The sequence below is a fragment of the Lactuca saligna genome, chromosome 4, assembly GCF_052625555.1.
Source record: "Lactuca saligna cultivar CGN05327 chromosome 4, ASM5262555v1, whole genome shotgun sequence".
Classification (NCBI taxonomy): domain Eukaryota; kingdom Viridiplantae; phylum Streptophyta; class Magnoliopsida; order Asterales; family Asteraceae; genus Lactuca; species Lactuca saligna.
The window spans coordinates 59,654,524-59,726,612 of NC_136420.1; the positions used below are offsets into that span (position 1 = coordinate 59,654,524).

Genomic DNA, 72,089 nt, shown 5'->3' on the forward strand with positions numbered 1-72,089 from the left:
GGCTAAGAAGGATTTACGGGAGGGTCCATGAGCTCACTCCCTTGGAGTTTACGACCCAAAGGCCACTCCTTGGGAGTTTACGGCCGTAAGCCCCCTAGGCTTGGCCGTAAACTCATGTGGTATTCCAAAATGCATGTTTAAGGCCTTATTTCACTTCCTTAATTTAATGGTATGTGTCTTGGACTAATATGGAGGGATTAAACCCTCATTTTGTGACATTTTGGGGAGTTTATGGCCAAGACTTGTTCTTGGGCCGTAAACTCCATTTAATCCCTCAAAATGGATGTTTAAATGGTACAACACACTCTCATTCACCTTAGGTAAATTCTAGAAGGCCTTAGAATGAGTTTTGGGACATTTTGGCATGAAAATTAGGGAGTTTATGGCCCAAGAATATCCTTGGCCATAAACTCTTCTTTTGTCCTCAAAATGGGAAGTTTAATGGTACAACACACATCCAAGGGCCTTAGCTAAATTCCTTACATGCATTAGATAAGTTTTGGGACTTGTTTGACACAAAAACTTGGGTGTTTACCGCCCAAGCTTAGCCTTGGCCGTAAACTCCTCTTTTTGTCCTCAAATGATGTTGTTTAATGCATTTAAACCTTCCCTAGTGTCAAGACTAAATTACCAAACACCCTAGATGAGTTTTTGGGGCTTTTAACAAAGGTTTTTGGGGTTTTTGGGGTGTTTACGGCCTAAGCATAAGCTTGGGCCATAAACTCCTTTTTAAGCTTCAAATCCTTGTGTTTTAATGTCCAAACTCTCCTAGGTATATGTCTTAATTAGTCCATAAGCTTAAAGGAAGGAAAAATGAGGTTTTTGGCAAGTTATTAGGGGTTTACGGCCTAAGGGGCTTCTTAGGCCGTAAACTCCTCTTTGGTCCTTGTTTTCTATGATTTTGGCCTCTAAATACAATGAAGTATGTTTAGACTAAGATAGGGAATGAGTCCTTACGTTTGGATGCCGGAAATTCGCGGATTTGGGGTCGATTTCGGGTCTAGAGAGAGAAAGTAGTGAGAGAGAGGTGAAGGTGTGGTAAAAGAGATCAGTTGTAGTATTCATTTGTTTATATATGTCTCGGGTATTGCACCCGATACACGGCTACCCGATGCTAAAGTTTTAACGGAGTTAAAACTTTTTACCCGGGTGAAGTGGTTGAAAAGTAATATAACTCTATTTAGTTAAATGGGGTTAACATTTACAAGTTATAATTACTTATGATAATATCGAAACATATAATTAACTAGATATTTGTTTATTGACGACTCCAAACATTACCGAAAATAACATATAGTGACGCATTCCGTTAGTGAAAATAGGGTTTGTAACGGCAATATATTTGGGTTGTCACAATATTGTACCCTATGTTCAATAAACGTCATCCATTTGAATGCAAACTCTTGGATGAAGGTCAAAACCTAATACAATACATCTCATATGTTCAACTATGAGTTGAAAACCCTAGACATCCCGTTTCAAGTTCACTATGGATTAGGATTCTCTTATTGTGCCTAATGGACCAATAAACCTTCAACTTGACTATCTTGGGCCTAGAAACCCTAATTGGGCTCTAATTAAACCCACATTCATAAACCTTAACATTTTGGGCCATGTGGACCTAGAATGGTTCATTCTATTCCTAATGGGCCAAATTGGGCCATAAGTGATTTTAAATTTCCTAATGGGTCGTAAACCCTTTTCAATTGGACTTCATTGGACCGTGACCACTAATGAGGGCCCAGTGGGTAGAAAATTATATGTTTAGGTTCCAAAAATCCTAACTAAATGTTAATGGGCTCAAACTATTCCATTCCCACTCCTTAGCCCAAAGATCTCGGCCCAACATTAATTAAACAAAAAAAAGGGAAATGTAATAAGAGTTGACTTAGGAGGTGCCACCTTCATAATGTTCATATCCATGCAAGGACCCCGTACTTCCAATCAAGTCACCTCGCCAACTCTCTCCCCTCTCCTCTTGATATCTTGGCCAAGAACCAAAAAACACACACACACTTTCAAACACTTCCTTAATCACTCTCAAGCATCATTCTCATCCTTCCTCCAAGATCTCAAAAACTTGCTAGAGATTTAAGGATCTTCATCAATTCATTCCAAATTTTGGTAAGTTATTGTCAAACACAAGTATCTTCTTTCATCTTAACATGAAAAACTCCTTCTTACATGGTTTATTCCATGCTCACACCTTAGAAGCTTCATAAACTCGAGATCCACAATAAAGGTGTGCTAAGACCAAAAATCTCTTCCACTTCTTCTCCAAAAACCGAAACATCAAGCAAAGGTGAGCTCATACCCCTTATTTTCGATTTTTACTTGGTTTTGGGGGAGAATACAAGTTGCTTTATGTAGATCTATGTGTATATGCATGAATATGTGTGTTTTTCATAACTTATTTGTTGATTATGTGCTATTTACTTCATAAATCTAAAAATATGAGAAGAATATTAAGTTTATCACTTGGATCTACAGGAAAACCTTGAGAAAAGTATGTGTTATCACATATAATACATGTAAACTTGTAGATCTGGGATTTATACGCTTAAAATAGCAAAAAGGAGTGTGGTGTTCAAAGATCTATAAACTAGACTCATAATCCAGCCCTTGACAGAAAAGTTTTGGTCCAGTCTCGGACCGTTTTGATCAACTTAATGATAATATTTTTCAAAATTGTTTTACATGCAAACATTTCAGGTTTATACCTTTAAAATGATTACTCTAACATTCTCATACGATTTTTCTATAATTTTTGGCAAATTTTACAAAACTGCATATCAGATTTGAAATAATTTCGGACCAGCTTGTGAAGGTGAGCAATTTCACACTTGTTAGAGGCCATTAAAAATTATGAGAAAAATTTTGAACAAAGTAGACAAAATTTCCAAACTTCCAGAATTACGGATCTAAATTTCGACTTACGATGATTTTTCTACAAAATTTTCAACAACTAGGTCATAAAAGCCAAAAACCAGAAAAATGTGTGTTTTCACAAAAATCAAGCCATAAATGATATTTTTGACAAAAATGGGTTTAAAATGTTATTTTTACCACAAAATAGCCATAAACACAAGTTTTGAACAAAATAGGGACTAAAGTGTTATTTTTACAAAAAAAAAAAATTGGGCCTTAATTGTAAATTTTTGGCTTATTAGGACAAAAACATCATTTTTACAAAAAGTTGGCCTTTTATGCTATTTTAGTGAATACTTGAACCAAAACCAACAATAAACTAGCAAACGGATTAATTTTGATCATTTTTAGGTTATTGGGCCTTAGTGGCCCATTTATATGTTTGATAGGTTTTGTATACTAATTGCGTGCTATTTGGGCCTATAAATACCTTACATGTGAAATGGGCCTTAGTTGTCTTTTTACATATATTTTGGGCCCATGTTATATAATCTCATTCATATTAGGTTTTGAAATGACTCACATGTTTAGTGATGCCCTAGTGGCTCACTTACATGGTTCGTTGGGCCTGGAATGAGTTTTATGTGTTTATCTTCACGTAAATTCGATTAAGGATCTAGTGAGTTTTTGTTGGTTGACATCTATTAAGTGTTCAATCGTAGCCTATAGTTATAATCAGAGTCTCTTGGATGGAGAGCGGGGTTTTGTGTATAGACCTATACGGGGATGACACCCACACCTGAGTTGTTCGCTACAGTTAGACTATATCGGTCTAGGGTGACTATAACCTTATTCAATTTTTCAATTGGCGTTCACAAACGCCAAGGCAGACGAAATTGTCATTATTTAGTATGGTTATAACGGCTCACTTAGATAAATTAATGTTATGAAGTTTGCGGAAGACCATTTTCTATTATGTTGGATTGCTAGGAAACTTACTCACACTGGTACCCCACCTCGGTGTTGGTACGACAACATTATCTATTTTCTTTTATGATTGGATTGCTCGGTAACTTACTCACACCGGTACCCCACCTCGGTGTTGGTACGACAACATTAACTATTCTTCTTTTACGGGCAACATCGGGTTGTCCGGGGATATTCTATTTACACCTTCTTCAATCGCTTTTGACAATCTATTAAACAATAACACACATGCATTAATACAAGATCGGACATAACATACCAAACTATTTTAAGAAAATACATGATTTTCTTGTGATTACAAAGTTATACAAATCATTTTATCAAATATCCTTATGAACTAACCAACATTATATATGTTGACGTTTTCAAAATAACTTGTATTCTCAGGGACTCGTTAAGCAGAAGAATCAACAAGAATAGGGGATTTTGTTTTGTGTACTGTTAAACATCATACATTGAATGTTTTGGTCATGTTATTTAAAAGATTGTACTTGATGTAAACAATGACAGTTGTATTATATTATGCATGGTAATGATGATGTTATGTTTCATTTATATTCACTGTAATGATATTTCAAGATGATGTCATACACAAGCCCCCGGACGTTTCCGCCGTCTGATTCGGGGGTGTGACACAAAAGTGTAAATTATAACAAGTATTTCTAATATGATCATGTTGACAACCTCATAAGATAAGATGATTTGGACTATGTCGATTTTGGTCACTCACAGTCGGGGTATTGTATAAACTTTGTTGGTCACTTATAGTTGGATTACTGTCTAAACATATATATGGTCACTTACAGTCTGAGTACTGTCTAAACATTTGTTATGGTTACCTACAGTCGGAATATTGTCTAAACATGTATATAGTCACTTATAGTCGACGTACTGTATAAACTCATATAGGGACACATACGACCGTTGTCCAGTTAGAACTTTGGTAGTTTTACATTATTAAGCATTACAACCAAAAGTCTTCAAACTCAAACAATCGGGAATTATAACAAAGTCCCAGATACAGATACACTAATACAAACTAGGTGTAACAATTGACAAAATTGGATCAATTATTGACGATCAGTTAATGTAAGTGTTGCTATAATCTAGATCAAATGTACGGTATGCTAATGTTTATTAAATAAGTTTAAACGGTACTACGATTAATTGCTCAAAATTTATATATTATGAATTGAAAGAGTTATGATTTTTCATCCGAGTTCATTTTAAGTACTAATTTACAATCAGGAATCAGTGTCATGAAAACCATAGAATTGTACCAGATTGAGCATGAAACCTTAAAATTTTAACTTCGACATAGTTTCTATTATTGGTAATTCATGTCGAAAATAGTTTGGAAATCGAATTCGGTGGTGACAAATCTTAACGATAAAATAGTTCAATATTTCAAAAATTATGTAAATTTATATACATATATGTATGAAGAGTGTATTTTTCAAACAATATAATATGTAGTGGCTAAAGCTCTTATAAAATCCATATTGCATATGTCAAATAGACAATTATGTTAAACACAATGTGTATATGTTAAGTAATTAAAAGTCTATAAAAACACTAAATATATACATATTTATTCATATGTTTTGTATCATTTCAAATACCAATTAATTGAATATATGGCAATTCGGGCATTTACTATATACAAATCCTGAACTCTTTAAATACCTTACCATCATACATGCTAAACCTTGATATAGGAGTGTATAAGTATTGTGCATATACATTATTGCCTTCAAAATCTAAAACGAATACACACATGTATATGACTAAGGAAACTATTAATACATATGAAGACTAATAGAAATTCTAACAAAATACATAACTAGGTACATTTATGTTACCAGTTTTCTTAATCACCAAAACACCTACATGTACAATCAAAAGCCAATAATATGCAATGCAATCTACACAAGATCATTCCCAAAACTTGTTGTACACAAATTTATCATCAACGTCAACTGAAAATCTGAACTAGATCACTAAACGTTACTATATCAATGACAATAAACACAAACCCTCTCCACAATCCTCCAAGAGATTTCCAAGTACTTCCAATATCTCAAGAACTTCTAGATATCTGCTTTTGATCACATAGGAAAGTCACAAACTCACTCTTTCTCTCCCTTCTTTCTGTTTCTATGCAAAGCCAAGAGCACCTCCATTGGAGGTGGTTTTCTTGTGGTTTCCCGGTGAGCTAAGGAGCAGCAGCCCCTCCTCCAGTCAAAGAAGCTCAAACCCAAACATCCTTCTGACCTTCTCCTATATCAATTTCTGTCAAAAGCAAACCCAAACAACCATTTTGTTCATTCCATAGATTCCTGTTAAAACAAACAAAATCCCAAAAGAAACTTCTTACCTATTGTTGATCGGAACTGCCAAAGCAATGGGGAAACATCGTGATTGTCGATCGGGCCAGAAAAGAAGAAACACGAGGATCTCCGGAGACGCCTACTGCCGCCCTCTGCTTACCATTTTCGGCATCGCAAACCACCACCTTCATCGCCTCCTTCCATCTATCCTTCGCCCTTCGCCAGTTTCTTCGATTGGAACCACCCAAGCCCCCTGAATGTCGATGTGCTTTCCTTTTCTCGAGCTGTGGCTGCCGACGAACCAAACGCACCAAGGAAGGCTCGTCGGAGACTGATCGCTGCTACGGTTCATCACCGGAACAGCCCCCTCGCCATCACAGCTGTTGACGACAACCATCACCGAACCACCTCAGTTTGCTTCTTCAACCGTTCGATCCTTTCCCCTTCCTTGATCTGTGGAGAAGACGACGAAGGACTCACCGGAGATCGACCTCCCCGTCCCTCCTCGCGATTTGAATGACCACCATTGGAACTCCTTCATCGCTTCCGATTCGTTCGTTCCTCCCGATCCCCAAAACAGATGAAGAAGATGATGCGTCGACCCCTTTGTATACTTGATGAAGTTGTCGAAATCAGTCCCTTCAATTGTATAGCCAAAACTTAAAATCAGCCATTTGATAAAACCCTTACAAACCTACTCCCATGTGATTTAGTCTTTTCAAATATAGTCCCTAAACAATTTTAAAAGATCAAAAATAGTCCCTTTGTGTAAAATAAATTACAAACTAACCTTTTCTTTTAAATATGAAATATTTGAAAACAAGTCCCTTTAGTTAAAATATTACAAAAATAGTCATGCGCTTTGTTTTAACTCAAAAGACGTCAAGATGCGGTTTTTCACGAAAAGCTTCACCAAAATGAATCGGGATCGAGATCACGCTTCGAATGTGAGTTTTTACAGCCCCTCTTTTACAGTTTTAATATCTGTGGGAGAATGCATGTGTGTCTATTAAAGTTTAGATAATTTTCATATTTTATACACAAATTAGCAACATATTTTATTATTGGTCAAAAACTTATTAAATAGCAAATCTAAAATGCTATAAATCATTTATAAACTATATAAGTAAAGTAGATTGCTATAATAACAAATGTTGATATTATAAGTCACATGAATGATGATTGGATATATATAAGTTAAAGTATCTCATGGAAGCATGGAAAGATATAAAAATGACCAAAATTAGTATTTGTGTATAAAGCGAAAGTACATTGTCATAATCGATGGAATGATTAAATCCATGAAATTATATAATTATTTAGTTAAAATTTTAAGAATTCCAATTATCGTTTTCCTAAACGATGAATAATTTTACATATCTAGTGAATTTATAATGGAATATATAGGTTCATCACACCTATTCCAATCACACCTACTTTGTATATTCCATATAGGTTCATCATACCTATTCCATGTAGGTTCATCATACCTACTACATATATTCCATATAGGTTCATCATACATATTCCGCATACCATATCCAATACGTTTGAGTTTCCATTATAAACTATTATGGGTTTCGCGAAAGCTAAGATCTCAATACTTAGTAGAAACCATACAATATATAACCATTAATCCTCGAGGGAACGACTAACGTCGAGTGTAAGTGTCATATTATTGATCTTATATGGTTCGACCGCCCGCCTGGAGTTGCTAGCTACAACTACGTCTGATGAGATTAATTTTGGCGTTGGCGTTAGCATTATCGAACATTACCACGTGTTACAACGGGGTGAATGACTTTAGCACGCCCTATTATGGTGTCGGTGCAATAATAAAGTATAGTGTCACGATTTTCGGTTATGATTTCATATAAAATCCTAGTTTTGTTTCGTTGCCGTATAAAATTGATATTGGGTTTATACGGGGTTTTTGTTCAGTGATACTAGTTGAAAAGTGATACTAGTTGAAAGAGACTATATGTAATGGGAGAGCTTGAGACTCAAAATGATTAGTGTCAATACAAGAAATTAAGTTGTATAACACTAAATTATTATCATGACACGACTAAACAAGATTAATTAACTTACATAAAATAAGTTATTTATATAAACCATTTGCTTTTATAAGAAAACACAATATGTACGTGGGAGGAGTTTGCCCCACCGGTTAAGTGACGGTTTTCAAATTAAGTCAAATAATACTTAATTATTGTCAATTACTTATATGTATTTTCCAACTTTTATACATTTGGATTTGAACAAATGGTATTTATAAATGATTCATAACACATTATTATAACTCTATTATTTTAAACTTTTAATAGAAAAGTAAATATTGATAAAAGTTGGTCAACCGGCTAAATCTTATCAAACACTTTTGGTTATAAAAATACTTTGTGTCAAAACCTGTAGAACTCACCAACAGTTTTGTTGACGTATTTTAATGCATGTATTCTCAGGTTATTTAGCAGGTCGGAAGTGTTCGCTCAGAAGACTCTCCGTTAGTTATATTATACCTTTGTAAACGCCGGATTTTTAGGCGTGTGTCACGATTTAGTAATAGTCATTGTCAATGTAATTTCTATTTTGGTAATAATAGAATATTATATTTTTACTATTCAATTTATGTTTAATAATTGTGATTACTGATTTACGCCGCGCACCTCGGCGTTTCCGCCGGCGGCCGAGGGTGAGTCACTAGGATGAGGTTGTATGTAGTATAAATATTGTTTGGAGATTGTTAAACCGATTGTTAGTATCTATTTATACGAATACTAAATATTTTGATTCACAAAAATATGTTCACATTTACTTTTATCGTAAGTATGTTAACATGGATACTCATATTGGATTTCAAGTATCGGGTCTCACACGAAGCATATCGGTAACATTATTGACCATGTTTTGCACAAATCTACTTATGATAAGCCTTAGTGTATGACCCTTAACCAATAGTTCTAATTTTTATAATTTTAATTCTAAACCGCTTAAGGAATTATGGATTAAAATAATATAATGTTATAAAATAAAATTTAACAAGAATTATTAGATCATCTTATTAATAAAAATTTATAAAATTTTCAAAACTAAACGTGTATCATATGTCTAACCTAGCATCTCTGAATAATGATCTTTTAGTTATTAAGATAAATAAAGGGTATTTTTCCCTTACACACACACACTCTCTCTCTCTCTCTCTCTCTATATATATATATATATATATATATATATATATATATATATATATATATATATATATTAATCATAACATTCATATATTTTAGTTTGTCAAATGAAATGAACAAAAGTAGTGAATAATTTTACACGTATTTCTTAAGGACGAGGATTTTTCGTAGAAAATACAAACTTTTGTCAATACATATATGGAACACACGTAATTAAATTTTATTTAGAGTTTGCCAAAATAATCATGCGAATATTATGAAGATAAAGTATATAATTACTTGACAATCTCAAATGTGTATATAAATATAAGATTTGTTTCATTTATTGTTCATTAAATCATTTCAAAATTCCAAAAAGATAAACTAACCTAAATAGTACTCCACACAATGGTTAATCTCTATGAAACACGTATAATGATGTTTTGTATAAGCTTTTAGGCAGGCCCGACCTTACATAGTTTTAAACTAAGCCCTTGCTCAGGGCCTCCAATTCTAAGGGGCCCACTTAACCCAAAATTCAATTAGGGATTGATGGTTCGATTTTTTGCAGAACGCAGGCATGCAAAAACCAATCTCGCACGCTGAAATTGAATGCGACTCAGGCACTCAGCGATTGTTCTTCTTCATCTCTGCCCTTTGATTCTATTCTTTAACGAAGCAAAAACCATTACCACTACTAGTCTTCTTATGATTCTTAGTTCTTTGTTCCTAGATTTGATGATTTAAAAGGCTAAATTCTAAAAAGTTAAAAGGTATGTTCTTATTCAGTTCCTTCTCTGATTCTCTACTTCTCCATAACTGATAATTGTCTATTTTTGAATGCTGATTATCTATGATTATCTATGATTGTGAATTTGTGTCTTATGAATTGTGATATTCTAATAATTTATGATAAATTTTGTTATGTTGATTAATCATTAAGTTGAATATGTTTAAACTTTGATGTAGAAAGTAGAATAGTCAGGACTGATTCTTCATTCTCGATTAGGCTATTAGGGTTAAATTTTTTATCAGGTTTTTTGTATTGTGAATTTTGTATCAGATTTTTGAGTTATGTTTTCTGAAAAGTTTGGACTATTATTCTTATTATTGTCGGTCTCAAGCCTCGGATAAAGGAGGAGGGTTTATAACATTAAATATAGTAAATGCCAAAGGGCCCTAAATTTTTGGTTCGCTTAGAGCCCCAAAACTGGTTGAGTCAACATCCTTTTGGAGAAGGAGGCACATCGGTCGCGTGATCTTCGAGAAATCTTTGATAAATCTTCTATAGAACCTCGCATGGCCCAAGAAACATCGCACTTCTCTAGCACATGTTGGGTAAGGAAGGGTTTGGATGACATAAATTTTGGTTTTATCAACTTCAATTCCCTTTTTGGAGACAATATGAACCAAGATGATGCCTTGATTGACCATAAAGTGACACTTCTCAAAGTTTAACACTAACTTTTTCTCAATGCACCTTTTTAAAATCTTCTTAAGATTATCCAAGCATTCGTCAAACGAATTGCCATACACCGTGAAGTTGTCCATAAATACCTCAATTATATTCTCTACATACTCAGAAAAAATGCTCACCATGCATCTTTGGAATGTGGCGGGGGCATTGCATAATCCAAATGACATCCACTTGTAGGCAAACGTACCAAAGGGGCATGTGAAGGTCGTCTTGTCTTGATCTTCGGGTGCAATGGGTATTTGATGAAAACCCGAGTATCCATCGAGGCAACAATAATGGGATTTTCCAGGCAATCTCTTGAGCATTTGGTTGATGAAAGGAAGAGGGAAATGATCTTTTCGTGTGCTTGAATTTAACTTTCTATAATCAATGCATACCCTCCATCCACTTAAACTCGAGTGGGTACCATTACGCCCTTGTTATTCTTTACAACTGTGATTCCCGTTTTCTTGGGAACCACTTGGATCGGACTAACCCATTTGGAGTCGGAAATCAGGTAAATTATGTCCGCATTAAGGAGTTTGATGATTTCTTTCTTAACAACTTCCATCATGGGAGGATTTAATCGTCGTTGAGCTTCTCTTCTAGGTTTACAATCATCTTCTATGAGGATCTTGTGAGTGCAAATATTAGGACTTATCCCCTTGATATCCGCTATCGTCCATCCCATTTCTTCTTTATGTTCCTTCAATACTTCAACCAATTGATTTTCTTCAAAGTCTTTCAATTGAGAGGAGATGATCACCGGAAGAGATTTGTCTTGACCTAGATAAACGTACTTCAAATGGCTAGAAAAAACTTTCAATTCAAGTGTGGGTGGTTGGATTATTGAAGGGGGCATCTTGTTTGGAGAATGAGATAAGGAAACTTGAGAAATATCCTTCTTTGTGGAACTGTTAACTTCTAAAATCTTCACAATCTCTTCAACTTCGGAGTCCAATGTGTACATATCCAATGTTTTCTTCAAACTTTCACAATCAAGACTCAAGTTGAGCACCATCTTCAAAATATCTCCATATGATAACTCGAATAGTTGTTGGGTGATTGGTTTAATCACATTGACCCGATACAATGGAGAAATATTGCTAGGATACCTCATGGCTTCAAAGATGTTGAAGTGAATGGTCTCGCCATCGAACTCCATGGTGATCTTCCCATTATGAACATCAATAATCGTGTGAGCGGTATTCATGAAGGGTCTTCTAAGGAGAATCATAGATGACTTGGACGAAGTCTTCTCTAAAAGGTCAATGACATAGAAGTCCGCTGGAAATATTAGTTGATTGACTTGCACTAGTACATCTTCTAACACGCCTCTTGGAAATACACTTGACTTGTCCGCTAATTGAATTATCACTCCGGTTTCTTTGAAATGTCCAACATTGAGAGATTGAAAAACCTAGTAGGGCATCACATTTATTGAAGCTCCAAGATCTAGCATTGCACTTTCAACATGTAAATCACCAATTGTGCATGGAATAGCGAACATTCCCGGGTCCTTACATTTGGGTGGTAACTTCTTTTGGATAACCGCGGACACATTTGCATTGACTTGAATCTTTTCAAATGCCTTTGAGGATCTTCTCTATCCAAACCATGGAACTTGGTAAGTTGATGTATGAAACTTGACTTCAATTCAATTCCCTGGCGGTTTGCGGGATAAACAATATCAAGAGGTGTGTGAGTAACATCTGTCTCCATCATTTGTCTAAGTGTCAACTCTAAGGGGGATTGGGTGGGTTGGGGTGATTGGGATATTGTTGCATGTAATTGGGATATTGTTGGTAGGGTGGGTATTGGTGGTTCATTTGTGGTGGATAAGGTTGGTAGTTAGGGTATTGGTGATAAGGGAGTTGTTGTGGTGGATACATTGGGGGTTGATGCATTGGAGGGTGTTGGTAATTAGGTGGATTTGGGTAATGTACTTGTTGTTGAAGTTGAAAGGCATTGTTTTGAGGTTGGTTTTTTTGGTGGAAGTTTTGGTTTTGTGGTTGGTAATTGGGTTGGTTTTGAGGAGGGGCTTGATTCCAAGGTGGCGTATCAATGAGATGTTCTTGTTGTTGTTGTCTTGGTGGTTGGGGTGGGGTATTGGTGTCTTGATTGTTTGGGTTTAGGTTTGGGTTAGGATTGTGAGGTGGAGTGTGATTCATGGCTATGTAGTTTTCAAAAGGAATGTCTTCAAAGGATGGACCAAAAATTGGAGAACTCGGTTCGGTGTCGGTATCACTTGAAGTATGAACTTGATCTTCTATGTTGATTAGTAGAGCTGATGAAGAAGCTTGAACAAGTTGTTGTTGCTTTGCTTGTTTTGCTAACTTTTTCAACCTTTTTGCTTCTTTTTCAATTTCCGGATTGTATAGTAGTTCACCGGTTCTTGTAGACCTAGGCATAAACAATCAAATAACAATAACCAATTTCCCCGACAACGGTGCCAAAACTTGGTGGGATGTCCAGTCCACCAAGAAAATTACACCCTTTGTTTGCAAATAAAACGTAATATAATGGTAAAAAGGGGTATCGATCCTCGGGGAAATGGTTGTATTCAATCACCAATGTAATCCAAAAGAACTAGTGTAATTAAACTAATTAACTACAATTAGACTAAAAAAAGGGGGGGGGGGGTTTGATTCCTTGAAAACTAAAAAAAAAATTGAATAATTAAAAATCTTGCAATTAAGCAAGTTGATAAGATGCTCAAAGGTTGGGAATAATTGGTTAACTATGGTAATTCAACTCAATGAACATTTATGTGTTTATCATTAGGATCTAATACAAAGCTTATCCTTCATCCCAAATTGGTTATAGCAATCATGAAGCATGAGATGCCAAGATTCCTCATAGATAGTATGGAGGTTGGGGAAGCCCACAATACACCTTCTTAATTAAGATCAAGGGTCAATTGAAGCAATTAATCCCAAGAAATCAATTAGCCTTAAGAATGAAGGAATCCCTAATTCCTAGAGGATGTCAAATGCTTACACATCCATAAAGGAGTTATGATTCATAAGCTAGAGATGATTTCTACCATCATAAAGCTTTTGTTTGAGATAAATCAAAATCAAAGAAACAAATCAACAATTGCTCATTCAATTACTAAGCTCATGATCAAAGCATCAAATAAGCATAAGAATTGCAAACTAGAATCATAAACATGGAATAAATTGATAATTAACATAAATCTTTCAAAACCCACAAACATTCATTGGTTTTCAGCCAAAGTCAACCAAATAAGAGTATTAGCCACTCATGGCAACAAATTAACAAGAACAATAATCTAATTGCATAAAGAAACTACCTAAGATTTAGAAAGATGAAAGGAAATGGTTTCTAGCTCCCAAAATCGCCTCTTGCAGGTCTCCAATGGTGAACAATCGTCAATGTAGCTAATAGATCTGATCCCCCAAGGTTATGGTGTGCCAAATGACCAAAATGCCCAAACTGGGCAGTTGCGCGGGTACCCGCGCGACGAAAATTCCACCCGTACAAGCGCTGCTGTGTTGCCATTGGTCCACCATTCCACTACTCCACCCTTCCACTACCAAAGATTCCTTTGGTCCCCCCCCCCCCCTTTGTCCATGTAATTTTAATCCACCAATCATCATTTAGCTACCAAATGGATGTTCCAAACCCAAAATTAGAAATTTATGATCCATCTTCACAAGCCCAAATAATCCAAGCCATCAACATTAAAAGCCCAATTCTTCTTCTTTTATTCCGCCTAGCCCAACAATGCCTCGGGAGCCCACTAAGCCGTCTTCACTCTAATCCACAATCACAAAAAGCTCCAAAACCCTGCAAAATTCCTCATGCAACATAACAAGTCCCTGATACGATCCATGATAAAGAAATTAATTAAAATACAATGTAATACTAATACAAAAAACTAAAAATCTAAAATAAACTAATAAAAAGAAAGAAATAAAATAAGCTATCAAAAATGCAAATTAAATGGAAATTTTCAATAATCTTTTTTCTTAAATAATAGTTTTGTCATTTATTTTATCCAAAAAAACAAAATTTTTCTTACCATTTTTTATGTATGTATGTGAATTTTCTAATATAATTGTACGTTCAATAGTAGATTTGAATAAATTAGAATAACTCTAGAATGGTTTTAGAATCATTATGTGTGTCATATTCTATTAAAATAATATGATATAGTCTAGAAAATTTATAATGTATTATTCAACAAAAATATTAGAATATTTTGAAAATTCTAAAAAATTTACAGGTAAGGTAAAAACCAGTATTTTTTCTTTAATTTTTTTGGATAAAAAACTAATGAAAATAATATTTATAGACAAAGTCGGAACTTTTCATTTATTTTGTATCTCGTACTATTTTTTGTTGACACATGAAATGATTGGTTAAGAATGTGTCTTCAAAAGTGCTTATTTCTTCAATTTGTTACATTTGATATAAAGAATAAAACGATTGTAACTAATTTATTATATAAGAAATAAACAAATGAAAAAAAAAACATATTTGTCTACTATGTCTAATGAATAAATAAATATCAACAAAACACAAAACAATGATAGTAATGGTTTGTTTACACACAACATCATATAAAATATACAAACACACACTTTGTTTTTCAAAAGAAACTTTATACAACCAAATACATGAAAAAATTGGTCATGTAAAAAATACTAATTATATAGACTATGAGTTGCCAAAGAAAATATATTTGGTGATATTTTTCCAGAATAAGTACCTAACATATTATCCAAAACAAAAGATTATCAAATTTGATAATAAATGTTTCTAACATATAAAAGAGGCTTTTGTACTACTAATGGGTTTGAGAAACAAAAAACAATCTTTTTTTATTGCATTAAGTTGTAAATTTTGTGTACATAAATTTAAAGTGATTGTATAAAGCTATGAAATAACTATTTTAAGTTATGGTATTTTTATAAATTTTATGTTAAAATATTAATGATTTATGTTTGTATGTTTGTATTAATTTTCTGGTGAATATATCTATTTTATGTGTTGCACAAATATGTAAGAATGTATTAGTTTTTATAATAATTTTACATTAAAGTTTAATTTAGTGAATTAATTGGTTTCTTAAACTGTGAATATATTATTTAAACATGCAACTTATGATATATATATATATATATATATATATATATATATATATATATATATATATATACCATATTTGGAAAGAATAATGATTGTGATGGTGGCATAGGTGGTAGTTGGCGGTGTGTGGTAGAGTTGGTGTTTGACTTCTTTGAATATATAAATTAGTGTATAAATTGATTGTGTTATTTTGTCACTTTTATGTATAAAGCTTAAAATGAACTTTATTAAGTTGTGTATTATATATATATATATATATATATATATATATATATATATATATATATATATATATATATATATATATTCTTTTACAATATGACTGAATGTATGCATTAAAATATTAGACTGTGAATTGATGAATTAATATGTTCATTCAACTATAAATATGGTATTTTGAAATGTGAATATGTATTATAAATGATACATTTTTTTAAACAAAACTAAAATTTTGAAGAGTGAAAATTGAATTTGTCAATGCATAATTCTATATTTATTATTAAATTTTATATATTTAGCTAAAAAAATAAAAAGGTATGTGTTCAAAAGCATTACCAGAGAAATAGGAGCTATAATGATTATCATATTAAGTTTGAATACAACTAGAAAATATCACTTGTTGGGCAGTTTCCCTCAAAATACCAAGTTTCACCATTTTCATAACAACCTTTTCTTTAAGTAGTGCTTGTTCTAATTTCTATATCTCACTTCCATGAGCATCTTCTTTAGTTATTCACAAGTTGTGGCACGAGCAAAGTCAAAACTTATGATTTCCGTATATTAGTTTCACCAGGTAAGGGTTGCGTCCTTAAAAGTGTAGGTGATAACTTAACACGAAAACCTTTCGTACACAAGTTGACATGAAATTTTGATTCCATCTTTTCACTCCAGGGATTCATTCCTACAACCCCTTCAATGTGGTAGAAGGATCTAGGTTGACGTCACTATCACTTCCACATTTGTTGCTTTTGAAATCTACCTTGTTTAGAGTCGTTGTTCCTGTTGACTTTGTAAGTGACCAAAGTGTTAGCTACTAATTGTTCAATCATTATCTCGATCGTAGTTGCATTAAGCGATTTTTCTAGTGTTGGCCCATCACTTATCGACATCTTGTGAGGCATTTCCTTGTCCCATTATAATTGGTTCACAGAGAGATAAGTCGCATGAAAATATCGTTGTAAATATAGACGATAATGTTACAGTTGTGCCAAACATGTAGAATTGTCCTGGGTTTGCCCAAGATTAACTCTACTATGAGTATTAGATGTAGCAAACCTTTTACAGTACTACCAAGGGTGAAATTTTACACTTGGAACGAGTTAAAAGAAACCACCAAGTATTGGGACAAACGTGTGATTTACTAATAAAATGTTGCAGAGAAAGTTAACTACTACTCGATGTTCTAACTACATCTTGAGTTCTAAAGTTTTGATTCATATGGATCGAGATGTTTGTGTTGGATTAGGTGTCTAAGCCCAAAACTATAATTGGTATGTACTTGACCTGAGAGTAGTATGGTCCATTTGGGTTGCATATCATCAGGACAATTTGATAGGATGGATTTTTAAGAAGAGGTTATTTATGATTTATTAATATATTATAAGTTCTAATATATTAATATGAAATCATATGATTTAATTTGGATTGATCAAGAATTAATTTGGAATTAATTTAGTGATCAAAAGAGACTAATTAAATCTATAAGGACTATGGTAATTAGTGAAACATATGGATTGGACCATTAATCCATGTTGGACTAAGTTTATATAAGATACATAAACAGTTGGACCACATGAACCATGGATCATAACTCATACTAAAAGTAAATACAAATATGGTAATTAGTAAAATGCCTCGGTTAGTCATTTGTTTAAAAAAGATTAATCATGTTAAAAGTAAATGCAAATAAGAACTTTCATTGATGCCAAACAACCAATACGACAAAACTCATACTAAAGATGATTATATGAAACCCAAAGAACTTGACCATTGTGTTGTGTGCTTTTTACGATAAATGTGCCTCCTAAGCATTTGCGGAGGTTCTAAGAACCACAAATGAGAAAACGCGTATATTTATAGGGATGCTAGTGATTGTATATTAGTTTTTTTTTTTTTCACTTTTTTTAAAGTAGTTATGATAATTTTAATAAATTCTATCGAAGTCATTTTTTAAATACACTTAGGATCACTTTTTCAATAATTGTTTTAGGATTTATTTTCATGAAGCAAAATAATTAAAAATACTTCCATTCTTCATTGTGACCTTTTTCCATATTGATACACAAAAAAAGATAAAAAGAAATTGTTTTTTTCTTCAAAATATTAGAAACCGTGTTCTTTACTTCTCTCTTCTCGGAAATCAGAATCTTTATATTTCATGTTGTAGACTAGTAGTTTCAAAATCTGAAGGACAAGTAGTAGGGATTAACTGATTAAGGTATTGCCGGTTTTTTTTCCTAGTTCGGAATCACAAGGAGAAATCTGCATAATTTTTTTTTTATTTCTAATTCTGAAGGAACAAAAATTGAGTTTTGAAAATTAGATTCAGAGGAACAAGAACTGAAAGGCATTGAGGAAATTGATTTTTGAGTTCTGAATGTACAAGAAATCAAGTTCATTTTCTTCATTTCTGATACATTTTGAACAATCACATCAACATTGGTTTTGTTTTTAATCAAGTTCTAAGATGTAAACCACTTTTTTTTTTCTTTCATTATTTATGACTATGTGACCTACGACTATAATCCAATTTCATGAATTTCTTATTTGATTTCTATTTTTTTTTTTTACAGTTTAACAGTTTTGTTACTTTTTTTTTTTTTTTTTTTTTTTTTTTTTTTTTTTTTTTTTTTGCTGATTTGAATCAGAATGTACTTTTGTGATTTCTAAAGTTTTTTAATAGAAGCATAACTATTCATTTTTTATTAGTTTAATAGTTTCTGATTTAATTTTTAACTTTTTTTTATTTGAAATTGATTTTTTTTTTATTTTATAATTTTCATACCGTTTATTACTTGGGTTTCAACATATAAAACCAAGACAAGAAGAAATCTACAAATATTAGAAGGATGACTATTTTCAAGTAAAACTCAAGTTCTTTTTTGTGTATTATTTTGAATGAAATTTTTGTTTTATGTATTTGCAATAGAAAATTAAAAATTTATAGTTTTTTTTGCTTAAATTTTGAGATCTTTCAAATATTTGGGTCTATTTTTTGTTAAATCGCACATGGTCTTCAAGATCTCGGGGCCAAACTCCAAAATTATGATACAAAGAGCATGGTATTTATGTGAGATTGTAAGGTTATGACTACTCACTAGGAATTGAGTTAGTCGTCACACATTTGTGATACATAACAACAAATTTCATCATTTCAAGGAAACTACCAACCTAAAATTTAAAATATATGGGTATTATTTATTTTACTTGTAATGTCGGTTTATTTTTGTATATTAATTTTAAGTTCAATTGCCTCAACTTTGTTCCATTATATTGATTCAGGACATTTTATACCCAACTATTATATCTAATCCATTAAAGAAAATTTCTCTAGATTCTAGATGTTGCATGCTTTTTTAAATATATATACCATTAATTTAAGATTAGATATACACTACTACAAGAATGCACATATGACATGCTATATAAGACCCGGTTTTTGAAAAAACGGGTTATATTATAAAGGAACCCGGTTTTATGACCGAAATGTTAAATGACTCAGATTGAAATAAGAAAGTGTGGTATATCTTGCACTAAATAACCCAGTTCACTTTGTTGCAAATGAGTCTTTTTAACCACACACTTTGTTATCTAGTTTTTAGACTAAAACCGTGTTGTATAGCTCATTTCAACAATTTCCCTTTGAAAAATTCTAATCCCCTTCCCCTCCTAAGTTTCGCTCTTGGTGGAAAATTGGAACATCGTCGATTCCTAACATTCTGTTGTTTCAGGTGCACAAAAAATACCAGGCTCTCTATGCCCCAAATCAGACATTCTCTTAACCTACTGATTGTTGATGTTCTGATGTTAAATGGGTTTAGAGTTCATAACCAACATTACCAAGATCAACAAACGATGGTATCGTGTTCATCTAAAGGTAGTGGTGCCTCTGATTTCATTTTTCTTTGATTTTTAACTCACACGGATCCTGTTAGCCACGTTTTATTTAGCCATGTTTTCTTTTAATTAGTCAATTAGTCAAATAGTAATTGCTTATATTTAGGAGGCGATGATTCCATTATGCATGCACGTTTCCATTTCTTAGTTAGTGTAGGTAGTATATTTATATTAGATGTAATTTACTTTTGAGGCATGAATGAATATTAAGAAAATTGCTCCAAACGATTCTCTGTCTTCTTCTTATTTCTTGGGAGATTAACCTACTCTAACAGGTTTATATCATGGCGTCACAGATGAAGTTGACAAAAAAGGAGTCGACAGGTAGCAACTTATTAATTTTCAATACTCAATTTTTTTTTTCTTGTTATATTTTTGTTGTTGTTAGTGATGGAACAAGTAATCTGATAGTTAAATATATTTTCTGTTATTTCTCATTTTCACTTTCTTAATTTAATTTGTGTTTGGGTGTTCCAACTATGCTTGCATGTGTTTGATATGTGAAGATTATGAAAGAGGTTGTGACTTTTCAAGGCGGGAGTTAAGCTAATTTCATATGAAAAATAGTCATGTGTCGTACTATATGTTGATCGTGTTATATAATTGATGACTTATCAATGTACAGGGAGATTAAATATTGGATCTGAAGATCTACAAAGAGATGAAATTAATGAAAGATTTCATTTCTTTGTAGAAGAATGCGATCACGTTCAAGTACGTTTATTTCCATAACTATTTACTCATAAAATGTCATTTCTCACTTAGAAATAATAAATATTTTAGCTTTAAAACAAGGAATTCAATATATCATTGATGATTCGGGAGTATTTTATGGTGTTGGAGCATCGATTTTGGAGAATATTTCAAATGATCACACTAATGTTCCCGTTTTACTCTATTCTGTCAGAGCCCTCGATTCTTTTATAAACCTTAAAACCCAAAAACAGACCATTTCCCAATAATCTTCATGATGTTGTGTCTTTTTTAACACTTTCATCTTTATGCAACGTAATCATTCCTGTAGGCTCTAAACGAAAGTCAGCAACATACTTCTTTTGATTTGTTTATTATAGAATTCTACTTTGAAAAACTTACCTAATAATACATTATGTTTATGTTGTGTTTTTAAAGGCATGTTTTCTCAATTTCTTAATCTAGAAGACAACAAGTTGTGTCATTCAAGTGATGTTTATGCATCTGCGATTCATTTCATTTTGTTTCTCTTCCTTTTCAGATGAAAAGAAGGAAAAATGCCTTAAAAGACCAATTAAGTTTCAAAAACGTTCATATTACCCCAATTACGTTTTTGTTGTTCAAAAAACACCAACGAAATTATGTTTTTTATTATAAAGCCAAATAAAGTTACGGATCAAATTAACGTTTTTTAATGGTGACTGGCATCTGTGGGTTACGCTTCTTTGTTTACCGGTGATCAATTGTTTAATCTGACCTAGATTATCAAAACACATTACGTGAAACATAAATGACACATATATATCGATTCACCATCAAGGGTTCTCAGTGAAGGGTGAAATCGATATCTAGGGTTCTTACACAATGGTGAACGGTGAACTCGTGACAGTGAAATTGATTTTTACAGAAGGTGAAGGAAGGTTCGTCGATTGTGCAGCAAGGGTTCTCAGCGTGTCTCGTGCAGCAAGCATGCCTCGTGACTTACTCAACATTGATGTCTACCATAAAGGTGTTTTTTCTCCTAATCCCTTTGTTTACGTCCATCCTCATAAAGTACCTGTTATGGGGCTAGATGTATGTAACATGGATTTCAAGGAGTTCAAGACCTATCTCCAAAAATTGATCAACAATAGATGTCGGGATATGTATTACTGTCTTAAAAATCGGTCCCTCGTAGATGGGTTAAGGGAGCTTAGGGATGAAGATGATTATGTTAGGTTCCTTGATGCTGGGTTTGATGATGATGATAATCAAATAAGTATCTACATTGATGACTATCATGAACCCTTACTAGATTGGATTGAAGAAGAAAAAGCTGAAGAATGGGACAGTGGTACTGAAACATATGAAGATGATGTGGACTCGGTATTGTCGGATGATCTATCGGTGGACCATGAAGCTGATGATGAGGACATTGAATGGCCTGAAGTTGTTGATCCTTTTTTGTCACAAAAGAATCTTATTCCAGAAAAAGGCATAGAGGAAGAAGCTGGTGATAAGGTAAAAAAACATCCAATTCACGATCCAAACCAAAAATGGGACACTATGATGCCTAAGTTAGGTATGAAATTCTCTGATCGAGATGAACTGAAACATATGTTAACAAATTATGCTGTGTCTAAGGGTTATTCATTGTGGTATGAAAAAAATGAGGCAACAACATTGTTAGTAAGGTGCAGTAAAAATGAAAAAGGGAAGCCATCTTGCCCTTTTAGACTATGGGCTAGTCCCATGAACAAGGAAAATTCATTCCAGATCAAGTCACTAATTGATAAACATAATTGTGCTAGACAACAAAAATTGGGTTGTCTTGTTACGTATAAGTGGATTGGAAAAATGTTAATACGTGACATTTTGGAAAGGCCTAAGTTTAGCTATAGGAAAATGGCAGAAGTGGTTAGGAAAGACTATGGTCTCAAGGTAAGTCTTGGGCAGTGTAGAAATGCCAAGCAATTTGCACTAGATGAGATTTCAGGCAATTTGGTAAGCCATTATGAGAAATTGTGGAATTATGGTGCTGAGTTATTGAGGGTTAATCCTGGGTCAACAGTCTTGATCGAGACAAATCATACGCCTGATGCTACACACTACTTCAAAAGGATGTATATTTTTCTAAAGTCTATCAAGGATGGCTGGATTGAAGGATGTAGAAGGGTTATTGGTGTTGATGGCTGTTTTTTGAAGGGTATTTGCAGAGGTGAGTTGTTAACAGCCATTGGTAGGGACGCAAACAACCAAATGTACCCTCTAGCATGGGCTGTTGTGCCAGTTGAAAACAAGGAAACTTGGATGTGGTTCATTGATCTTCTACTTGAGGACATTGAGATGGGAGATGGTAGGGGTCTTACAATTATTTCGGACCAACACAAGGTGTGTTAGAGTTTACAGTTTACTTACTTTATTATGTGTTATTATGTACTTTAAAACTGAAATTTGTTATCACCTTGTAGGGTTTAATGGAGGTTGTTAAGGAAAGGGCGCCATCATGTGAGCATAGGAATTGTGCTCGACACATCTTTGCCAACTTTAAGAAGAAGGGGTTCACGGGTGTTGAGTTTAGGAGGTTATTTTGGAGGGCTGCAAAGGCTACAACCGATTCCACTTTCCGCTCATACATGAGGGAAATTCGTACAATGTCCACAGAAGCTTATGAGCACCTGATAGAAAGATACCCAAATACATGGTGCAGAGCATTCTTTGAACCTGAGAGTTGTTGTGATGCCGTGGAAAATGGTATATCTGAATCTTTCAATGCAGCAATTGTAGAGGCCCGGAAGAAACCAATAATAACAATGCTGGAAGAAATCAGATTGTACGTGATGGAGAGGATGTACAAACAAAAGATTAAGGGGCATAAGTGGGACATGGAAATATGCCCCTCTATTAGAAAGAGGATTGAGAAGATGAAAGAACAACAAAGGTATATTATTTAATTATAAGTAATTTAATATGAAATAACTTACCTTCTTAATATGATTTCAGGTATTGGGATGTTATTCCAAGTGGTGAGGAAGAATATGAAGTGAAATTAGCCCATGAAGTTTATGCTGTTCACCTTGAAAGCAAAACTTGTGGTTGCAAAGCCTGGCAACTCAGTGGTATCCCTTGTGTGCATGCCATTGCTGCTATATTATACCTGAATGGAAATGCAGAGGACTATGTAGCCGTATGGTTTAAAACAAGTATGTTTGGAAGTTGCTATAGGTATCCAATCAAACCAATAAATGGAGCTAACATGTGGCCTGATGTTCTATGTGATCCCATATTACCACCTCGGCGTAGGAGAATGCCAGGAAGGCCCAAAGTAAACAGAATGAAATGTCCTACAGAAAATGAAGGAAAGCATAAAATTAACAAGACAGGGATGTCCATCTCAAGATGTAGTAATTGTCATCAAGAAGGACACAACAAGAGGCGATGTCCATTGCTCAAAGAAGGTTCGTTTTTATTTTGATTATTCATTCATCTACATTTGTATAATAATATATATTTTTGTTTTAACAATGCAGCAAATAAAGCAACTGTTAGTGAAGGGGATGTTGAAGAAGGGGTTAGTCAAGATGGGATTAGTGAAGATGGGGTCAATGAAGATGGGGTTAGTGAAGATGGAATTGGTGAAGAAGAGGCTGTTGAAGAAGGCGATATTGAAGACCACCAGGAGGATGAAATTGAACAGCAAGAGGATGAGATTGACCATCAAGTAGATGAAATTGACCATCAAGAAAATCATGTTGAAGGCTATCAAGAAGATCATATTGAGGATCATCAAGAGGGGGTTGTTCAAGATGAAGCTCATCACATTGAAGTTGTTCAAGATGAAGCTAACCATGAAGAGGTTGTTGACCACCAAGAACCTGATTTTGATGAAGTTCATCACCATCAACATCAACCTGTTTTTTTTTCAGCATTTTGTTGCGAACAAAAGGCGATTACCTTCTGAGAGGATCACGAAACTGAAGTTAAGGAAGAAGGTGGTAACAAAAGATGGAAGTGGGGAAAGTACTGAAAATACTGTTACTATAAACTAGGATAAGTGTGTTCTATTAGGATTATGTCAGATACTTTGAAATGACACATCTTTTGGTGCTTAGTGCACATCTTTTGGTGCTTAGGCTTGTCTTTTTGATGCTTAGGCTTGTCTTTTGGTGTTGTGCACATTTACCAACATTTAGTGCCATGTGCACATGCTTGATTATGTGGTTTAATTATGCTTTGATATGTAGTTTATTACCTTTTATGCATATTATAACAATGTACCATTTTGCCCCTATTTGTTAAAACTATGTTAAAATTGGTAAAAACTGTTTTGTGGGACTATTTTGTCAATAAAACTGCCCTTGTGTTTAAAAACCATTTACAACACAAATTACATGCATAATGTCAAACACAGGTTTTATGGACTATTTTGCCCTTCCTATTATCATTTGATAAAGTGTAATCTTATTATGGACTATTTTGCCCTTGCTATTTTCAATCAATAAAAGTATGTTGCTATTATGTGTGTTTTCAGTAAAACTGCCCTTGTGTTTAAAAACCATTTAAAACACAAATTACATGCATAATGTCAAACACATGTTTTATGGACTATTTTGTCCCTGTTATTATCATTTGATAAAGTGCAATCCTTTTATGGACTATTTTGCCCTTCCTATTATCATTTGATAAAGTGCAATCCTTTTATGGACTATTTTGCCCTTGCTATTTTCAATCAATAAAAGTATGTTGCTATTATGTGTGTTTTCAATAAAACTGCCCTTGTGTTTAAAAACCATTTACAACACAAATTACATGCATAATGTCAAACACATGTTTTATGGACTATTTTGTCCCTGTTATTATCATTTGATAAAGTGCAATCCTTTTATGGACTATTTTGCCCTTCCTATTATCATTTGATAAAGTGCAATCCTTTTATGGACTATTTTGCCCTTGCTATTTTCAATCAATAAAAGTATGTTGTTATTATGTGTGTTTTCAATAAAACTGCCCTTGTGTTTAAAAACCATTTACAACACAAATTACATGCATAATGTGAAACACATGTTTTATGGACTATTTTGTCCCTGTTATTATCATTTGATAAAGTGCAATCCTTTTATGGACTATTTTGCCCTTCCTATTATCATTTGATAAAGTGTAATCTTATTATGGACTATTTTGCCCTTGCTATTTTCAATCAATAAAAAGTATGTTACTTTTATGGACTATTAGCCTTCATAAACACCTTCTATGTGTATCAGTCTTCACAAATACCTTCTTTTCATTCCCACTTCGTAACCATTTTACATGAGTACAATGAAACTACTTTGAAGATACATATCCTGATAATTTCAAAGTACATTTTCCTTACATAATAAACTTAACACTACATCATGTACTTCACTACAAACAAAACAACAAACATCAACACTAAACATTTCATTTTATCCAATTCCTTTCTAAAACTCTTACATTCCTTATCAGTCTTCATCTTGTACTCACTGAAATCATGTTCCAATATTGCAATCTTCACTTCAGTATTGAAATCATGTTCTTCATCTTTCTTATTCTCGTTCTTGGTTATAATTTCTTCATCATCATCAACCCATTCCCAGAAATCACATTTATCCTTTGGATCCTTCATCTTCAATTATAACATAAACAAACAATATTGTAGCATGAAAAACAAAAAGGGACCCAAACAAGAACAAGCTTTTAGATATATACTTACCAAAGAGTTAGGACAAACCCTAAATTTTTTACCAGGATTTGCCTTTGTTGTTGATATCCAGATGCGAGAAGGAAACCCACAATCACAAGGATGTGCCTTATCAATTGTGCTTTTTGACTTGGAAAATTTTGATCTTGAGCATGAGTTGGAGGATCGAGACGAAGAAGCCATGTTGAAGAAGTCGATTGATTAAGGAGTCGTATCCCCCATTATGCCCTATATCTATCTAACACAAATGCCACGTAGATATGCCAACACATATGCCAACTCAACAGAAATATGCCAACTCATTTACCCCCATCGTTTACCTGCAACATGCCGGTCACCATTAAAAAAACGTTAATTTGATCCGTAACTTTATTTGGCTTTATAATAAAAAAACATAATTTCGTTGGTGTTTTTTGAACAACAAAAACGTAATTGGGGTAATATGAATGTTTTTGAAACTTAATTGGTCTTTTAAAGCATTTTCCCATGAAAAGAATCAGTCCTAGTGGTGAATCGTTGAATGAATGTGGGGCCAACTACTTATATTAAGGGATACAAATGTTAGCAGGGAAAGGGAGGTAAAGTTTTGTTACTGTGCCATGACAAAACCATCATTCATGGGTATATTTTTGTAAAAAATCACTAAATTTAAAATTTTTTTATCACAATTGTATTGTTTATAATATGGTAATTTATGAATCCAGGTAGACAGTTTATGCAATCTTTGCTTGAAAACTTGCAATTTTTGACCCTTGAAATGGCACATGTTGTGGAAGACTTGCAAGCCACTGAATCAGTTATAGTGCGCAGGGATCTGCTATGCATACATGTTTGTTTTGTGTTGTTTTAAGCACCATGAAATAGCCTTTTTGTATTGATTTGCTTGAAATAAGTATTGTAGATACAAAAGTGTTACCAGAACTACTCTAGTGTACGAAGAATGGCTAGAAAAGTTGGCTAAAATAAAATCATAAGAAATTTGCATTGTAGAATTTAGGGATTTAGAAAGAGTAAGAAAAATGTTATTCTTTTTCTTTGTAAACATTTATCGTATGTTTTCATACATACAAATATATACGTGATTATGTGCCCAAAATTCTCTAACTTTACATTGATTATATAGGATCATGCTATGCATTGAATTAAGCCTATACTGATGTTGTATGTGTCTATTTGGTTGTATTTCAAGCTTTTATTTTTAGTTATACCCATACTTGATGAATGTGAAGTGATTGTCCCCTTTTTCTAGCAGTGAATTGTAACCATAATGTATTGGCATTATCGATTTAATAAAAAATGTCAAAAAAAATTAAAAGCAGTAAAAGGACCTTGCTATATGTTAGAGAACTGGGCTACATTAGCATGACCCGGTTTTGTTCAAAGGAACTGGGTTATATTACATTAATAGGCCCTGGTTGCTAAACCGGGTTTTATTACTTTTTCACATAAGACGTGCCCATAAGAAACCCTGTTGAAAACCGGGTTCTATTTAGCTTTTAACCCGGTCTAAGACGTTGAAGACACTCCTACCATATATTTTAACAGTAATTTAAAGACAAGACTACAAAATATATGAATCTTGAGATTTACATAATATCTAATACAAAGAATAAGTGTTTTGTAAAATCGCGACAAACCATCCCAAGTTGATCAAAACCCTGAGTTAAATAGTCACTAACTTGAGTTTAAAAAACTCGAATTTGAAATGAAAAAGAACACTATTTAAAAAAATAATAAAATCTATTGTGTTAGAAATTAGTGAAGTAGTTGAGGTAGACATCATAAATTAGAATTATGGACCACTTTGGTGAATCTTACTAACAAAACATATTTGGTTACTAAGTAATTATCTTAAGTTTGGTAATTAATCGTCCTAAAAGGGTCTTGATTTTTCCACTGGAAGGGTTTTATCCTTCCACTGAAAACATAAAACATTGACGATTATACCCCTGCTTAAGGAAATATCATTCTTCTTGTTTCCAAACGATGCACGAGAGAAAGATCCTTTTTATTTCATTCGACGCTGCTCCTTCTATCGCTGTTTCGTCGTTCCACTCTCGATTTGAATCCATCTCTGATATCTGATTTGAGTTTTTAACCATGGGTGATTTCTGTTTTCTGTTAAACTTGAATATATTGTCATTAAATTGACTCAACAAATGGGAATGGATCCTTGTCCTCTTCCAGTGGCGTTACTAATCCGACAGGTAAAAAGAAGGCTGGAGACGCATTTTTGCGAAGAAAAAATCACCGTCGGTGAAGGGTGTGGGGGTGGGGATAGAATCAGCAGAGTTTTAAAGTGATTTTGGCAAAAGAAAGTGAAATGTCGGAAGAAGTAGATCAATAGATAATAATAACCGAACTGATTAACCATTGGTATTGGTATTGGTATTGGTATTGGTTGTACAAGAGACGGGAGTGCCGATGAGTCAGCCAAGCTATGGGATGTTGAGAGCTGAGCACAACTTTGCACTTTCAATCTGGATTCCCCTGTTAGAGTTGTTGATTTTTTGGTCGGCTGTAATCATCACCAACCCTTTAATGGGTTTAACTTCTGATGAAATATCAATACATACCAGATTTCTTCATTGCGCTAACTTATTTCTCAATCCCATTGGAGTTAATGTATTTCTTTAAAAAATCAGCAGTTTTCCCCTATCCATGGGTACTTGTTCAATTCACTGCTTTGATTGTTTTATGTGGAGCCACGCATCTTATTAACTTATGGACCTTCAATGCACATACAAGAACAGTCGCCAATTTTATGACCAATGCAAAGGTCATATTGATGAAGAAGATGAATGGATGGACTTTGTACAATATTTGATATCCAAATCAAACAATATTATTGGAAATTATTCAAAATTGATGAACAATAGGTTATCGCAATGGAGGTTTGCAAATGCCAAGCTAAGCTGCTGTGTTCACCGTTAAAAGTGTGGAAGAGGTACTAACAACGTAATACTGAATTTAAGGAAGGAGGAAACCGTGTTTTTCATGGTAATTCGTTTGGAAACAAAAAGATCTTTCTCTCTCTTAAATATTTACAAGTTAATGTTAGGGGTATAATTGTCTATAAATAATTTTTTCAGTGGAAGGATAAAATACTTCAGTGGAAGAATCAGTACCCTTCATGAAAATTTAAACGGTCTCTTTATGGTTCCTTAAATTTTGTTGAATTGCAAAAAAGACGGAATTAACGGAGAAAGTACACCGAAAAGCCCTTAGAATTATATATAACAATCTTTTGCATAAGCTTAATGATTACTTGTTATTAATATAAGTTCATATCATCTATTTTTTTAAGTTTCTACTAGCCGTTTACCCGCGCGAAGCGACGGGTGTTAATAGTTTCTTTGGGCAATTATTTTTCTTCGGAAACATTTATGTTTGAGCACTCAACTTTGACATCAATGTAAGCAAAAAGTTTGGAAGATGGTAATTTGTTATTTGAAAACTAACTCATCGAGGGAGATTTTTTTGGATTTAAAACAAAAATATAATGTTGTATCGGTTAAAAAAAAATGTGTGAAACCATGTGATTAGGTTCCGACGATGATCTGTTTTCTTTCAGCCAATGTCAAATAGTTTCATTTTAGTGAATACTTTTCGTAGGGCGATGAAAATTAATGATTTAAGATTTATGGTTTGTGGCGACGAAAATTAATGGTTTAAGGTTTATGGTTTGTGGTTTAGACTTATTTCCTTTGAAATACATGTCCCCAAATAAAATATAGTATTAGAATATAGATACATGATTGTCAAAGAAAACTTTTAAGAGTTTATTTTTAAAGTTTATGATTTGGTGTTTAATGTTTAGCTTTTCAAAAATATCATGAATCAAGAAAATGTTTTTTTTTTTTTTGTTAAATTTGATTAACATTGTCATTTTTAAGTAATAAAATCTTTTAATAGTTATTGATATTTCCCAAATCTTCTTCTGGTTGTGGGTAGGTTCTGAAAAAAAAAAAAAAAAAAAAAAAAAAACTGACTTCTTATTCCAAAATTTCTTGGATAATAATTGATAGTTCATCCTAAAGATTCAAACATTTTAAAAAAATATAAAACTAAAAAGCGATGACAATAATTGGTTTTTCTAATTATATTTGATGATAGTTGATTAAAATTACAATATAAATTCTTAGTTTTGGTCGTTTGTATATATTATCATACTTTAAGAGGGTTTTTTTTTTTTTTTTTTTTTTTTTTTTTTTTTTTTTTGCATACTTCATTTGACCAACAAAAAGTACGAACCACATAAATACCTAACTATCCATCATCGTCACCAACATAATTGTTTAAACTAAAATACTACTTTTCTATCAAAAATGAAAGAATTGGGAGGGTAAACTTGATCAATAAGCCATAACTACAGAATTCAACTTAATCGCAAAGGCAAAGGACAAATATGGAACAATTCCTCATTAATTCCACTATATTAACTTCTAGCGGATTTTAAACTGTTTGTGTTGGAACGCATGTCTCTTATATATATATAAATTTTAGACAATCACATTTGAAAAGGAAATCAAGGAGTTTTCCTACGACATAAATAATCGACAATCGCTACATTTTTAGCCCAATAACCCATCTACGATTCTTCCACCAGCTGTATAACATATTTATCCCTGCAATTAACATCTGAAACTATTAAGACTCCAAATATATTTAATGACACACTATTAGCCTAGTACTTAGGTAACACAAAATTTAAAAAAGGATAAACTGTAGGTGGTACATTGCCTTATTGGTATGGTGCCTCACCAATAAGGTTAACTTTATGTCAATCAAACCAATTTTGTAGGCTGATTTAGACAACAAATTGTGTGTGTTTTCAGATAAAATCATAGATAATTACTTATTGTCGGTAAAATCACAAAAACTTGTTGTGCAGAACAACTTAAGCAATTTATCGAACAGTTGGTGTGCCAAAATTGAAGCAATTCATAAAGAAATATTTGAACCAAAACAGGTGATGAGAAGCTGAAACTTTCTATGAAACTGTGATTCCGCATGAACTCGAGAGTGACAAATATAGAAACACAAAAGCTTAGAAACCAGATACATGAACTGTTCTCCTAATTAGATCTTCTCGTTATAATAACAAAAAAAAGGTTTGACCAGACCTTAGCAATTTCGAAAATACTACTATAAATCATAGAGAGATCATCTTACTTTGTGTCCATCGTCTCTAATAACCCCAATAGTACCATCGCTTGAAAAACTACTTAGCAATAAAAGCGGCGAAAATATTTGATTACCTTTGGATGGCTACTTTTATCGGACACAATTGCCTTAGATAATAAATAACAGATTTGCTTGATTGAGCGGGATTAGAATGAGAAAAAGAAACAATGGCCGATGTCTCCATCTTCCGCCGATAGACATTAACAGGCGAGGTGACGAAAAGATCGATTGAAACCGATTGTGAAATCTTGATGTCATCTGTTTATATTGACTAAATGAAGGCCGATAACTCAGAAATTGGAAAGGGGAGAGATGAATCAACAATGGAATAATCTTGAAATGGATGGTGACTGAGGTATATGAAGTCGGCTGACGTACGCTATCGATTCGAATTTGAAATAAGATAGTTTTTGATTTATTGGGATTACATTGAAAATTGATTGTTGATTTTATGCGGGCCTCTTTCCTTTTGCAAGAGGATTCCACAAGTGAAATGTCACCTGCAACAATGTTTGGATGAGAAAGATTTTAAGAAGCTCTGCTTATTCAAGATCTGTATCTGGACCTAATTGCACAATTCATTAAGTTAATCAACCACATTAGGCATCTTCCATAACTAAGTAGCAACAAAACCATAACAACTACCAGAAATTCACCATAATAGCAACCTGAAAGTCCAAAAACCACACTGAACAACCCTTATTGAAGCAGATCCTCTTAGCACAAAATGAGAACAACCAACCTTATAATCAAAAAGTTAGAAGTAGAATATTACCTTTGATAACATAATTTCTGAATATCACCTCTTTTTAGGAATCATAGTTCGATAAAACCCTAAAAATTAGAAATCTTTCAAACAAACGAATTCCAAAACAGAAACACAAATAGAAACAAATCCATAAATAATAGCAGGTGCTGGTTTTGGATGTCTTTTACCCGGTTTGGAAGCCTCATGGTGGAGGTCGTTGCGTCGATAAAGAAGGACATTTGATGTCGTTTTAGATAAGAAAATAAGAAAGCGCAAGCATGCGGAGATCTTTGTGGTAGCAATGGTTGTGTAGAAGGTAGTGCGATGGATGGCGAATGTCGTTAGAGTTAGGGTTTAGGTTACTAATGACAGATAATAGAGAAGTGATTGCGGAGTTTGTAACGGTGGTGTCAAGAAGTTGTTGGTAAGTTGGCAACAGAGGGTTGTCGGAGACATGAAAGGGCAAAGAGAAAGAGACAGGTGAGATGTGGTTTGGCGGCAGGTGGTAGCATGTAGAAGAAATTATGGTTCTCAACATCTTGAGAGTTAACACCATAAGATACATTTAGGTTTGGTGCACGTATACACTTCAATATTGTAAGCTTAATATGATTATACTTCATGTTCAAATAGTTGTACCTCTTAAATTTCAAGAAATAGGTAATATGTTTAATAATATAGTAAAGATATAGCACTTTTTGAAATTGATGACCTACTCTCTAATAAATAAAGTAACAAATAAAGAGTGTTTTTTACCACATATCATATTCTCATTCATTTTATTATATGTCATTTTGTGATTATTTTAAATTAGTTTACAATTATTCATAAAAATTTAAACTCTTTCATTGTGGTTCCTTAAATCTTGTTAGAATTGCAAAAAATGTAGAATTGACCAAGAAAGTACACGAGACAATAGCCAAAGTCCCGTGAATCATATATATCGACCTTTTTGATGATTACTTTGTTATGGATGCAAGTTCCTATCATGCATTTCATATAATGCATTTTCTTAAGTTCCTATACAGCATATTTCAAATAATCATTCGTAATAAATGAAAATAATATTGTCATTTTTCATCCTATTATGTATTATGTTACATGTTATTTTGTGGTAAATTTAGATTCAATTATATTCATATATATCATTTTGTGGTTTTATTTTTTCATTTTATTAAACTTAATATAATACTTAAATATAATAAATGTATATCTCATTCATCAATGCAACTTTCCTTTTATTTTCTACATTTTTAAATTGAATCTAATTATTTTAGTTGTTTATTTATTTAAATTATTAATTTAAACTTAAAAGATAAATAAACACTTCAGTTTTAATAATTAAATATTTTACTATTTTTTTATAAACTAGGTGTGAGACACGTGTATTACACGTGTTGGTTTAAAAAAGATTAAACATTAAATTAAAATGTAAACAGAAAATATTTTTTAATGTACAACTTTAAAATAAGAAAGGAAGAAGCGTATTTATTGCAATTTAATATCATATATATGATATTTAATACGTATGATTTTAATTTTAAAATTTGAAAAAAATCAAAAATTGACAAGTGAATAATATTTATTTTAAAAATACCACAAAATAACAAGTGTCAAAACTCATGAAAGTTTGAAATGTGGCAAAAAATATTTATTTATTAAGGAGGATTTAAATTTTCTAATTTGTTAGATCTTCATGTTTGTTTATTTTTTTTTTTTTCAAAAACCCATGTAATATATAGATTTTACAACTAGTTTATTCTAATAAATAAGAGTAAATTGTTGATATCGTTCCTGTGGTTTGGTCAAAATTGCATGTTTGGTCCCTAACTTTTTTTTTTGCACTCGGATCGTCCCGTTGGTTTGATTTTGTTGCTTTTTTCGTCCCTATGGTTTGGTAAAAATTGCATGTTTGGTCCCTAACTTTATGTATGTAAGGGACGAAAAATGCAACAAAATCAAACCACAGGGATGAAAAACGCAACAAAATCAAACCACAGGGACGATCCGAGTGCAAAAAAAAAAGTTACGGATCAAACGTGCAATTTTGACCAAACCACTGGGACGATTTCAGTAATTTACTCAATAAATAAAGATCTTTTTTTTTACCACATTGACTCTCATTCATTTTTGTTATGTTATTTTGTGGTTATTTAAAAATAATAAAATTCATGTGTCATTTTATGGATTTTTCCATTTTATTAAATTTCATATAATATTTAAATGTAATAATTATAATAAATGTAAAAATAAATGGATATCAAATTCATTAATTGACTTCCTTCTAATTTCAAATTTTCAAAATTTCAAAATTAAAGTCTCATTAGTTTCCTTTAATTATTTATCTAAATTAGTTGTTTAAATTTAAAATAAAAAAAAACACTTTAATTTTAATAAGTAAATATTTTTCTTATTTTTCTTATAAATTGAAACTTTTCAAATGTTTAGAATTTCATATTTATATTTTTAAAATAAAATCATGTAATATATGAGTCTTACACTTAGTGTAACCAATATTGTTATTTTTTTTATTACATGTAATGATGATACAAAGATAGCCCATATATACAGGTGTGCATTTGGAATGAACCGATTTTATAGAAATTGGTTGACCTTGGACCAGATCGGTTGAGGTCAGGCCAGGTTCGGATTTATCGGTTCTTGTACCCATTGGATCGATACAACTTTAGATACATATAGTACAACTCGTTGAAGCCCTACAAAAAAGTTAGTTTATCTATTAGGATTGTCGGGTGAGTATTTGGACCGGATCAAACCGTTTTTACAAAATTGATGGATTTTGGATCGGACCGATCCACGTTCGGTTACCTGTCTGGTTTGGTCCAAAAGTTCAAATGCACACCCTTACCATGATACCCTTTCCCTCGATTTATTTGTGAAGAAGATATATTAAAATAAAAAAGGTATTCGAGAAAGTTTTAAAAATAGGTTTTTTTAACTTATTATCGGCTCAAAGTATGGAACCGTTAAAATGAATGCTTTTATATATGTTTTTTTTTTATTTTAAAAATTATAGTTGTCTCACACCGAAAATAAGTCATTTTTTATAAGTTACTCCCTTTAAACTTATCAAAAGAAAATTTTATAACTTATAACTCTCTCACACCATTAAAAAACATTTTATTTTTGTCATTTTGACAAACACTAAAATAGTGTTTATTAACTTATATCGGTTTAACACCACATAAATTAATTTAACGAAGATCTCTACAAAAATCCCAATATTTTGAGAAATTTTTTAAGAAAATCCTAGATTTTATTTTTTAAACAGAAAAATCTAGACTTCTTAACTTTTTGAATAGAAAAACCCTAGAAATCGGCTAATTAATTCACTCTAGCCTTTTTTAACTGTTCAGCAGGTCATGAGACCAAATTGTTAATTTTTCCAAAATATTAAGACTTATTTGTAGATTTAATCAAAATTTGTATAAAATATATAAACATAGTTTTTACGTATTTATAACTATTTTTACGAATTTATGTATTATTTAAAAATTTTATATGTATTTGTTTATGTATTTTAAATGTATAAACGTAATTTTTACATATTTATATGTATTTTTAAGTATTCTACATATTTTTTATGTATTTTTATGTGTTATTTTGTTATGTATTACGTATTTATAACTATTTTTCTGTATTTATGTATGTTTTTTTTAGTTTTTATATGTATTTGTTTACATTTTTAATTTATTTTGAATTTATAAACCTATTTTTTTTAGGTATTTATATGTATTTTACAAAAGTTTTATTTATTTTTGTGTTATTTTAAGTAATATGTATTTATGTATTCATTAAAGTTTTTCTATAGAAGTTTATATATTTTTATGTATTTTAAATGTATAAATATATTTTTTACGTATTTATATGTATTTTTAAGTATTTTACACATTTTGTATGTATATCTATATGTTTTTTATGTATCACGTATTTTTATGAATTTTTACGTATTGATGTATTTTTTAAAGATTTTTATATAGATGTTTATGTATTTTTACGTATCTTTAATGTATAACTATAACTATAACTATAACTATATATATATATATATATATATATATATATATATATATATATATATATATATATATATATATATATATATATACGTATTTATGTATTTTTTTTTACTTGAACTCGTCTTCACCATTTCATCCAATTCGTACAACTTTTTCGACTATGTCTAGATGATTTTCCTACATACCTACATATTTTAAACATCGAATGAGAAAAGCTGAAAATATGTGGGTATGTAGGAAAACCATCTAGACATACTCAAAGAAGTTGTACGAATTAGATGAAATAGTGAAGACTACTTAAAGTAAAAAATAAATAAAGTAAAAACAATATTATTACACATTTAAAATACATAATACATAAAAAAACACATAATACATAAAAAAACACATAATAATATATACAAATATGTAAAAAAAAAAATACTTTTATACATTTGAAATACATAAAAGTACATAAACATATATATGGAAAACTTAAAAAAAATACATAATACGTAAAAAATACATATAAATACATAATGCATAAAAAGCACATTAGAAAATATGTAAAATATTTAAAATTGCATAGAAATATGTAAAAAAAAATATTTATACATTTAAAATACATAAACATCTATATAAAAAAATTAACAATACATAATTACATAAAAATATATATATAAATACTTAATACATAAAAAAATAACACATAAAAATATGTAAAATGGTAATAATAAATATAAATATGTAAAAAAATATGTTTATACATTTAAAATACATAAAAATACGTAAACATGTACACATAAAAACTTATAAAATATATGAATACGTAAAAATAGATATGAATATGTAAAAAATATGTTTATATATTTTATACAAATTTTGAAGAAATTTAAAGAAAAGTCACATTATTCTTGAAAATTAACAATTTGGTCACATGATCTGTTCTGCAGGTCAAAAATGGCTAAAGTAAATAAATTTGTCGGTTTCTTAAGCTTTTCTATTCAAAAAATTAAAAAAGCGGGACTTTTCTATTAAAAAAATAAAATTTAGAACTTTATTAAACATTTTGCCAAAATTTTAACTTTTATGGAGATTTCCCTTTAAAAAACAAAGTTTTCACCTGCTCTAAGTTAATAATTAAAATAATATTTATCATTTGAAATAAACTATCCAAAACCAAAATCACCCTCTAAAATGTTGTTGTACCTACAGAAGTTATTGTTAGGGAATACGGAGTCGTAACTGGTTTAAGGAGTAGAGGGAGGAGAGCAAGAGAGAAAGAGAGGGGTGTTGCGGCTTGAGGAACCCGCTGGAGGTTGAAACCAAAGCAAGAATTTAGGGAAGACGGGTTAGGAGGCATCCAGTTTGGGCGGGTTCGATTCCCTCCACAGTGGGTTCGTCGGGAGGAGAGAAACGACTCCGTCCTCCCTTAGAACATGATAATTAGTATGTTATTAATTAAATGAATTGTATTTTTATTCCGTATTACTAATCTATTAATATTTATTTTGTTTTCCTATGAACATAATTACGTTTCGTTAAACTGAAATAGAATTACGAATTTTGTTTCTCTGATAAATTTTTTTATCTTAATTTACTTTTATTTATAAATAATCATTATATCTATTATTTTTTTTCTTAATTATGAATATCAAAAATGATATATCATATAATGCATCTTAACAAACCAAAAACTAAATGGATTGTCTTTTTATTCCGTATTGAGGATTTATTAATATACGGATCTATTAATATTTCTTTTGTTTTCCTATGAACACAATTAGCTTTCGTTAAATCGAAAAACAATTATGAATTTTATTTCTTTGCATAACTTTTTTATTCAAATTTACTTTTATTCATAAATAACTTATGAATATCAAAAATGATATATGATATAATGCATCTTAACAAACCAAAAACTAAATATGACAACAACTAATTCAATGCCACATACAAGAAACGTAATCTAATACGGTTGTGAAAATAATCAACCATAATTATTTATTTGTCTTTTTAATTTAATTAATCTATAATATTTCTAAGATTTTATTTGTTGTGAGACATTTTTATAAAATGCATGTTGCTATGATACTTTGCTGGATCATTCATCATTGTATCATGATGTTGTGTTGAAGTTAACAGAGAAGAGAAGCAGGGTAAATAGAAATTAAATTCATCAAGCAAACGGTTGCACATGATTAGAAAAAAAAAAAGGGAAAAAATACATCTAATTCAAACTTCAATTAGAGTTTGAAGGTTTAAATTCTTACTGTTTTCAAAAAACGATATCTCTGATTTTGAATTCTGAGTTCCATCGCCAAGATAATCCTTCACGGCATCCCTCAAATCTTCGAATTTATTGCAGTTTGTAAAAAACCTACTCATCAATTTCTTCAATTCATCATCTCCAAGGTCATCAGTGAAAGGTCTAATGGGGATTGCGTTTTCGGGTTGAAAACTGTAGGAATTAGGGTTGTCGTCAACAATCACAGCCTTCTTCAAATCCCGCCCAAGATCTGATAAATCTTTAACAAACCTACCCTCGAATTCCTTACATGAATTCCGATACAATCTGTGTGAAATCAAACCCCTGCAATCCAATTTATTCAAAACTAACGAAGCATATTCCTCGATTCCAGCTGTGAAAACCACAATTTCGTAGTTATTTGTGCTCAAGAACTGAAGAAATTCGTCAACAAATGGGCGTTTCAGCACATAGAAATCAACTCTTTCTCCATCCAGCAATGGCCTCACTAAGAAATCATAAGTTCCCGGAGGTGATACTCCGGTGGCAGGTGTGGAATGGATTAGGGTTTCGTCAAGGTCAAGGAACACCGTTTTTTGATCAGGGGAGTTTGGTGGTGGGAGGGCGGAGGTAGATTCCTGGAAGAGCGAGCGGCGGACGGTGGCGATCTGATTGTCGGTGGAGTTGGGGAACTTTTTTAGGACTTTGTAGCCTTTTTTGACGGAGGATTTACTCTTGGGAGTGGCAATACGAACGAGTTTGGAGAAAAGTTTGATGAGGCGGCGGTGGCAGGTGTAGAAGGATTTATTGATGGAGGCAACTACTATGGAGGCTGTCTTGGTGGCGGTGGTGACGGGAGTCTTCTTGCGGCGGCGGAGGTTACGGTTGGCCGGAGATCCTTTTGACTTCTTAGCTTTGGACACCATTTTTGAGATTTTGGGTGAATGCCTGTAAATTAGGGATTTGGGGAGTTAGTTGTTGAGAAGGTGGAAGGTTTAATGGAGATTTGAAATTAGGTTCGGAGTAACGGTCGGAAGGGGTTCGGTTCGGGACCGAGCTTATCGGATTTTATTAAAGAAAAAAGACGAAAAGGAGTAAAGTGATACAGCTGGAAATTAGTTTCAAAAAATCAATTGGCTTTGGCGGGAGTGGAAGGGCAATTTCGGGAATTAAGTAGATCAACATAATTTTTCTTTTAAATATATAATTTAATATTGAATGACAAAATTAAATGTATATTTATGTACGTATGTTTAGTTTTTGGGTAAATCACACCATTAGTCCCTCGTGCATGTGCTAAAAAGCACGTTTAATCCCTATTTTCAAAAATTAACTCAGACGGTTCCTAGGTTTGTTTTTTCTTACACGCTTAGTCCCTCCAGAAATAAAAAGACTATTTTACCCTTAAAATTCCTTTTTTAATTTTCTTTTATTCCTTTATTATTTTTACATTAAAAAGAAAAAAAGAAAAAACGTATCTTCACCCTCCCCCCTCCGCCTTATTCTTACCCCGTACTCGTTTCCCCCTTTTCCTCTCTAACTATCGACGGATTGCAACCATCAAGCCGCCGTTAACCATGAAGCATCCACCGACGAAATCTACTTATCCACTATCTTCTCTCTTCTGGAATCCAACTGTCGACCACACATCTCCTCCATTTCTTTCTGTGCATCTCACGAACTCTATCTCAGCCACCATAGGAGCAAGGTAATCATCAGAGCAACCATCGCCGCCATCGTTCATTGTCTGTACACCACCCTTCAACTGCACTCCTGCCAACACCCTTCATCTGTGTCATGATCCTCATCGAACAGAAAAAGAAAAAGGAATCTGTTATTTTCTGCCTCCACCTCCGTTTGAAACCGTAGTTGCACCTCTATTTCAGTTTGAAACCCCAGATTCGGTGGTACTAGAGGGTTTTGTGCCAAATCAAACTCATTACAAAGTTTCAAATTGGAAAAAATCGAGTATGCCACCCGATACATTTCCGATGCGAGATGTGAATTTGCTGGGGAGGACAAATTTTCTTCAGTTTACAAAAGGGTTTTGAGAGATAGATCGGATGTGTTAGTGAAGTGTTTAGAGGTGGATGATTTTTAGTGTATGATTTTTCATCAACAGGGAATTGTTGAAGGAAGATCCATATTAGGTTTCTGGGTGGTGGTTCCGGTAAGTTTAAAATGGGTGTTGGTTGTGGTTTACGACGGTGAACACAGGTGCGACAAGAGTGTTCTGATTGTGGTGTAACCCGACAAAGGAGGTGGTAGGAAGTTGGTGGTGGGTTTTAAGATGTTTTAAGGTTTTTGATTGAGGAAGAAAGGTGGAATAAGGGTGTAACTAGGAAGGTGGCGATGGAATAATGGTGTTTGAGTTATGCTGGTGGTGTGCTCGATCTGATAGTGGTTGCCCTATTTTTCCTTTCATTTTTAAATTAAGACTAATAATCATAACATTAAATTAAATGGAAAATAAAAATAAAAGGGCATAATAGTCATTTTATATCTCCTAAGGGATGAAGCGTGCAAATTTAAACTAACAAGGGATGAAGTGTGCAACTTTTAACCAAATGAAGGACGGTCTGAGTTAATTTTTGAAAATAGGGACCAAACATGCTTTTGGACATATGCACGAGGGACTAATGGTGTAATTTACCCTTAGTTTTTTACTATCTTATATTAATAATAAGAAACTTATTAATTTAATAGTAATCTCATTTTCTTATCAATTTAAAATTGAAGTTAATCTATTGCTGTTTATTTATATTAATGTGCAAAATGATGACTTTTTAACCACAATCGTAAACATAGTCACATAATTTTATTTAAAAATTGGATCATTGTATAATTCTGTTAAAGAACATTTAATTACAAAAATTAATTTTAAATTTTTAAGAAGTTTGTTCATCCTTTGGTCAATCTATGTTTTTTTTCTACAAATTTAATTTTCTTTTTCATCATTTCATCCCATTTTTTCCGTTTTTTTACCATAATATTCAATTTACATCAAAACAATATTAAAAGATAATATAGTACAATAATTAACAAATTTGTTTCCAAGTCAAACTTCAATAACCAGTTTAAAAAATTGGACCTTTAATAACAAGTTTAAAATTGGAATTTAAAATAGAAAAAATAATTTAGATCTTGGATTTCTATACTAAATATTATAGTTTCAAAATGTATTTACCAAATACTTATAAGAAATGATTCATTTGAAAGTCTTTATGCTCGAAAATAGTTATGAAATGATATTTGATAATAACTTATATGATTATATAGGGTTATATTTTAAAACAAGTAAATATTAATTGATTCTTTATTAAGTAATAAAATTATTAATAAAAGAGAATATAACTAATTGTTTATGTCACATGGTATGATTAAATAAGTAGAGTATAACATTCTGAATGTTGTCGTTAAGGATAAGTACAAACGATTCTAATTCCACCGCATTACACCTTCCAAATCCTACGTGATGCTTGTGTTATCCCTACCGCGTTGCCAACAACACTCAGTCCACCCACCGCAAGGACCATGTCCCGAATGATTGTCTAGATGGACCAATCGATGCATATTTTGGCTTAAGCTTTTATCCTATAGGTATATTCCAACCTATTAGGCCACCTCACAATCTGGATAGGGTGCACATGTATGTATAGGTTGCTACCCTTGATCCACTAAGTTTATTCTTTTTTTTATTAATATATTATTAATTCATCACACAAGGAAATACATTTTAAACCTCACTAAGTAATCACACTCATTGTGATTATAATTAATTGCATATTACTTCTAGATTACTTCTTATGTAAACATGCAAACTAGTTAATACAAGTTCAAACATTTTACATAATCATACAAATTCATGTGTATGTCATTGATTCATCATTATGGCTTATCACATCACTATCATGCTTTGTCCTAATCACCATAGAGAAGTATTTCCAAGAAACCATATTTTGCATACATCATAAATAATCAATACTGTTGGATTAGGTGTCTAAGCCCATAACTATAATTGGTATGTACTTGAATTGATAGCAGCACAGTCCTTTTGGGTTGCCCTCAAACCTAGCAACCGGACCAGGAAATTATGAAAGGAGAGATATTAATTTATTATAAGATTAATAAATTAATATAAATGATTTTATTAATATGTTAAAAGATTAATATATTAATAAGAAATCATTTGGTTTAATTAGTTGTTAGCCAGAAATTAATTAGAATTAATTTCGGGGTTAAAAGAATTAATTATAAGGTGCAAGGACTAGTTTGCAATTATCTAATAATTGAGTGGAAGGCTCTAGAACTCCCTTGGATAAGGGTGGATGAAATCTTTAGGGGAAACCCTAATAATTTCGTCCATAGGGGCTTAGATAAGGCCCTTGGGTTTGCTTAGGCCCTAAGCAAAGGATAACTAGGGTTTCCCCTAAACCCTAGATCCCTCAGCTATATAAGGAGCCTCCTAGTTCATGTTTTGGTCACTCTTTTCTTTGGAAGAAACCCTAAGGGCCGAAATTTTGCATACTCCCTCTTCCCTCTCTCCTCTAATTTCCTTCTTGCTAGTTTGGGTGTGATTCCATTAGAGGCATTACACTTGTGGTGCTAAGCTTCCAAGAAGATCAAGATCAAGATCAAGGGAATCATCAATTGTTTACTATAACAATTGAAAGGTATGTAATTACTTAACCCTAGTTTGTAGATTTAGATTATAGCCTCTCTCCTCTAGGTTTCTTGTTTTGCAATTCAAAGTTGTATGTTCAATAGATAAAATATAGATCCAAAGTAGGTTGCATGTGAACTTAGGAATTGTTTTTCTAGTTTATTTGTTTTACCTAAAACCCATCAGTGGTATCAGAGCCATTATTTGTTTTAAATTGAATTGTCATAATTGTTGAATTGCAAATTAGGGTTTATAGCTATTAAACCCTAAACGCCATTTTTCGATTTTTTGGGTTATGGATCAAAGGGTTTTTGAAAACCCTAGCCTCCAAAGAACCCTAATCGAAATTAGGGTTAGGGTTTTGAAAACCCTAGCCTCCTCCCTTGTGAATTTCGAAATATGCTAGAGATTTTAGGGTTTCTTGTTTTGGATAATTATTACTTGATTAGATTAATTGGATAGTTATCCTTTATCCCTAATTTTCGAAATTTAGAGGGATAAGGATTAGGATTAAATTAATTGATTAATTTGATTAGATAATCCTTACAAAATTTAATAAATTAATTAAAAGTTAATTAATAGATAAATATTAAATCTAATTGATTGGTTTATTTAAATTTAACATTTAATAGTTTAAATTTCGAAAATTTATATAAACTCTTGGAGTTTTAAAATGTTTCAAAACACACCTTATATATATATTATAATTAAAAGTTAAACATTATATATGTATAAGAATATGGTCAGTCAAATCGCTAGTATGCTTCATTCACGAAGCTAGTCTATAAGGGGGTATAAGGAAATTGCCTATAAAATGGTAGTTGAATGGGTGTCCACTCTCACCCACCGCTTCCTTGATTAGTGGAGGGTCGTTAGCAGAACGGATTTGATAGGACAACTACTCCTCATTAAAAGTATAATGCTATTAAAGAAAGTACTAGAACACTATTTTTCAAAATCCCAACTCTAGTTACTTTAGGAAAAATGTGAAAAGTATGCTAATCCATGAAATTGCACATTATGCTTTATTGGTCGTTAGTGGAGCGTGTGTGGTTAACCGGCACACTAAAAGGCACTAATAAAGAGTAGTAATGGGTATCTTATAATTATCATTTTGATGGAGCGTGTGTGGTTTACCGGCACATCAATAGTTAATGATAAAGACAATAAGGTTACCAAGCACATTTGCATGGTTATTCACATCTAGTTTATGATCCTCGGTATCCCAGTCACAAATAGTAGAGCATAATCCAAGATTAAAACATGCCATTAAATAGTTTTAATGTATCTCAAAAGAATTAGGAATTTCACTTCGTTTATTTTGTCTAATGGTGGAATTGGTGAATCGTCATTCACCTACCTTTATGAGATTTGAACTTGGATCTCGGCATCCCATTTCTAAGTTGTAAATCGTCATAGTTGGGTCCTAACCTTGATACAATATCTTTGGGTTATTATATTGAGGTGTCTTGGAATCTAACTAAAACTATCTTTCTTTTCAGATGTCTACTCCTGGAAACACTTCTGCTTCATCATCCTCCAGCCACAACTTCTTTCTACTAAACATCTGCTCCAAAGTCGTTATGGATGGCTCCAACTATAACGATTGGATGCGTAACATCAAGATGGCGCTTAGATTTGAGGACAAAGAGTATGTCCTTGAAAAGGAGCTCAAAGAACTTGATGAGTCAAAAGCCACTCCCGAAGAGTATGCTGCCTACAAGAAACACTATGATGATGCTACCAAAGTGGCATGCATCATGGTTGCAACCATGTCCCCAGAATTGCAGAGGTACTATGAGGACTACTGGCCCTTTGAGATGAATAAGGACCTTATGGAAAAGTACCATAAGCGAGCTCGTCAAGAAAAGTTTGAGGTAGTCAAGTCACTCATGGCTTGCAAGATGAAAGAGGGGGAATCGGTTGTATCTCATGTGCAAAGAATGCAACGCTACATAGAGCGTTTGGTCAAGCTCAACATTCACTTCGATGAGGAATTGGACATTGACATGGTCTTGAACTCATTGCCTGATTGTTATGGTCAGTTTATCTTAACTTACCATTTGAACAACACTGAGCAGACTTTGGCCCAATTGCACAACTTGTTGCAGACAACTGGGGCAGGGATGAAGGGTAAAAGTATACCCTCCACACCTACAAGTGCCCCTGTCTTGGCCATTGGACAGGGTAAGGGGAAGAAGAGGAAAGGTCCTCCCAAGCAAAACTGGAAGAGCAAGGCTCAAGCTGTGTCATCTAGTAATGGCCCGAAGGCTAAGCCCAATGGTTCCACTCCCCATGTTTCTGATCCAAAAGAGGCCACTTGCTTTTACTGCAATCAAAAGGGGCATTGGAAGAGATCTTGCCCATAATATCTGCAAGATATCAAGGATGGCAAAGTGAAGCCATCCTCGGTAGGTATTTACACTATTTCTGCTAATAACTCATTATCTTCTCGTTCATGGGTCCTTGATACAGGATGTGGTTTTCATATCTGTTCTGATTTGCAGGGGCTAAAGGAAAGTGAGGAGATAGAGCATGGGAGGATAAACTTGATCATGGGGAACAGAAAGTCTTCACCAGTGACCAAGATCGGAGTTTATCAATTATTGCTTAGTAATGATGTTAGATTAGACTTAATAAATTATTGCTATTCGTCTGAGATGACGAGAAACATTATTTCATTTCATGCATTGTTCAGACAAGGTTTTAAATATTCTTTTAATGATTTGAATGGTTCAATTTCTGTTTATAAGAATGGTTTTTTTGTGTTTGAAGCTTTACCTTGTGATGGTGTGTATGAAACAGTGACTTGTGTTGATAGCTTAGGAAATAGTGTACTTAATATTAACTTGTCTAATAGTGTAGACAAGGCATGCTTGTGGCATTGTCGTCTTTGACACATTAACAAGAAACGCATAGCCCAACTCCAAAAGGATGGAGTGTTGGAATCATTTGACCTAAAATCAGATGATATGTGTGAATCTTGTCTTTTGGGAAAGATGACAAAATCACCATTCAGAGGGTCTTGTGAAAGAGGTGAAGGTCTGTTGGATCTCATACACACAGATGTGTGTGGGCCCTTCAGATCAACCACAAGGGATGCTAATCGATTTTATGTGACTTTCACTGACGATTATAGCATATATGGTTACATCTAGTTGATCAAACATAAGTCAGAAACCTTTGAAAAGTTCAAAGAGTTTAAGCATGAAGTCGAAAATCAATTGGGCAGAAAGATCAAGATACTTAGATCCGATAGAGGCGGGGAGTATCTTAGTACCGAGTTCAACGACTATCTGAAAGAATGTGGGATAGTCTCATAATTGACTCCTCCTAGGACACCACAGTTAAATGGTGTAGCTGAGAGGCGTAATCGAACCTTGTTAGACATGGTTCGTTCTATGATGAGTCGTGCCTCGCTTCCTATTCACTTCTGGGGGTATGCCTTAGAGATAGCCGCCCACATCCTCAATCTTGTCCCTACAAAGAAGGTTGCCAAAACACCTCACGAAATGTGGACAGGGAAAGTTCCCTCGTTAGCACATATTAAAGTCTGGGGTTGTGAAGCTTTCGTAAGACGAGAGACTCACGACAAGCTAGCAGCTAGAAGTGAGAAATGTGTTTTCATTGGTTACCCAAAGCAGTCTTTTGGATATTTGTTCTACAGACCCAGTGAAAACGTGGTGTTTGTAGCTCGAAGATGAGTCTTTCTGGAAAGAGAGCTCATATTCAAAGAGGACAGTGGGAGTACCATTGACCTTGAAGAGATTCAAGATTCAGCCAATGAAGGAACCTTAGATGACACTAGCACTCAACCAGAGGAAACAGTCCCTGTTGAGCCGGTTGATAAATCATTACCGCTTTGAAGATCCACTAGGGTGAGTGTGCCACCTGAGTTGTATGGTTTTCATATTACTTCAGATGGTGACACATTCATAAGTGACAGAACACTGGTAAACTTAGATGAACCAGTCACTTATAAGGAAGCAATGGCAGGCCCAGAGGCTTCCAAGTGGAAAGAAGCAATGGACAGCGAGATTAAGTCCATGTATGACAACCAAGTTTGGAATTTGGTTGATAGTGCACCAGGTCGGAAGAAAGTTGGGTGCAAATGGATCTTCAAGAAGAAGACAGACATGGATGGGAATGTGCATACGTTCAAGGCTCAACTGGTTGCAAAAGGTTTCACTCAAACCCCAGGGGTTGACTATGATGAGACTTTTTCGCCGGTGGCTAAGATTAAATCTATTAGGATATTGCTCGCCATAGCTGCCTTTCATGACTATGAAATCTGGCAGATGGATGTCAAGACTGCCTTCCTTAACGGGAAGTTGGCTGAGGATGTTTACATGAGTCAGCCAGAGGGTTTTGTTGATGCAAAGTTTCCCAATAGGGTATGCAAGCTTGAGAAATCCATTTATGGATTGAAACAAGCATCTCGCAGCTGGAATCTTTGCTTCCATGAGAAAGTCAAAGAGTTTGGTTTCTCTAGAAGTGAAGATGAGTTTTGTGTGTATATCAAGGCTAGTGGGAGTATAGTAACTTTTCTGGTGTTATATGTCGATGACATATTACTCATTGGTAACGACGTTCCAACCTTGAATGAAGTTAAGTCTTGGCTTGGGAAGTGTTTTTCCATGAAAGACCTAGGAGAAGCCGCCTATATTCTTGGGATTAGAATATTGAGAGATAGAAAGAAGAGACTAATTGGACTTAGTCAGAGCACATACTTGGATAAGGTACTACAGAGGTTTAGTATGGAAAATTCCAAAAAGGGAGAGCTACCTATCCAGAGCAATACCAAATTGAGTAAGACTCAATGCCCGAGTACAGATGAGGAAATAGATGACATGAGTCGTGTACCTTATGCTTCCGCTGTCGGATCGATCATGTACGCTATGACATGTACTCGTCCTGATGTGGCATTTGCTTTGAGCATGGTCAGTCGCTATCAAGGAAACCCAGGTAGAGCTCATTGGATAGGCGTGAAGAATATACTCAAGTATTTGCGAAGAACGAAGGACTGGGTCCTTGTACTTGGTGGCAATGATACTTTGAGAGTAGATGGTTACAGTGATGCCAACTTTCAGACGGATAGATATAACTTCCGTTCTCAGTCAGGCTGGGTATTCTTATTAAATGGTGGAGCAGTTACTTGGAAGAGTTCCAAGCAAGATACGGTGGCTGATTCTACTTGTGAATCAGAGTACATAGCAGCAAGTGAAGCGTCGAAAGAAGCAGCTTGGTTGAGGAACTTCATCGGGGATCTCGGAGTTGTTCCAACCATCCAGGAGCCTATGGAACTGTTCTGCGATAATGAAGGAGCGGTTGCCTTGACAAAGGAACCGAGAGATCATGGTAAAACCAGACATATCGACAGAAAGTACCATTTCATAAGACATAGAGTAGAAGAAGGCCATCTTATAGTAAAGAGGGTGTCATCTGAAGATAACCCAGCAGATCCCCTCACAAAGGGTCTGAGTAGGGCTAAGCATATTCAGAATGCTCGGAGCATAGGATTGAAAGATGATATTAGTTTTAGTAGTTAGATTAGTTTTGTTCTAAAACTTGTAACAAAGTAAATGTAATTGACTTTTGGTGATTAAATAATAAAGTATTATTTATAAGTTTGGGTTCTACCTTTTGTCAATTGTTTATTATTGTGTTTCATTTTTGCATGTTTTACTTCCCGAATAATAAGATTATTCAAACTCCACAGTCGCTCGTACTTTTGGAAGTAAGTAGTGAATCAAGACTATCATGAACTGGATTGTAGATTGTCTAAGGATAGACATGGCAATAGATTTTGCTGCAACGTTCATGAGTACTCAGAAATTGAGATTTGAGTATTGGATAAACCCTTGCTCAGAGTATTACTTCATGGAATTCATCATGAGTAGTACTGAGACGATAATATCTTATAATCTTGAAATAGAGATATATGAGTTGTAATTTGCAAGTCGGTTATGCATTGGTAATACGAAAACGCATCAGTTACTTGGTGTTATAAAATGTATTATCATGTATGGTCTGATGAGTAAAAGATACAAGCATGTGAGTCAATGTTTATTCGTTCCTTTTTCCTTAATGGGAAAAAGCGATATCTGTGGGCCCCTCGATGATTTAGTGTTGACTTATGTGCTGGGCCCAGCCAGGACTAAATTGATGTGTTCAATTAGAAGTCCTACATCATCACTAATCAGGAATCGGGAAACATAGATTCTGGACAAAGAGGTTGATTGCATTCCATGTCTTTTGTCTAGGGATATCTAGCAGAACGAAGGATTATATGATCACTTATCTTAGGACACGTAACTGACTGGGTCAGAGTTCGGCAGCAACTTTTTGGAAGCTACAATTTGTTGGTCAAATTTAGAAGGCATACTAGCAATTATAGTTATAGACTTATCCAAGTGGGAGACTGTTGGATTAGGTGTCTAAGCCCATAACTATAATTGGTATGTACTTGAATTGATAGCAGCACAGTCCTTTTGGGTTGCCCTCAAACCTAGCAACCGGACCAGGAAATTATGAAAGGAGAGATATTAATTTATTATAAGATTAATAAATTAATATAAATGATTTTATTAATATGTTAAAAGATTAATATATTAATAAGAAATCATTTGGTTTAATTAGTTGTTAGCCAGAAATTAATTAGAATTAATTTCGGGGTTAAAAGAATTAATTATAAGGTGCAAGGACTAGTTTGCAATTATCTAATAATTGAGTGGAAGGCTCTAGAACTCCCTTGGATAAGGGTGGACGAAATCTTTAGGGGAAACCCTAATAATTTCGTCCATAGGGGCTTGGATAAGGCCCTTGGGTTTGCTTAGGCCCTAAGCAAAGGATAACTAGGGTTTCCCCTAAACCCTAGATCCCTCAGCTATATAAGGAGCCTCCTAGTTCATGTTTTGGTCACTCTTTTCTTTGGAAGAAACCCTAAGGGCCGAAATTTTGCATACTCCCTCTTCCCTCTCTCCTCTAATTTCCTTCTTGCTAGTTTGGGTGTGATTCCATTAGAGGCATTACACTTGTGGTGCTAAGCTTCCAAGAAGATCAAGATCAAGATCAAGGGAATCATCAATTGTTTACTATAACAATTGAAAGGTATGTAATTACTTAACCCTAGTTTGTAGATTTCGATTATAGCCTCTCTCCTCTAGGGTTCTTGTTTTGCAATTCAAAGTTGTATGTTCAATAGATAAAACATAGATCCAAAGTAGGTTGCATGTGAACTTAGGAATTGTTTTTCTAGTTTATTTGTTTTACCTAAAACCCATCAAATACATATACAATTATCGCGGTCAAAATTTCAATAGTTGTCACAAGCAGCTAGTTGAAATTGCGGTTATAGTGGTAGTATAACGGCTTTTTAATGTTACATATAATTTATATTTTTATATTATATTTATATAGAATTGGTATTTATATATTTTAGTATTAATAATATAAGTCTATATAGAATTAATATCATAAAACCTGAAAAGTCATATAAAAGCATAACATAATATTTTAATATAGTAATATGGAAACTAAGTAGTGTCAAAGTGTCAAATAGAGTTTAATCACATTGCATAGGCTCGGCTTCCGAGTCAACATCATCCAATGCATTCATTTCTTCATCAATATCATTCCCCAAATCTCTAATATCATCAGCATCGTCGTCGTCGTCTCTATATTTCTCTCGCTTGCTCCTATAATTTAGTCGGGTGTCTACCTTCCCTCCCATTGCTTCTCACACATCTGACCAAAGAAGGCCATGACCACCATCCATAAAGTCTTGAAGCTCATCCTCTATTGGTATTGTCCAATCATCATTCTCTTTAACATCTCGTAGCAAAAAAGGATCCAAATATATTTTTTGTGAAGACTTGAAGCACTTTTGCAACCTTGTGGTGTATTGGATGAATACAAGATCATTTAGTTTTTGTTGCAAAAGACAATAAAATAATATAATTTATAATGATAAAAATACTTGTTAAAAAGAGGTAAAAAAAACTTAGATTGTTAAATGTACTCCAATTTCTTTCACAAGATGAAGCACTACAAGTTTGACTATGAACCATGATAGCAAACTCTCGTAGGATAGGTGTATCTATCCCATAAGAATGCCACCATATATCTATATTTTACAAAAAAAAGTTGCTACTTGATAAAATTTAAGAAAAAAATAGTAAATTACACGAATGGTCCCTATGGTTTGGGGTAATTTGCATGCTTGGTCCCTAACTTATTTTTTTAACTCGGAAGGTTTATACTGTTTGTTTTTGTTACGCGCTTGGTATCTGTCTTACCCAAAAATACTATTATTTAAATAGGGAAAAATGGTGAGGTAGGTAAGATTAGGTGAGAGTGGTGGGGTTCGGGGTGTGTTTATTTAAATAAATTAAAAAATCAAGGGCAAAATAGTCATTTTAGTTAAAACAGGAGCCAAGAGCGTAACAAAAACAAATAATGTGGACATTTTGAGTTAAAAAATAAGTTAGGGACCAAATGCACAAATTACCCTAAACCATAGGGACCATTCGTGTAATTTGCTAAAAAAACGTTTGATTAAATTTTAATTTTTTTACTTACACGGTGCAACTTTTTCATACTTCTTCTAGCAGCTGAAGATCCAAACTGTCCATTTAAATTAATCTAGAGATTCAATTATTGTCTCATTGTATCATTTTCATCTTAATTGGGAACAAGACGGTCAATAGCAACATAAATTCTCATCATAATCTTTTTATTGGTCTCATATTCCTTTGACTTATCTCTATGAAAAATTGTGGGGTTAAGGAAACACCCAGTTGTACATTAAGTCATTCACTAAAATGTTAAATATGTTATTGCATTATTTTCAAGAAAAATATGATCAAATAACAAGATAAATTATAAAGTAAAGAAAGACAAGAGAGTAGAGAGAACTTTTATTCCAATACTTGTGATGAAATCATCAAACTTTACAATACATAATATTCACTATTTATACTAGACAAAGAAGATGAAAGGTGATGTATGATATGAATGCTCATTATAGTGGTGCATAACTACACTCATAAAACTCATAATAATGTTTGTTATAATGTTCACTAATTATGGAGAGTAATGGGGGAATATGGAGAATCCAATAGTCATTCACTAAATAATAATCCATAACACTCCCCCTTGAATGATGATTATATCATGCCTCGTTAAAACCTTAATCGGTAAAACCTCATGGGAAAAACCCTTTATTAAGAAAAAAGAGTACATGATTAATAATAGATATTGGAAACAATTGCCTCGTGAAAAACCTTGTTAAGAAAACCCAGTGGGAAAAACATAACTAAGGAAAAGAGTACAATATGTTTCCAACTCCCTTGATTAGCACATCACTTGATTTTCTTGAAGCACCGCATAACAATGTTTTGTACCATCTTTTCAAATTTCGATGTAGGAAGTGCTTTAGTAAACCAATCAGGAAAGTTGTTACTGGATTGAATTTTCTAGATGTTGATGTCACACTCTTTTTGAAGATCATGAGTGAAAAAAAAAACTTTGGTGATATATGCTTGGTTCTATCTCCTTTGATAAATCCTTCCTTGAAAGGAGCTATACAAGTTGTATTATCTTCATATAGTATGGTTGGAACATCCCTTTTAGAAGTTAGACCACGAATCTTGCAAATGTATTGAGTTAAATTTCTTAACCAAATACATTCAGGACTTGCCTTATAAATTGCTATAATCCCTGCATGGTTAGAATACGTAGCAACTAAAGTTTGTTTAATAAAATGACAAGAAATTACGTTACCCCCACAAGTGAATAAATAACCTATTTGGGATCGAGCTTTGTGTGGATCAGATAAATATCCATCATCTGCATAACTAATTAACTTCACATTTTTTGAATTTGATTAGTATAAATTCATATCCAATGTACCTCGAAGATATCAAAGAATGTGTTTGACTGTATTCTGGTATCTTCTTGTTGGACAAGGACTATATCTTTCTAATAAGTTTATGACAAAAGATTTATCAGGTCTTATATTAATAGTGATATATATATATATATATATATATATATATATATATATATATATATATTAGTGCACCAATAACACTAAGATATAGTTCTTGGGGAACAAGAAGATTTTCATGTTTTTTATGATGCTGAAATTGGTCCTTTTTGGCATCTAAGTGCGTTACTACCATCGGGGTACTCAATGGATGTGAGTTATCCATATAAAACCTTTTAAGCACCTTTTCTAGATACCTAGATTGATGTATAAAAACTCCATTTTTGGTGTGCTCAATTTGAAGACCCAAACAAAATTTCGTTTTACCAAGATCTTTCATTTCAAAATTTTCTTTCAAACAAGAAGTGGCATTTTCCAATTCTCCAGGAGTTCCAATTATGTTCAAATCATCTACGTAAACAGCAATTATCACAAATTCTGATCCAAATCTTTTAATGAATACACATGGACTTAATGGATCATTTTTATAGCACTCTTTCAACAAAAATGTACTAAAACAATTGAAATACATACGGCCAGATTGTTTTAATCTATACAAAGATTTATTTAATTTTACCAAATATACTTCACGAGAATTAGAAGTTTGTGCTTCTGGCACCTTAAACCCTTCTGGGATTTTCATATACATATCATTTTCAAGTGAACCATATAAATAAGCGGTAAATACATCCATTAGACACATCTCTAGTTTTTCATATGTTGTTCAACTTATAAAATAACTAAATGTAATTGCATCAACTGCTGGATAATACGTTTCTTCATAATCAATTTCGGGCCTTTGGGTAAAACCTTGTGCAACAAATATTGCTTTATATCTCACAACTTCATTTTTCTTGTTTCTTTTGCGCACAAATACCCATTCGTGTCCCACTGTTGTTACTCTGTTTGGTGTACGGACTACAGGTCCAAAAACTTTTCGTTGAGTAATAGAATTAAGCTCTTTATTTATTTCATCTTTCTATTTTGGCCAATATTTTCTATTCATACATTACTCAATAGATTTAGGTTCAAGATCCTCATTTTCTTTATAATCGCGTGCGGAACATGATATGAAAAATTATCGTCGACATCTATCTTATTTTGGTTCCATCTTATTTTTTTCATGACATAATTTATTGAGATCTCATCATTTTCATTTTTTTCAAGTACCTTATTTTCTTTTGTTATGTCATTAGGCTCTTCTAGAGCTTCATTAATCTTTTCAAGAGATTCTGTTTTCTCTTTTGGACCATCAATTGTATTTGCTTTATTTCATTTTCGAGGATTTTTATCTTTGGAACCGACTGATCTTCCACGCTTCAGGCGTGCCTAAGATTCATTTGTAGTTGTATTTTTTTCTTCTAGGATATCAATTCTAACTGGAGCAATTACAGTTGGTAAATAAGACTTTGTTACTCTCTTAGGGTCAGTAAATGCATCTGGCAATTGATTTGCTATATTTTATTAATGAATTATCTTTTTCACTTCAAGTTCACATTAAATTGAACGAGGATCTAAAACTAAAAGTGATAATTCATTCCAAGAGATTTTATTCTCCAGCTTCTTTATTTCTCCCCTTAATGTTGGAAAAACTGATTCATCAAAATGACAATCGTCAAATCTAGTTGTAAATAAATCTCAAGTTGATGGTTCTAAATATTTTCTTATAGATGAAGATTCGTATCCAACATAAATTCCCATTCTTCTTTGAGGACCCATTTTTGTGCGGTGAGGTGGAGAAATGGGTACATAAATTATACATCCAAACATCCTTGGATGGTAAATAATTGGTTATTGACCGCAAACCAGTTGAATAGGGAAGAACTCATGATAACTAGTTGTCATTATGCATATAAGTGATGTTGCATGTAAAATTGCATGCCCCATGTCAATATAGGAAGTTTAGAATGCATTAGTAATGGTCTTGCAATTAATTAAAGGTGTTTGATCAATGACTCAGCTAAACCATTTTGTGTATGAACATATGCAACATGATGTTCAATAGTTGTCCTAATCGACATGGAATAATCATTAAAAGCTTATGATGTAAATTCTCCAACATTGTCAAGTTAAATTTTCATAATTGGATAATCGGGAAAATGTGCCCTTAGGCAAATTATTTATGCAAGTAATCTTGCAAAAACCAAATTATGACTAGACAACAAGCACGCATGTGACCATCTAGTTAACACGTCAATTAAAACCATAAAATATCTAAATGGTCCACATGGTGTTGGATGAATTAGCCCATATATATCCTCTTGAATTCTTTCTAAAAAACTAGGACTTTCATACGCAAATTTATTCAATGATGGACGGGAAATTAATTTTCCTTGAGAACATGCAACACAAGACAATTCATTAGCTTGAAAAATCTTCTAGTTTTTCAAGGAATGTCCACTTGAACTTTCAATTATTTTGCGCATCATAACTGATCCGGGATGGCCCAACTGGTCATGCCAAACTTTGTATATGTTATCATACCTTTTATTTTTAATAGCATGAGATTCAATCATTCTAATATTTGTATAATACAATCCGGAGCACAATACGGCTAATTTTTCCAAAATACTTTTCTTACCCGATATCATTTTTGTATAATACAATCCGGAGCACAATACGGGTAATTTTTCCAAAAGACTTTTCTTACCCGATATCATTTTTGTAATATTGAGATACTTTTTATCACCATCATTGGTTGTTTCAACATGATATCCGTTGGACCGAATATCCTTAAAACTTAATAAATTTCTTGGTGATTTTGATGAAAATAATGGATCTTCAATTGTAATTATTGTCCCTTGTAGTAATACTATATTCGCTCTTCCGGAGCCTTCAATCTTTTTTGCAAAACATGTTATTATATTAACATTTGCTTCTCTAATTGATAAGTAAGCAAAATATTTTTCCTTTTTAAAAAATGCTATGTGTTGTTGCACTGTCTGCAAGACATATATCTTCCTCATTTCTTTTGCGAATATCCATATTTCTCTTCAAAATAAAAATATATAATAAAATAATAAGAAATAAGAAATATTCAACTTAGATAAATAAAGTCATATATTATTATTTTGAGAAGAATCATCGAGATCTCTTCTCATGAAACGACTATAACATAAAAATCATAAACGACATTAAACAAAACTACATATTATTCTTGACCATGACAATGACTTTAAACAAACATAATGCAAAAATAAAATGATACTAGAAAACCAACAATTTCATGATATGGCATATCCATCTCCTTTTATGGGAAAGATTGGGTACTTCCATCACCATCCATAGCACCGTTTGTCCCTTCCGTGTAGGCAAGATAATCGGTGACATCCAAATGTCCCATTTCTAGTTGATCTTCGGAAAAATAATTTTGAACAAAATTTGTTTCCGCATTTTTTCCTTCTTTATATTTTAGAGAAGCTTGATAAAGATCAAAAAAATGCTTTGGAGTGCGACATGTACGCGACCAATGACCGGTCATTCCACATCGATGACAAATATTTTCAACTTTCTTTTTGCCTTGACCACTTTTATCATTAGGATGTGGGTTTTTGTTATTTTCCCACTTCTGGTGGTTACTTATATTATTATTATTGTTGGGACGATTATTATGACGGCCTCCACCACGTCCACGGCCTCGACCACGACCACAGCCACGACCACGGTTAGACCCACGACCGTTATAATTAGATGATATCGCATTCACTTCAGGGAATGGACTAGAACCGGTCGGAAGTGATTGGTGATTTTTCATTAAGAGCTCATTATTTTGTTCAGCCACAAGAAGACATGAGATTAATTCACAATATTTTTTAAAACCTTTCTCACGATATTGCTGTTGCAGAAGCATGTTAGTGGCATGAAAAGTAGAGAAGGTTTTCTCTAGCATGTCTTCATCAGTTATAGTCTCAACACATAGTTTTAGTTGGGAAGTAATTTTGAACATGGTTGAATTATACTCACTCACAGATTTAAAATCTTGTAGCCGAAGGTGTAACCAATCAAAACGAGCTCTAGGAAGTATCACTTTTTTGATGATCATACCTTTCTTTCAGATTATTCCAAAGATCAGCTGGATCTTTGACAGTGAGGTATTCAACTTTTAATCCTTCATCGAGATGCTGGCGAAGGAAAATCATCGCCTTAGCCTTTTCTTGGCTTGATGCTTCATTTAAAGGATTTACATCCTTTATGGTGTTTCCAAGACCCATAGCATCAAGGTGGATTTCAGCATCAAGGATCCATGATAAATAATTTTTTCCACTAATGTCAAGAACCATAAGCTCAAGTTTGCTAATGTTTGCCATAGTGAAAGTACTAATCAAAATAAAGAGTTGTATATTAGAGGATTGTTAGTTAAGAAGTATCATAAGATTACTTGTGAGCATTATACATATGAACTTTGAAAAAAAAAATTATATATATACCTGACAACGACAAGAACGGCAAGAAGTTGGAACTATATGGTAGAGTCTCGTGTTTATAACGTGTTATAAAATATGATCAAATAACAATATAAATTATAAAGTAAAGAAAGAAATAAGAGTAGAGAGAACTTTTATTCCAATACTTGTGATGAAATCATCAAACTTTACAATATATAATATTCACTATTTATACTAGACAAAGAAGATGAAAGGTGATGTATGATATGAATGCTCATTATAGTGGTGCATAACTACACTTATAAAACTCATAATAATGTTTGCTATAATGTTCACTAATTACGGAGAGTAATGGGGGAATATGGAGAATCCAATAGTCATTCACTAAATGATAATTCATAACAAAATAGAATAATTGCATACTATTTTAAATTAAATTCTAATAAGTAAAAGACTTATACCTGAATGTAAGGGATAAATTCTAATAAGTAAAAGACTTATACGTGAATCATTCACTAAATAATAATTCATAACAAAATAGAATAGTTGCACACTATTTTAAATTAAATTCTAATAAGTAAAAGACTTATACCTGAATTTAAGGGATAAATTCTAATAAGTAAAAGACTTATACGTGAATCTTTTACACAGTGTGTTGCACATGAAGTCCAAAGCAATTTAGGATGTTGTTCTTCCAAGACCTTTCCTGCAACTTTGTATTTTGAACCATTATCTGTTATAAACTATACGAAATAAAAAGAACTTAATTAATAAAATGGATGTAAATTTTAAAAAAGTAATAACGAATAACTAATTAGAAACAAAGATTACATGCACAATGTTTTACTCTCCAACTTCTGCTATCACCTCATTTATCTTCTTCACAATATATTCATCATCTTTTATATGCCCTGATGCATTGATCGACTTTAGAAAAATTATACCGGTAGGATAACTGACTAAAAAATTTATCAAAGATCTTATTTTATGTCTATCTAAAAATCAGACATAATGCTACTTCTTAATTTCTTCCATTATGGTTGAAACGGGTCCATAAACTTTGGGTATCTTCTAACGAATCCTTTAACATTGTCGCCCGCATATTATGATAATTCGAAACCGACATACCTAACATTTATATAGTTAACAAAATTAATAAATATAAAAATGTTAACTTAACCCTAATTAAATCAGAAAGTTAATAAGTTGATTACCTCTTCCATATTTTCCAATGGCATTAATCGAATCTTGAAAACGCTCATCAGGTACGACATTGAAAGATAACCCCACCTATAAGCCCAAACCACAATCTTTTTCCAAGCTACCTTCTCCAACTTCTCATTAATTGGATTATTCTTATCCAATGTAGTTTGCTTTCATTTTCCATGCTCCGGCTTATAAACATTATCAAAAGGACCTTGTTCATCACTAACACTTACAAACATTCTTTTAACTTATGGTATCTTCTTCTTCGTCCTCATTTTAAAAAAGGTCTATACAAATTTTTGATCTAGCTATTTCCATTGTTCTTTTTCTTTCCTTTTTTTCTTATCTTTTTCTTTCATTGATTCAATCACTTTATTGGTGATCTTCATAGTCTCCTTAGTGCAAGTAGCTACGCTTCCTCCCGTATGATTGAGGTGTTGTTTTAACCTTGTGATCCCTCCACATATTCTCTTGTCACATAAGGTGCACCAAATATTTGCTTTTTTTAACGGATCCTTTTGAACTCCCCGTTACCAAGCCATATCTCAATTAACACTAGTTGTAGTTGTACCAGCATCTGATATCATATTAGTAGGAGTGGCGCTGGCCAAATTCACAGAAGCGTGTGAAGAAATCCCTTCCATATTTGCCAATTCACTATTGGTTAAACCCATTTAACAATAACATTACATCACATTATAGTCTGGTACATGAATATACAAATATAAAAGGATAGTGGACACAAATTAATAGCTTAATGTTCCTATTTACTAACATATTAACTAATCAGGATCATAACTCATAAGTTGAAGGAGTGAAGGACAAATTCAGTTATCACACTCATCACTCAATAGTCATCACATAATTTTAGTGTACAACAATACAAGTCATGAAGTCATAAATTTATTTAACTCACAATTATATGGACGTCATGAAGTCTGAATTCAATTCATAAAGAGATGTATGTTAATTCTGATAAAATATAGAAAGGATTCAAAGGATTAAAGGACATAATTGTAGTTTATTGTGTGCGTGCGTGTGGAATAGTGGAAGTCAATTGAGGGAGGGTCGTGGAAGCTATGGAGGTCGATGTTGTGGAGGTAAACTTTTTGTTCACTACTACTCCACATTCACAGTGTTCATTGACTTAGAAAGATCAACAGTGAGGGGTGAACATCAACATGTTTGAGGTTTCCATGTACAGAAAGAAAGATGCACAATGAAGTCATCGATTGTTCTTTTGACTTTCTGATTAGGTTTTTTATTTACGTTATTGGTATTTGAGCTTACTATAACCAAAGAGTATTAGGTTCATGCAACTTATACCATATCTAATGTAACGTCCCAAAATTTACGTCCAAAAATTTCGTTTTTAAAACATTACTTTTAGAAAATATTACTAGTTAAAAACACTGTTTGATCAAGCCATAGCAAACATAAACCGAGTCTAAAAGTCAATCATACAACCATCAATACATCAGAGTACGAATCCCAGAAAATCTTGTAAATACGGAACCAGTGTGTGCGTGTGATGTGCCGCTACCGCGCCAGCTCCTTCCCCTTCGAAGAAGAGGTACCTGAAACAAAAACTGAAAAAAAACATAAGCACAAAGCTTAATGAGTTCCCCCACTGTACCACATACCACATAATCACATAACATACAAAAGTTGTCAGGCATATCTGGGTGCCCGACCTACCCCTTCGGTCCTCTCAACCGGATACTGCCTAGCATATCTGGGTGCTGGCCTCCCTTTCGGTCCTTTCGACCGGATACTGCCTAGCATATCTGGGTGCTAGCCTCCCCTTCGGCCCTTTCGACCAGATACTGCCTAGCATATCTGGGTGCTGGCCTCCCCTTCGGTCCTACCGACCGGATGTTTAGGGGACTAACTCCCCCTACCGTCCCTAGCACATAGCATCATAACATACTAACACATAAACATACACAAATAGTAGCGACCCTAGATGAATATCACAGAGACAATCATCTAGTCATACAACTCCTACTGGTGGGCCGACATTGTGGCCTTAGACCCACCACTACTGGAAGGTAACTCACCTCCAAGTAGCAGCTGAACTGATCGGGAACTGACTGACTGCTGCTGCTCCGGAAATCCTCCGGCTACAATTCCCACAACATACTCAATCAAACACTGCTAACTGTTCTTTGGGTAAAATGACCATTTTACCCCTGGTCCAGTCCTAAGTCAAGGTCAGAGTCACTTTCAGTTGACCAGACTCGCCGAGTTGGCTTTCCAACTCGCCGAGTCCCTACTCAAATGTTTGCCCTGAAACCCGTTCCTACTCGTCGAGTTAGGCGACGACTCGACGAGTTCTCCTTCTTAACAGATACTCAAGTCCTTCATCCTACTCGCCGAGTTTTATGAACAACTCATCGAGTTCATCTTCATCCGATGAACACTCATGCTTAGACTCGCCGAGTTGTATGAACAACTCGTCGAGCCTGTTCTTGATCTATGAAGATTGCCTTGGACTCGCCGAGTCAGGGCATTGACTCGCTGAGTACCTCCATAGATGAGTTCGGCTTCGGACTCGCTGAGTCACACCCCGTGACTCACTGCTCACTCGACACTACGAAAAGGGGACAAACTCGGAGACTCGCGGTCTGTACAGACCGATCCAGCATCGGTCTGCACACGCGATTCATGAGGTCCATGAACGCGGCAGGAGCATTGGTGAGCCCAAACGGCATCACCACAAACTCATAGTGGCCATAGTGCGTCCGAAACGCGGTCTTCTGCGCATCCTCCTCCTTGACCCTCATCTGATGATAACCCGAACGCAAGTCAATCTTGGAGAACCAAGATGCTCCCTGAAGCTGATCAAAGAGGTCATCAATCCTCGGGAGTGGGTAACGGTTCTTCACCGTTACCTTGTTTAGCTCCCGGTAATCTATACACATCCGATGCGACCCATCCTTCTTCTTCACAAATAGAATCGGGGCTCCCCAAGGCGAACTGCTCGGACGAATGAATCCCTTGTCCAGCAGCTCCTGCAGCTGCGTAGACAACTCCTGCATCTCGGGAGGATCCAACCGATACGGTGCTTTAGCTATCGGAGCCGCACCGGGGATAAGGTCAATCCTGAACTCCACCTGTTGCTCCGGAGGTAACCCAGGTAGCTCCTCCGGGAAAACATCTGCAAAATCCCGAACCACTGGAACCTCGCTCACTGTCGCCTTACCCGCCTCCCGGGTATCCATCACATACGCGACATAACCTGCGCATCCCTGCTGGAGATAGCGCCTAGCCCTCGCTGCTGAACATACAGCGGGTCCACACTGCGGCCTCTCGCCATGAATCACTAACTCTCCCCCACTTGGGGTCCTGACCCGCACTAGCTGTTGCGCGCAATCTATCACCGCGCCATTAGGGCTCAACCAATCCATGCCAATAATCACCTTGTTCCCATGCAACGGTATGGGAACCAAGTCTACCAGGTAACGCTCCTTGAACAAACGCAGAACGCAATCTCGAAACACCATCGATGCTCGCACCGATCGATCATCAGCAATCTCTACCTCTAAAGGACAATCTAACTCGCCTGAAGTCTCATGAAACCTCTTGCTAAGCGCAAGAGAAACAAACGATCGGGATGCACCCGAGTCGAACAATACCTGAACTGGGATGCCGTTCACATGGAACGATCCTAATGCATACATATACATACAGAGCACATACCAATATCATAACATCATAAAACAAAAGATAGAGGGAAAGAATCATACCTGTCACCACATCGGGTGCGGCGCGTGCCTCCTCGGTAGTCAACTGGAATGCACGGCTCCTCACAAACGGAGCCTCTGCCTTGCCCTGCCGGCCATCTGTGATCCGCAGGGTCGCTGAAGCTGGCGCCTTCACCGGTGTTGAAGCTGTCAACTGGGGGCAATTGGCCTTCTTGTGGCCCCTCTGGTTGCAGTGAAAGCACAACAACTCTGACGTCTGAATGACTGCTGCCGGAGCAGTACAATCTCTGCTGATGTGTCCAGGCTTGCCGCACTTATAGCAGCCTGACAATCCCGTCCTGCACACCCCCTCGTGCGACTTGCCGCATTTCCGGCAGCGGCCCCATCCCTGTTGGCCTTTCGGCCCCGCATCTGATCCCTTGGGCTTCTTTCCTGAAGCCCCTCCTGTCTGAGCCTCCTCTGACTTCCATTTCCGGATATGCTCCAAATCTATCTCTCTCTCCCTCGCCCTGGCAATCATAGAGTCCAGGGTGGGGCAAGCTGAAAAACTAACATGCTTCTGGATGTCAGCCCGTAGCATATCGTGATAACGAGTCCTCCTCATATCCTCGTCACCAGCGTACTGGGGCACCAACAAATCCCTCTCTCGGAACTTGGCGGTGATCTTCGTCATCTGTCTCATGTCTAGGAACTCCCTGGCCAACTGTTGAAGCTCGACAGCCGGCGCAAACTCTGCCCTGAACCTGGTCACAAAGTCCGACCAGGTCATAGCCTCTATAGCTGAGGCTCCCAACGAGTCACCCACTGACTCCCACCAATCCCGGGCTCGGTCCCGTAAGCACCCTGCCGCATACCTCACCTTCGACCCCTCGGGGCAGAAGCTGATCAACTGTGCAGACTCGATGTCTGCAATCCATCGCCTGGCAGCAATGGGGTCTTTCACCCCCATGAAAATCCGGCGCACCACTGCCCCTGAAGTCCTTGAAGGACAGTGTGCGAGATCCCGACTGGATGGATGCCAAGTCACTCCTGAATGCCCGAAGGCGATCCTCCATCAGCTCCATAATCCCTTCCTTGATCGACCCAAAGAGAATGGGAGTCGACTCAAGGATACCCCTGGTGATCTCTGACGCGATGAACTCGCGTAGCCCCTCATCTATCGGCTCGAAACCTGATCCCGAGCCTGACCCCTCTCCTGAACCGCCATCCACTGGCCTTGAACGAAGTACCACCATTCTACAATACATAAATAACATTCATTAGTGATACTGATGCTCCTTGAGGAATCATATCTACCACAAATTCCCTGGTCTCATCTTGGCCTCCCTTGGTTCGGGTACGGATCCTCTGCTTTCAGTAGTACGGGCCCATACTACCTTCCACATCTATCCGTACCTTCTTCAAGGTATGCCTTGACTCCACCAGATCCCTTTCACTAAGGCTGATCATTACTACACTCATCACCGGCTCGCCCTAGGGAAATCTCCGACTCTACTCGAACCAGTCCTCAGCTGCTGCAGGCCTCCTTGTAATGCCAATCAGCCATCACCCGAATACGATCACATGTGACGAGACTCGGATAATCCTTCGAGTACTTGACTCGTCCCTACAACGGTTGGACTCAAACAAGAGTTGCGCGGTAGGATCAATTCCGGTACTCTAAGATTATTCAACTCTGATCACATGTGACGTGATGTATTCGCCTAATGGCTAACTCCCATTATTTGGAGTCCCACGCAGCATTCAGACAAGGGAAACAAGCTCAAGCAATTCCGCTCTCATAGAGAGAACTGAACTAGCACATCGTGCTAACTCCTACTACCAGGCACACCCTAACAGGCTACCCTAATGCTGTCTACTCTATACTAGCATGCAATTCTCATACAGCTGGAACACATAAAGTAGGCACATAAGGCATCACTCCCAGATCCTTAGTCCTATTCTAGCATGTTGTTCTACAAAAGCTGATAAACATAACATAAACTTGTATGGGTACTTTGGGGAATACTTACTTGAGCTCGGCCGGTCGCGCACATCACACACTTTGTTCTTTCTTGAACTCTTTTCTTAATTTTAGAAAACATTTTCCTTTTAAAAAATCTTTTAATCCCTCGATTTGAGTCCAGACACCCCCGAAGGTGAGTCCGAATCGCTCAAACCAGGGCTCTGATACCAACTTGTAACGTCCAAAAATTTCGTTTTTAAAACATTACTTTTAGAAAATATTACTAGTTGTGGAGGTAAACTTTTTGTTCACTACTACTCCACATTCACAGTGTTCGTTGACTTAGAAAGATCAACAGTGAGGGGTGAACATCAACATGTTTGAGGTTTCCATGTACAGAAAGAAAGATGCACAATGAAGTCATCGATTGTTCTTTTGACTTTCTGATTAGGTTTTTTATTTACGTTATTGGTATTTGAGCTTACTATAACCAAAGAGTATTAGGTTCATGCAACTTATACCATATCTAATGTAACGTCCCAAAATTTACGTCCAAAAATTTCATTTTTAAAACATTACTTTTAGAAAATATTACTAGTTAAAAACACTGTTTGATCAAGCCATAGCAAACATAAACCGAGTCTAAAAGTCAATCATACAACCATCAATACATCAGAGTACCAATCCCAGAAAATCTCGTAAATGCGGAACCAGTGTGTGCGTGTGATGTGCCGCTACCGCACCAGCTCCTTCCCCTTCGAAGAAGAGGCACCTGAAACAAAAACTGAAAAAAAACATAAGCACAAAGCTTAGTGAGTTCCCCCACTGTACCACATACCACATAATCACATAACATACAAAAGTTGTCAGGCATATCTGGGTGCCCGACCTACCCCTTCGGTCCTCTCGACTGGATACTGCCTAGCATATCTGGGTGCTGGCCTCCCCTTCGGTCCTTTCGACCGGATACTGCCTAGGATATCTGGGTGCTGGCCTCCCCTTCGGCCCTTTTCACCGGATACTGCCTAGCATATCTGGATGTTGGCCTCCCCTTCGGTCCTACCGACCGGATGTTTAGGGGACTAACTCCCCCTACTGTCCCTAGCACATAGCATCATAACGTACTAACACAAAAACATACACAAATAGTAGCGACCCTAGATGAATATCACAAAGACAATCATCTAGTCATACAACTCCTACTGGTGGGCCGGTATTGTGGCCTTAGACCCACCACTACTGGAAGGTAACTCACCTTAAAGTAGCAGCTGAACTGATCAGGAACTGACTGACTGCTGCTGCTCCGGAAATCCTCCGGCTACAATTCCCACAACATACTCAATCAAACACTGCTAACTGTTCTTTGGGTAAAATGACCATTTTACCCCTGGTCCAGTCCTAAGTCAAGGTCAGAGTCACTTTCAGTTGACCAGACTCGCCGAGTTGGCTTTCCAACTCGCCGAGTCCCTACTCAAATGTTTGCCCTGAAACCCGTTCCTACTCGTCGAGTTAGGCGACGACTCGACGAGTTCTCCTTCTTAACAGATACTCAAGTCCTTCATCCTACTCGCCGAGTTTTATGAACAACTCGTCGAGTTCATCTTCATCCGATGAACACTCATGCTTAGACTCGCCGAGTTGTATGAACAACTCGTCGATCCTTTTCTTGATCTATGAAGATTGCCTTGGACTCGCCGAGTCAGGGCATTGACTCGCTGAGTACCTCCATAGATAAGTTCGGCTTCGGACTCGCTGAGTCACACCCCGTGACTCACTGCTCACTCGACACTACGAAAAGGGGACAAACTCGGAGACTCGCGAGCAGACTCGCCGAGTCACATGAACGACTCGCCGAGTCGTTGCCATGAACTCCTAAAATACACCGATTTGCTCGATTCCAGTCCATGCCATTCACAGATCTGGACTTCTAGGATACGATTCACACGTAAAGTTTCCAACTTTACGTGTAGATATTCACCAATATGGATTTTAGGGTTCAAAATGCCTCAAAAGGGTAGATCTAGGATGAACAAGCAACATGGGTCCATAAAGCTAACAGATCTGAGCTCCTGGAGCTCAATATTGTCCAGATCTAGAGGCCAATCAACTTATTATGACATATAAGGCACATACAAGCTTGGGGATATGACCAAGAAAGACCTAAATGAAGTACTAAGCATAGAATCATGGGGAAAATGGGTTATACCTCAAAGGAACTGCTGGAAGAACACAATAATGCCTGGATGGCTTCCCTTCTTCTAGATCTACTTCCTTCCTCCTTCAAAGCCTTCAAAAGCACACAACAAAACTTCAAATCTTAAAAGAACAAGCATAAACGAGGGTTGGGAGCTCTGGGGAGAGAATGGGGGCTGGCCTGGGGCGGATAAGTCGCTTAAATAGGGCGCAAACCACTGAAACTTAAGGTTTCATCCAACAGCTATGACTCGCCGAGTCCAGGATATGGACTCGCCGAGTCGCCAACTTAAACGTGTCCTGGGTCCCGCATCCACTCGGCGAGTCGGACCTATGACTCGCCGAGTCCAAGGCTAAAAGAAAGGAAATACTTCAAATAAGATTTACGTACTAGGAACCGGGTGCTACATCTAATAATAAAATGTAACAGCCCAAAATCTTAAGTATTGTTTAATTGCATTTTGGGGGTGTTTTAAAGGGGAGACTCGGCGAGTTGGAGCCAGACTCGCCGAGTAGGGTCGCAGTTGTGGTCGCGGGTTCACGGCTGGACTCGACGAGTCCAGGTATGGACTCGGCGAGTCGACGCTGTTCAGCGGAAAACCCTAGCCGTTCAGTTTGGGACGTATATAAGGGATCCTATGCCGTCATTGCTCGTCTTTTGGCCGATTGAAGAGAACCCTAAACGACTGAGGCGTCTAGAGCAAGATTGAAGGCCATGGGTGACCTTGAAGGAATTGTTGTGCAAGGAGGAGAAGGGTTTTAGTCAAAGGAACTGCAGGGAGTTCGAGTTCTGAAGTTTGGGGACATGGAAGGTACATCATTCAGATAATAACTCGAATTACGTTCTCCTGTGATTGATGTATATATAGATTTAGGGTTTATGGAACCCATTTGGAGTCTAGATGGTTTGTTGTGTTGTTATTCAACGTTTATAACCTTGCATTAGGACCCTTAGAGGTCCAGAAGGATCCATGTTTGTATATTCGGGAAAATATGTACCTCAGGAAGCAGTTCGATCGACTGCATGGAGTGGACTCGCCGAGTCGGATGATCGGACTCGGCGAGTAGCTTGAAGATTCACTGGGACTCGCCGAGTTTGTTCTTCAGACTCGGCGAGTGGAGTCGGGGTGGCCCCGCGATTCTTCCAGGGGATACTCGACGAGTAGAAGGGGAATTTTAGAGGATTTAAGAACGACCAGACTCGCCGAGTTTCCAGGGAACTCACCGAGTCCAGTCGAGCTGACAATGGACTGTTGACCAGAGATGACCGGTGTGATTTCTTAGGGTCAGTTAACGTGGAAGATAGAAGTGTTAATAAGAGATATATGATGTTACAGGGAGCTTGTAGCTCGGAGGATCAAGTGCAAAGGACTTCAGGAGTTGCTATCTCCCAGCGTCCGCGAGGTGAGTCTTCTCACTATACTTTACCCGGAAGGGTTTGATTGTGTGACCGGAAGGTCGAACATGTTATGCGTTATGTATTCATACTGTAAATGGAAGTTAGTAGTTACGCGTGATATGCATGTTATATGGGCCGGAAGGCAAAGTATTATGTGACAGAAAGGTCAGGTATGATATGTGATATATGTGCTTTATGTGTTAGAATATGTTTCGGGCCGGAAGGCAGGTTGATATATGATATATGTGCTTTATGTGTTAGAGTAATTGTATTATGTGTTATATATGTGTATGGGCCGGAAGGCAATTATTCTATGGGCCGGAAGGCAATTATCTTATGGGCCGGAAGGCAATTATCTTATGGGCCGGAAGGCAAATATCTATTGGGCCGGAAGGCGATTATCTCATGGGCCGGAAGGCATTGTGCAGTGGACCGGAAGGTCAGGGCCTGGAAAGGCGTACGTGCGTAAGGTGTATATTGGGGAACTCACTAAGCTTCGTGCTTACGTTGTTTATGTTATGTTGTTTCAGGTTCTTACAGTAACGCAGGATGGCAACGGTTCGATTGTACACACCGAAGAAAGAGTTGTGTTTTGGAGGATCCTGGTTTTCTATTTAACTGAAAATGAAACTATGTTTTGTAATTCTATTATGAACGAGGTTTTAAACAAGTGTATTAATATTAAATTGATTATTTCAATAAAAAAATTTGTCTCGAAAATCATGGTGTTACAATTGGTATCAGAGCCTTGGTTTGAGGGATTCGGACGCGCCTACGGGTGAATCTGGACTCAAACTGAGGAAGTAAGAAAAAGTTTTCAAATAAATAGTTTTCTAAAAGTGAATAAGAGTTCAAAGGGAAAGCAAGAAGGAGCAGTGTGTACAATCAGCCAGAGCCAAACGGTGATTTCCCAAAATACCCTTACTTTTGTGTTATGAAATATCTATTATGCACTTTATGAGATATTATTGTATGCTAGAGACAGGCTAGGAATTTCATATCTTAGGACTAGAGTGGCCTGATTTGTGATGCCTTAGCCTAGGGTTTGTTGTTATATGTGCGTTATGCTTTTGTGTGTATGTGATGAGTGAGGGTATCTAGTTAGACCGCACGAGGGGTAGAGCTACAGAGTACAGTGGTACTTCTGAGGATGAACCGAGAAGGTGGAGCTATCAAGGATAGGGAGTCCTATGTATGCTTCGATGCTCGAATGCTGCTTGCTTCGTGCTTTGTGGAGTTCTCGATGATGGGAGTCAGCTACTAAGTGAGTATGACGATACTCAGGAGGTAGATGGCTGGCATCATTAGGAACTCTTCAGCAGCTGATAGCAAAGAAGTGGGGGGACGGCGGAAGGGACTAGGGAGTAAAACTAGCCAGATGAGTGCGCTGGTAGAGTAGAGGATTTCGCTGGAGAGCGAGCACGCGCGATGGGACTGGTGAAAGAGTAACTCGATCAGCTACTTAGGAACTCTGGGATGGTCCGTGTGGAAAGTATGGGTAGATGTGGCAGGTAGTATGGGCCCGTACTACTGAAAGCAGAGGACCCATACTGGATACAGGGAGCATTTTGAAGGTCCTAAGGAACGGAATGAGGGGTGATGTCATGGTTCGAGTACCATACATCGGAGCAGATTGCGGGGTGATGTTATGGTCCGGGCACCATACATCGGAACAGATTGAAATAGATGTTGTGGTTCGAGTGCCATACGTTGGAGCAGATTGAGGGTGATGCTATGGTTCAGGTACCATACACCGGAGCAAATTGAGAAGGCATGTCATGGGATGAGTACCATGGTTCGTAGTGGATGATGCTGGTGACTATCTTGTTATCCGGTTATGATCGAAGGGGTAGAGATCGGACGCTATGGGTTTTAGGCCTGTGGACCACGATTGAGGATGGAGAGGCGTTCCTTGAGAGGAGGAAAGGCGAGTACCTATCAGAGTATTGTGGTAGGGAGTTAAAGGGTGAGGGAAATTTCGGTCTAAGTCGAGAAATCAGTCGATAGAGGAGAGGTCACCTTCTAGGTGGGTAGTGCCATTTATGTTCGTGTGCAAGACACGAGGGGTCTGGTGTTTCAGTTCTGGGTTTGGGAGTACACCCTGCAGGTAGTTTTCGATAATGACTTCCCACAGAGCATCAGGTAGCGGGTGTGCCGCGAGACAGTGATTTACTGTGAGCAGACAGTCAGTTGGGACTGAGGTAGTCGAGAACCACACCACACCTAATTGAGAATGACAGGTTGTGTTATAGTGGTAGCAGTGAAGAGTTCAGTCGAGTTTTGCAGTGCAGAGAGTTTCGTCTATGTTGAGAGTGAGTTCCTGTCCTTGGGACAAATACGGCGTTGGATATGGGTTGATGAGTTGAGATGAGAGGAACGATGATTTTGCGGTGCAGTCTACGAGTCAAAGATGTTATCGAGCAGTGCAGGTGCTTAGTATTAGATTGGTATGGGATTTGGAACGATTAGAGGCAGCCGTGATGAGAAGTTTTTGGAGAGTTAACCAGAGGTTCTGAGTATAGAGGGTTGATTGACTTCATAAGAGGAGGGACTATTGGGCGTTGCATAGCACTTTCCTGGAGCAGGTACGATTTCGCTGGTGAAAGATAGTCGTGGGTTGGTGGTATGCTAACTAGTGACGGTTCGAACCCTAGTGGGGGAGAACCGGGTGCAGAACGTAGGAAACAAAGAATTGCCAAGAGTAGTTATAAGTGGAGTATAGAGATGCAGTAGGAAATCATGAGACCAGAGGTGTCGATAATCGAGTAAAGGGGTCAGAGTGAGTTAATGCGGGAAGTACTTGAAGAGGAGAACGAACGTATTCATGACAGGAGAGTGGTGTTGTTGCAAGAAGATAGAGAATGATTGAGTAGTCAACTTCCGGAGTCAGTATGCGTATCCTTGTTTGGATTTTGAGTGTCGGGAAAAAGGGATTTGGAGAATTATCAGCGCATTTCGTACGTCAACGTTATCTCGCATTCCGATCGAGAAATTAGATGCACCAAGGTTGTAAGGCGGGGAAAATATAGATTTAATTATGGGGTGCAGGAGATCATTGGTGGTGGTAGTATTCCGGGATATTCGGGTATGATATCCTTATTTTGGAGTTATTCGGGAATCCCGAACTGAATCGACATGTGGCATATCAGGTATCTGCGGATTTAGTAGGAGTTTTCGGGTATGGGCATTCAGGGAGATTATTTGAGAGGGTGGATTTTCGCAAGACGGGCGTTCGTTATGTTGATTGCCTCCATAGACTGTGGTGGATGTTCGAGTCGCAGTACTCACTAGTCAGAGGGTGTTGTGATACTGCGTGGAGTTGCAGTACTCACTGGGTGGCAAGAGAATTTTTAGGTTGGAATATTTTCGAGCAGCGTATGAGGGGGAAGAGCTTCGAGTTTGGGTAGCCCTGATATTGAGTCTTTGGAGCTTGGATGTTGAGTCGGGGGTGAGACGGGGGTCTTCGTCTCTGTCGGGAGATGCGGGGAGATACGCAAGGAAGAGGCACAGCAGAAACCAGAGATTAGAGTTGAGACGATCCTCAGTGGGATTGTATTTTCTCTCACGAGGAAAAGAAGATTTTGTGACTTACGTGTCACTGGGTCGGGATAGTGGTCACGGGGAGAAAAGTCAGTGGAATATTTGGATCGCGAAATGGGTGACCTTTGGGGGCTCAGATGTGGAGCCAAAAGTTGATCTGGTACTTAGTCTTGAAGAGGAATATGGGAAAGGAGCTTATCATGATGACATCTGAGGACACTTTAGAGAGGGCGAACGATGCGGACGTTCGAAGACATGCTTCGGGCATGTGTATTAGCTGTCGGAGGAAGCCGCGGTACGTAATTATCATTGGTTGAGTTGTTCCATATTAACAGCCATCATTAGTGCATTAGTATGCCGCCCTTTGAGCTGTTGCATGGAAGGTGATGTCGGAATCTCGTTCGTTGAGGAAAGGTAATGCATGGACC

The 72,089-nt window shown here is 35.3% G+C and overlaps 2 protein-coding genes and 1 long non-coding RNA gene across 3 annotated transcripts; 1 reads left to right on the forward strand and 2 right to left on the reverse strand.

Annotated features, from left to right (window-relative positions):
* Positions 1–5,643: 5,643 nt before the first annotated feature.
* On the reverse strand, positions 5,644–6,821 carry LOC145041965 (uncharacterized). Its single transcript, XR_013680503.1, has 2 exons — positions 6,233–6,821; positions 5,644–6,147 (listed from the first exon to the last, which is right to left on the reverse strand). It is a non-coding gene; the product is annotated as an uncharacterized LOC145041965 (long non-coding RNA).
* Positions 6,822–22,817: 15,996 nt separating this feature from the next.
* Positions 22,818–24,800, forward strand: LOC145038549 (uncharacterized). The gene is made up of 3 exons (XM_078986877.1): positions 22,818–23,655; positions 23,718–24,172; positions 24,245–24,800. Exons 1-3 carry the CDS (start codon positions 23,192–23,194, stop codon positions 24,673–24,675), a joined length of 1,350 nt encoding a protein of 449 aa, XP_078843003.1. The 5' UTR covers positions 22,818–23,191; the 3' UTR covers positions 24,676–24,800.
* A 13,740-nt stretch (positions 24,801–38,540) lies between these two features.
* On the reverse strand, positions 38,541–39,615 carry LOC145038550 (uncharacterized). Its single transcript, XM_078986878.1, has one exon. It carries the CDS (start codon positions 39,559–39,561, stop codon positions 38,623–38,625), a length of 939 nt encoding a protein of 312 aa, XP_078843004.1. The 5' UTR covers positions 39,562–39,615; the 3' UTR covers positions 38,541–38,622.
* Positions 39,616–72,089: the final 32,474 nt, after the last annotated feature.

Bases quoted from the DNA above. Each gene is read 5' to 3' on its own strand.
- LOC145038549 (XM_078986877.1), top strand. From the start codon at position 23,192: ATGGAGGTTGTTAAGGAAAGGGCGCCATCATGTGAGCATAGGAATTGT. The intron at 23,656-23,717 runs GTATATTATTTA...ATATGATTTCAG, and splicing joins AAGATGAAAGAACAACAAAG to GTATTGGGATGTTATTCCAA. The intron at 24,173-24,244 runs GTTCGTTTTTAT...TTAACAATGCAG, and splicing joins ATGTCCATTGCTCAAAGAAG to CAAATAAAGCAACTGTTAGT.
- LOC145038550 (XM_078986878.1), bottom strand. From the start codon at position 39,561: ATGGTGTCCAAAGCTAAGAAGTCAAAAGGATCTCCGGCCAACCGTAAC.